The sequence below is a fragment of the Salmo salar genome, chromosome 16 (genome assembly GCF_965601325.2).
Source record: "Salmo salar chromosome 16, fSalSal1, whole genome shotgun sequence".
NCBI lineage: Eukaryota > Metazoa > Chordata > Actinopteri > Salmoniformes > Salmonidae > Salmo > Salmo salar.
Window position 1 is genome coordinate 8,608,830 of NC_138306.1, and position 72,089 is coordinate 8,680,918.

The window sequence follows — 72,089 nt, forward strand, 5'->3', positions numbered from 1 at the left end:
CAATGAGCCATGCAGTAGCACCAAGAGGGGGCACGGTGGTGGCAGAGAGGTACCAGCAGGAGCAGAAGCCTACCCAATCACTCCCATCAGCAGTTCAGGTCTGGTCTGTCTCAGTGGCAGCAAACAGAGCTAGGCTAGGCCTGGAGATCACAATAGTGCAATAGAGTAGACTAGAGTAAAGCAGAAGAGAACAGAGGATTGGTATGTGAATAGAAGGGAAACAAAGGGATGCATAAGAGTTATTGATGCTTTTTCTAGGAGTTTCAACATTTATTGACAGAGTTTCTTTGGAGTTTATTTGGTGCAGTCTTCAGAGGTTAGGGGTTTAATCAATGGTTCAATAGAAACAATAAACACGAAGAACCAGGCATTATCAGGCATGGGTTTTATGTCAAAGGCAAAAACCACAGAGAGCGATACGTCAGAGTCTTACATAACAAACTATCATTACTGTGTCATTATCTGTACTGCACAAGTACACTCTCAATGAGTGCTTTTGGGCTGACTCATGTTAAGAGAGTACAGTGCACAGCGCACTGTACCCATCACACTGATCGCCACTCCACTCTCTCAGGGCCTTGCTGCCAGTACACCGACTAGGGATGAAGCTCTAGACTAATAAAACAAACACATTCAATCATCATGATTGCCAGGCTTTTCATTGGGTTCATCATTTCCCCATGAAAAAGAGCCTTTGTCTATAGCCGTTCAGCTGTACAGATCATTTAAGGCAGTAATCAGGCATGTTATGACTTCACATGGATAATTAATGAGCAGGGGATAGGAGGGATAGGAGCATACCAAATGGGGTAATGTGGGATCCGACCTGGGTTCAAATACTATTTGACATTTTTGAGTGTTTGCTCTAGCCTGCCTAGAATACCTGATTGGTGGGGTTTATGGTTACAGAAAGATTATAATGGTCCACCAAGCCATGCAAGCTCAATCAAGCACAACATCGTTTAAAATAGTATTTGAGCCCGGGTCTGAGGGGAAAACCTTGTTTGTCAAGCCCCTTGTTCTGTATTTCCACCTCTCTTTCTTCATGTTCTCTCTCTCTTTCTCTCTCCTCAACAACGTTGCATATTTCCTTCTTCCCTCCAGGCTGTTATGTCTGGAGTGAATGAGCAGAGGCATGTCCTGGAGGAGGCCACATCATTTAACAGCCATTCCCCTGAGATCCCTGAGGGAACTCTCTTTTTATGTGCCCTGCGTTACCTATAAGGCCTCATTCTATTTCAGAAGTGTTATTATGATTTATGGGCGACCCTACTCGGGGATGTTGTGATGATAACGCAAACATGCCACACAAGTCACAGGACTCTGACAAGGACAGAGTGACAGTAAGAAATACAGGAGGGCATTAAGTGAATATATTGCTGGGGAAAAGGATAGACAGATTATTTGTTGTATGGGGGACCACAGCACAATTTTTACAACAACAGACAGTAGTGTAGGGCAGTAATCCAAATTATTTTAACACACGCCAATCCCCTTCTTTTGAAAGCCGCTTCAATATAGACCAACAAAACATGAGTTTCACTCTTAGAATTCTACCAGCACTCTCTTGTGATGTAAACAAGATTTACTTTCCCCTCATCTGAATGTGACGTCACTGCTTGAGTCAGTATACGTTGCTTCCTCTGCCAAATGTAAGAAAACTGATTCTGATGAATGCCAAGATGACTAAAAGGCAAGTGCTGCGCCAGTTTTCCCTCCAATAAATAATTCCCAAAAGATTCATGCATACTGTATATCAGTGTCCTCCTTCTCAGATAATGTGGATATCCAGGCAGTTCTACCGGTTCAATATCCCTCCATTCCTTCTCTGTCCATTTATCTATCAGTGCTTGGCCCTAGCCGTTAGCTGCATATCAGGTCTGGGCACCGGGCTAATCTCCTGTCCCAGAGCCCCAACCGGGCTCCAGCAGCAATCTGAGGCTGGCCAGCAGACCCATTACCCCAGACATACTGTCGTCTGGCACACACTGCAGCCTGCCTACCTGACCGCCATGCCCACAGAAAGAGACGGCTGGCAACGGGCCCATCTGTAGCTCCTCACAGAACAGCAGTTCGCAGGCCAAGTCCATGACTTGGGTTCAAATAGTGTTCTTAGGTCAGATCTTACGTCAGATCGCGTCACTCCTTTGCAACGCTCGTGGAGGGGGATTATTTAATATACTCTTTAAACAGGTAGAGTTCCAAGTGCTTTCGGAAGATGGGCGGGGACTCTGCTGTCCTGTCTTCTGGGGGAAGCTGGTTCCACCATTGGGGTGCCAGGACAGAGTGGCCAAGAGACCAGAGGTGGCAGAACAGAGTGCTCGGGTTGGGGTGTAGGGTTTGAGCATAGCCTGAAGGTGTGTGGAGGAGTGTGTGGAGGAGTGGGGTGACTTGGGAAGGTTTAAAACCAGGCAGGCTGCAGCATTCTGGATAAGTTACAGGGGTTTGATGGCACAAGCTGGTAGCCCAGCCAACAGTGAGATGCAGTAGTCCATATGGGAGATGACAAGTCCCTGGATTACGACATGCACCTTTTCCTGTATTAGTTAGGGTCGTATTATACGGATGTTGTAGAGCATGAACCTGCAGGAGTGAGATACTGCTGTGATGTTTGCAGAGAATGACAGTGTGTTGTCCAGGGTCAAGCCAAGGTTACTTGCATTCTGGGAGCATGACACTGTGGAGTGGTCAACCATGATGGATAGGTCTTTGAGTGGGCAGGCCTTACCGGAAGGAAGAGCAGCTCCATCTTATCGAGTTTGAGCTTGAGGTGGTGGGCCAACATCCAATTTGAGATATCTGCCAGGCACGCAGAGATGTGTGTTGCCACCTCGGTGTCAGAAGGGGAGAATGAAAAAAGAAGTTGAGTGTCATCCGCATAGCAATGATAGGAGAGACCATGTGAGGATATGATGGAGCCGAGTGATTTGGTGTATAGAGAGGAGAGGGCCTATAACCGAGCCCTGGGGGACACCAGTAGTGAGAGTATGTGGTGCAGACATAGATCCTCTTCACATCACCTGGTAGGAGCGGCCTGCCAGGTAGGATGCAATATAAGAGTGTGCAGAGCCTGAGATCCCAGCCCTGAGAAGGTGGAGAGGAGGATCTGATGGTTCACGGTATCAAAGGCAGCAGATAGATCTAGGAGGATGATAACAGAGAGAGACTCAGCTTTGGCAGTGTGGAGAACCTCCATAACACAGAGAAGAGCAGTCTCGGTTGATTGACCTGTCTTGAAGCCTGACTGGTTAGGGTCAAGAAGATCAGTCTGAGATAGATAACGAGAGAGTTGATCAGAGACAGCACATTGAAGTGTTTTGGAAAGAAAAGAAAAAGGTACCGGTCTATAGTTTTTGACGTCAGATGAGTCAAGTATTGGTTTCTTGAGGAGGGGAGCGACACGGGCCATTTTGAAGTCAGAGGGGACGCAACCAGTGGTAAGGGATGAGTTGATGAAGGAAATGAGATATGGGAGAAGGTCTCCAGAGATGGTCTGGAGAAGGGAGGAGGGATGGGGTCGAATGGGCAGGTTCTCGGGCAGCCAGACCTCACTGGTTGCAGGATTTCATCTGGAAAGAAAGGGGAGAAAGAGGTCTGGTAGTTATGTGTGGACTCAATAGGCTGAACAATTTTCAAAGTGGTTGACAAAGTCGTCCACAGAGAGAGAGGAGGGAGGGGGAGGGGGTGGAGGGTTGAGGAGAAGGTGGAAAAGAGTTTCCTAGGGTTAGAGGCAGAAACTTGAAATTTAGAGTGATATAAAGTGGCTTTAGCAGTGGATACAGAAGAAGAGAAGGTAGACAGTGAAAGGATGATAGGTCCTCCAGAAGTTTAGTTTTCCACCATTTTCGTTCAGCTGTCCGCAGCCCTGTTCTGTAAGCTCGCGATAAGTCACTCAGCCACGGAACAGGAGAGGAGGGCTGAGAGGGGACAGTGCGAGTCAAGCGAGGAGAGTAGGGTCGAAGAGGCATAATAAGAAGAGGAGAGAATAGTGGGAGAGAGAGAGCGAAGATTGTGACGCGCATGGCCATCTGGGCTGAATGACTAGGGTTGGAGGAAAATGAGACAGAAAGAAACAAAGTAGTGATCAGAGGCCTGGAGGGGGATTGCAATGAGAACAGCCTCTAGTAAAGTTGAGGTAAAGCATATTGCCTGCATTGTGAGCTTGGAGCGAGTAGCGAGCGAGTAGTCGTGTTGCACTCCGCTCCGCAGGTAATATTACATCTCATTACATTACAACGGTTTGATCTGAGCAATTTTTTAGCTAGCTACTTAGCTGTCTTTGTATCTAAGATAATTGTGTAGTTTAGAGTAATTATCGAGGTTAGCTAGCCAGGTTAGCTAGTGTTAGCTAGCTACATAGTTGCCTTTGTATCATGATAAGGTGTAGCACTGAAACTATCGAGGTTACCTAGCCAGCTACACTTTCAAACAAAGTCAACAACGCAGCCACTGCTAGCTAGCCTACTTTACCAGCCAGCAGTACTGTATCATTTTAGTCATTTTAGTCAATAAGTTGTCTTTGTCGTAGTTTAGAGTAATTATCGAGGGTTATCTGGCAAGCTATTTTCGTCCCCCGCGACGCCATTTCCAAACCTAGCCAACTATTACCGACGAGCAGCATTGAAGAAACTAAATACATTACAAAGGAACGTCTTGAAGGTCTCCGGCAGCCTCTGGAACTGCAGGTCTGCGGCCAACAAGGCAGAGTTCATCTCAGCCTATGCTACCCTCCAGTCCCTCGACTTCTTGGCGCTGACGGAAACATTGATTAGCACAGATAACACTGCTACTCCTACTGCTCTCTCCTCGTCTGCCCACGTGTTCTCACATAACCCGAGAGCTTCTGGTCAGCGGGGTGGTGGCACTGGGATCCTCATCTCTCCCAAGTGGACATTCTCTCTTTCTCCCCTGACCCATCTGTCTATCGCCTCCTTTGAATTCCATGCTGTCACAGTTACCAGCCCTTTCAAGCTTAACATCCTTATCATTTATCGCCCTCCAGGTTCCCTTGGAGAGTTCATCATTGAGCTTGACGCCTTGATAAGTTCCTTTCCTGAGGATGGCTCACCTCTCACAGTTCTGGGTGACTTTAACCTCCCCACGTCTACCTTTGACTCATTCCTCTCTGCCTCCTTTCCACTCCTCTCCTCTTTTGACCTCACCCTCTCACCTTCCCCCCCTACTCACAAAGCAGGCAATACGCTTGACCTCATCTTTACTAGATGCTGTTCTTCCACTAATCTCATTGCAACTCCCCTCCAAGTCTCCGACCACTACCTTGTATCCTTTTCCCTCTCGCTCTCATCCAACACTTCTCACTCTGCCCCTACTCGGATGGTATTGCGCCGTCCCAAGCTTCGCTCTCTCTCTCACGCTACTCTCTCCTCTTCCATCCTATCATCTCTTCCCTCTGCTCAAACCTTCTCCAACCTATCTCCTGATTCTGCCTCCTCAACCCTCATCTCCTCCCTTTCTGCATCCTTTGACTCTCTATGTCCCCTATCCTCCAGGCCGGCTCGGTCCTCCCCTCGTGCTCTGTGGCTCAACGACTCATTGCGAGCTCACAGAACAGGGCTCCGGGCAGCCGAGCGGAAATGGAGGAAAACTCGCCTCCCTGCGGACCTGGCATCCTTTCACTCCCTCCTCTCTACATTTTCCTCTTCTGTCTCTGCTGCTAAAGCCACTTTCTACCACTCTAAATTCCAAGCATCTGCCTCAAACCCTAGGAAGCTCTTCGCCACCTTCTCCTCCCTCCTGAATCCTCCTCCCCCTCACCCCCCCTTCTCCCTCTCTGCGGATGACTTTGTCAACGATTTTGAAAAGAAGGTCAACGACATCCGATCCTCGTTTGCTAAGTCAAACGACACCGCTGGTCCTGCTCACACTGCCCTACCCTGTGCTTTGACCTCTTTCTCCCCTCTCTCTCCAGATGAAATCTTGCGTCTTGTGACGGCCGGCCGCCCAACAACCTGCCCGCTTGACCCTATCCCCTCCTCTCTTCTCCAGACCATTTCCGGAGACCTTCTCCCTTACCTCACCTCGCTCATCAACTCATCCTTGACCGCTGACCGCTGGCTACGTCCCTTCCGTATCCCTTCTTTCTTTTCTCTCCAAAACTCTTGAACGTGCCGTCCTTGGCCAGCTCTCCTGCTATCTCTCTCAGAATGACCTTCTTGATCCAAATCAGTCAGGTTTCAAGACTGGTCATTCAACTGAGACTGCTCTTCTCTGTGTCACGGAGGCTCTCCGCACTGCTAAAGCTAACTCTCTCTCCTCTGCTCTCATCCTTCTAGACCTATCTGCTGCCTTTGATACTGTGAACCATCAGATCCTCCTCTCCACCCTCTCCGAGTTGGGCATCTCCGGCGCGGCCCACGCTTGGATTGCGTCCTACCTGACAGGTCGCTCCTACCAGGTGGCGTGGCGAGAATCTGTCTCCGCACCACGTGCTCTCATCACTGGTGTCCCCCAGGGCTCTGTTCTAGGCCCTCTCCTATTCTCGCTACACACCAAGTCACTTGGCTCTGTCATATCCTCACATGGTCTCTCCTATCATTGCTATGCAGACGACACACAATTAATCTTCTCCTTTCCCCCTTCTGATAACCAGGTGGCGAATCGCATCTCTGCATGTCTGGCAGACATATCAGTGTGGATGACGGATCACCACCTCAAGCTGAACCTCGGCAAGACGGAGCTGCTCTTCCTCCCGGGGAAGGACTGCCCGTTCCATGATCTTGCCATCACCGTTGACAACTCCATTGTGTCCTCCTCCCAGAGTGCTAAGAACCTTGGCGTGACCCTGGACAACACCCTGTCGTTCTCCACTAACATCAAGGCGGTGACCCGATCCTGTAGGTTCATGCTCTACAACATTCGCAGAGTACGACCCTGCCTCACACAGGAAGCGGCGCAGGTCCTAATCCAGGCACTTGTCATCTCCCATCTGGATTACTGCAACTCACAGTTGGCTGGGCTCCCTGCCTGTGCCATTAAACCCCTACAACTCATCCAAAACGCCGCAGCCCATCTGGTGTTCAACCTTCCCAAGTTCTCTCACGTCACCCCGCTCCTCCGCTCTCTCCACTGGCTTCCAGTTGAAGCTCGCATCCACTACAAGACCATGGTGATTGCCTACGGAGCTGTGAGGGGAATGGCACCTCCGTACCTTCAGGCTCTGATCAGGCCCTACACCCAAACAAGGGCACTGCGCTCATCCACCTCTGGCCTGCTCGCCTCCCTACCTCTGAGGAAGCGCAGTTCCTGCTCAGCCCAGTCAAAACTGTTCGCTGCTCTGGCACCCCAATGGTGGAACAAGCTCCCTCACGACGCCAGGACAGCGGAGTCAATCACCACCTTCCGGAGACACCTGAAACCCCACCTTTTTAAGGAATACCTAGGATAGGATAAAGTAATCCTTCTAACTCTGGATAAGAGCGTCTGCTAACTGACTTAAATGTAAAATGAGTTGGAGGGGATTTGGAAAGGATGAGGGGAAAAGAGGTAAGGAGGGGAAAGAGAAAGTTGGAAAGAAATTAATCAAAGGCCGATGTCGGGAGGTTGAAGTCGCCAAGTACGAAGAGCGGTGAGCCCTTATCAGGAAATAAGCTTATCAAGGTGTCAAGCTCATTAAGGGACTCTCCAAGGGCACCTGGTGGGTGATAGATGACAACAATGTTAAGCTTGAGTGGACAGCATGGAATTCAAATGAGCAGATTGACAGGTGAGAGAGAGAGAAAAGAGAAAATCTCCAGTTAGGACAAATGAGTAGCGCTGTGCCACCAATGGGACGAACGGATGCTCCGGACTATGAGTCAAAACGTGGTCAGATGAAGAGAGAGCAGCTGGAGTAGCAGTGTTCTCTGGGGTGATCCATGTCTCTGTCAGGGCCAAAATGTCAAGGGACTGAAGGGCAGCATAGGCTGAAATTAACTTGGCATTCTTGACTGCAGTTCGGCAGTTACAAACACTACCAGAGACCCGGAATTCCAAATGAATTGTGTATGCAGGGTACATTAAATTAGAAGGGTTGCAGCCAAGGGGTGGGAAGCATCTGTAAAGCCTACAGGGAGAGGAGTGAACAGGTATAGAAAACACACATATAGATGCCAAAGTTACAAAAGAGCAAAATTAGATCATCAGAAAATAACTGGGTAAGATACTCAAGTGAGAGAGTGGTGTGGAGCCTTCCTATCTTACTTCCTCGAACAATTTCGCAGAACAACTCAGGAGAAGCATCTTTGTTTTGGCAACGGTATTAGTTTTGCCGACGAGACCGCCACTGGCACAACCTCCACTTACAGCTGCCACTGAGAAGCCAGGGGTGACTGAAGTACTAACGTTAAATGCTAGCAGAGGTGAAGAGCACACCTCCCTGTACTAATTGCTGAATGCTTAGGACAGGAGAAACCACTCCCCCTCCAATACAGCTACTGATTACCAAAACAAGTCACAAATTGCCCTGCCTCTTGATCCTGGTTGATGTGTCATCAAACATCTGCAAGTTATGAGCAGTCTGCAGTTCACACACCATGTAGGCTACTGGGAAGACAGGCAGCCCTTAAAGTAGATAGCCCTAGCTAGCAAAATAGTCACTGTGTATAGCCTCGTTATTGTTATTTTATTGTGTTACTATTTCCTTTTTAAAATTGTATTTCTTTCTTTTACTCTGCATTGTTGGGAAAGGGCTCATAAGTATGGCATTTCACGGCAAAGTCTACACCTGTTGTACTCGCCGCATGTGACAAATATAATTTTATTGATTTATTGATTGATTTCAACTATACATAAAAGATTTTGAAGGCATTGATGATTTTCTTTCATCTACTGTAAATGTGCCATGTTATGATTTCTGTTTGTTCTTGTAAAACTGGATGAAGAGCAGTGGAGGCTCCTCAGAAGAGGAAGGGGAGGACCATCCTACTCAGTGAAATTTACTGAAAATAAAAATAGTGAAACATGAAAAAAAGTTATCGTTTTTAGATAAAACTATACTAAATATTTTCATAAATGATCACCAAATAATTGATTAAAACACAGTTTTGCAAGGAAGGTCTATAGTAACTTCAACAGCACTATCTGGGAAAGCACCATGGTGTAGCCGGAGGACAGCTAGCTTCTGTCCTCATCTGGGTACATTGAGTTCAATACAAAAGCTAGGATGCTTGTAGGCCTCAACCCCTTCCATAGATCTACATGGTAATTATGACCACTTTTGGAGGACGACCTCCAATCAAAGCTTTTGCAGTATGAACTGACATGTTGTCCATCCAATGATAGGATTAGAATCAGAGAATGAACCTAATGTGTTGTATTGGGGTTGTGACGCAGAGCATTATGGGGGGGTTCTATGTGTTGATAAGCTTGGTGAGTTGGTGTCATTATTGGATAGAGATTGAAAAGTGATAGTTGAGAATTTTTGGGATATTATTCAATTCAAATTAGTTTCTTCAAATTACAGGAGATGGAAGAGGTAGATAAATAGTTTTAGTTTTAGAACTTTATTTTTGTGTCCAATTAGCTCAATTTATTTTAATTTGCCTTGCTAACTTCAGTAGCAGTAGCTAACTACCAGCTCAAATGTGCAGTTTTCGCTGCAACACTACTGAAAATGTTGTTGACTTTTTATTGAAGAACAGATTTCATTCTCTGGGGTACATGGAAAAGGTGCAAATTAAAACCGAGGGTCGACCTCTGCCTGAGATCAGTTTCATGAAGAAGGATGAAAAGGTGAGAGAGTTCAATACCAACTGGTATCAAAAGTATAGCTGGTTAACAGGGAATCTTTCATCAAGCCGCTTGTATTTCTGGCCTTGCCTGCTTTTTGGAAAGTCTGAGCCTTGGGTGAAAGGGGGGTACAGTGACATGAAGAACAAAAATTGTTCAGGAAAAAAAAACAAAAGCAGGGAGCATATAGATGCCCACATCAGATTCAAGCTTCTGGGTAAAAGACGCATCGATCATGATGAAGATCTGTGTATTCAAACTGCGCAACACAACGAGAAAGTAAGAAGAAACAGGGATGTTCTCAAGCAGCTTATCCCCACCACTGCGTTTTGGTGCATGCAAGTATTGGCTTTAAGAGGACATGCCAAGAGAGAAAGTTCCGCTAACATGGGCAACTACAAGGAGCTTGCAGCGGTAGTTGCATGTTACGATGCTTTACTTGCTGAACATATGGAACTTTCGACTGTCTTTTCTGGGATGTCGAAATCAATTCAGAAGGATTTGATAGCTTCCATCGCATCATCCGTTGAAAGTTAGATTAAAGAGAGAGGTTGACACAGGACATTTTTTTCGTGCGCGTTCAAGTAGGCTTTCCACTTTGCTCCTGTATTTATTTAGCAAAGACGATGACATACATGTTGCAGCAGCCTAGGCTACACCTAAACATGAGAGATCTGACATACTGTATGGGATGAAAACGAGACTATTTCTCATTCTGATCAACTGTAGGCTACTAATAAGAGCAGCTGCATACGGCCTATGCGCCCTGTCCGTCTGGTCAGGGTAAACTAATTGGTAACGTTATGTATTTATAGTCCATTTGTGTGTCAGGAGAAAATGTGAATGGGATCAAATTTGGTTTATATTCAAAATTGGGCTGGCTAGGCTGCCTATATGTTTTCAATCCAAAATGATTAACTGGAATTAATCAATCGACATAACAGTGATGACTGATGTTAGTACATTTTTTATAAAACCTAAAGTTGCACAGGCCTGCATGATGTAAACATGCATAAAGCAAGCTCAGCCCTGTGAGTTCTACTGTCTATCAGTTGCTGTCTCTAGGTCTGGGTAGAGGAAATCCCCCTCCTAATCTAGTCTAAATATATGTATATGCAGGCAGTTGCAGTTTGACAGGGTTTTCATCCCCCCAGGGCCAGGAGTTTTTGTTCAGGAGTTTTTTTAAACCATATGACCCGATTAGGAAAAACTGGTCACATCATAGCCCTTATAAAACCTTTTTACAACTGATTAATCACTGTCGTACCTTATAGGGTCCAGGGTTGTCCTGGTTAGGTTAACAGATAAGATAAAACTCCAGGCCACAGGGGGTAAAAAATAGCCCCACCACTCCGGGACCTATGGTACCACCAGTCTGCTTGCAGTTTTCAGTTATGGTCAGATATGTGGATGATCAGGGCTTCATTCAGGAACGTTTATTGGGCTACTTTGATGTGTCAAGTGGGTGAGATGCGCAGTCTGTGTTTGACTTTGTGAATTTTGAGTTTAACTTCATGGAGAAACTTGTAGTTCAAACCTACAATGGCACAGCTGTAATGGAATGTATCTGCTATTTGTGTTTACAGCTAAATCCCCTCCTGTTCCCTGATTAAGAGGTGAGGACCACTCCACTCCACTACCATTGTCAACTCTCTCCTGACATGAACTGAAGCCACGTCTCATGTACCCGCACATCCACTGGCACAATGAATGTTTCCTCTCCATCACTGTGAGTTCCCCTATCAATTGTCGAGTGAATTACATACGCAATCACATTATTACACATCAATGATTTTACTCCTTGCTTGGACTAACTAATTCTTAGCTCTTTTGTCTAACTGTGTAGTGTGTTGTGTCATTGTTTGTTTTCTCCTCAGTCAAATCCTGTCCTGCCCTGAACACGCCTCACACCCTCATTCAATTACTGCTGTGATCCCTTCCCAACACTATGTAAGTAGCCCTCTCATTCTCATTCCACATAATATTGTACTATAAATGTCTTTATTAAATGTTGTAGGTTAAAATAGTCAGTCTTTGACGATTTTTGAAACACACTTTGTCATCTCCGTGTGTTCCGCGCCTATACCGTGGGTCTCCCATCCTCCTCCATGTTTCAGGTCACCAGCCTCCACTGATGTACAGTATATGGAAAGACCATTTATATACTAAAAAATCCCTCTCTTCAAATCAATGATGATGAATCACATACAGTACAGTACTACTCCAGTAACTCCGCCTAAGGCAGTGGTAAAGATAGTTTCCTGTGACTGTCCAACCATCAACCAACAGCAAAGAGTCACATGCAGGTAAAGCTTTCAATTTGGACATGATTTTGCTCTAAAAATGTTGAAGTGCCAAGTGAAGTCTTCTATGAAACTTTGATGAAGTAGGTCATAAAATATGGAGGCCGTTATGAAGTGGACATTAATGGGTTGCCCATGGGTAGACCCCACCATGCAGAGGCTGTGATGAGGTGAAACTACCTGCTGTGCTGAACACAAGATTTCGGGAATGGAGGGAATGGAGTGAGTAGAGCAGAGTACTACATTAAAACTCCTCATACCCAAAATAAATATGTACACAATTCAAGTATGTACGTTGCATTAAAATGTAATGTTACTGATATTAAAATGTACATGTATTTATTCACAGTGATATGAATTATTTATATTTATCTGTTTTGTATGTAATGTAGGCTACATAACAATTGTTGAAAACATATCTATATCCCACAGAGTATGTCTCACAATGTATATATTGTAAGACATACACACACAAATACAATGCCTTGCGAAAGTATTCGGCCCCCTTGAACTTTTCGACCTTTTGCCACATTTCAGGCTTCAAACATAAAGATATAAAACTGTAATTTTTTGTGAAGAATCAACAACAAGTGGGACACAATCATGAAGTGGAACGGAATTTATTGGATATTTCAAACTTTTTTAACAAATAAAAAACTGAAAAATTGGGCGTGCAAAATTATTCAGCCCCCTTAAATTAATACTTTGTAGCGCCACCTTTTGCTGCGATTACAGCTGTAAGTCGCTTGGGGTATGTCTCTATCAGTTTTGCACATCGAGAGACTGACATTTTTGCCCATTCCTCCTTGCAAAACAGCTCGAGCTCAGTGAGGTTGGATGGAGAGCGTTTGTGAACAGCAGTTTTCAGTTCTTTCCACAGATTCTCGATTGGATTCAGGTCTGGACTTTGACTTGGCCATTATAACACCTGTATATGTTTATTTGTGAACCATTCCATTGTAGATTTTGCTTTATGTTTTGGATCATTGTCTTGTTGGAAGACAAATCTCCATCCCAGTCTCAGGTCTTTTGCAGACTCCATCAGGTTTTCTTCCAGAATGGTCCTGTATTTGGCTCCATCCATCTTCCCATCAATTTTAACCATCTTCCCTGCCCCTGCTGAAGAAAAGCAGGCCCAAACCATGATGCTGCCACCACCATGTTTGACAGTGGGGATAGTGTGTTCAGGGTGATGAGCTGTGTTGCTTTTACGCCAAACATAACGTTTTGCATTGTTGCCAAAAAGTTAGATTTTGGTTTCATCTGACCAGAGCACCTTCTTCCACATGTTTGGTGTGTCTCCCAGGTGGTTAGTGGCAAACTTTAAACGACACTTTTTATGGATATCTTTAAGAAATGGCTTTCTTCTTGCCACTCTTCCATAAAGGCCAGATTTGTGCAGTATACGACAGATTGTTGTCCTATGGACAGAGTCTCCCACCTCAGCTGTAGATCTCTGCAGTTCATCCAGAGTGATCATGGGCCTCTTGGCTGCATCTCTGATCAGTCTTCTCCTTGTATGAGCTGAAAGTTTAGAAGAACGGCCGGGTCTTCGTAGATTTGCAGTGGTCTGATACTCCTTCCATTTCAATATTATCACTTGCACAGTGCTCCTTGGGATCTTTAAAGCTTGGTAAATCTTTTTGTATCCAAATCCGGCTTTAAACTTCTCCACAACAGTATCTCGGACCTGCCTGGTGTGTTCCTTGTTCTTCATGATGCTCTCTGCGCTTTAAACGGACCTCTGAGACTATCACAGAGCAGGTGCATTTATACGGAGACTTGATTACACACAGGTGGATTCTATTTATCATCATTAGTCATTTAGGTCAACATTGGATCATTCAGAGATCTTTGCTGCACTGAAAGTAAAGGGGCTGAATAATTTTGCACGGCCAATTTTTCAGTTTTTTATTTGTTAAAAAAGTTTGAAATATCCAAAAAATTTCGTTCCACTTCATAATTGTGTCCCACTTGTGGTTGATTCTTCACAAAAAATTACAGTTTTATATCTTTATGTTTGAAGCCTGAAATGTGGCAAAAGTTCGAAAAGTTCAAGGGGGCCGAATACTTTCGCAAGGCACTGTATATATATATGTATATATATTAAGGCAACAACAGCTCAAATAATCAAAGAGAAATGACAGTCCATCATTACTTTAAGACATGAAGGTCAGGAGGTCAGGAAATTCAATTAGGAAATTGTCAAGAACTTTGAAAGTTTCTCCAAGTGCAGTCGCAAAGACCATCAAGCGCTATGATGAAACTGGCTCTCATGAGGACCGCCACAGGAAAGGAAGACACAGAGTTACCGCTGCTGCAAAGGATAAGTTCATTACAGTTACCAGCCTCAGAAACCGGCAATTAACTGCACTACAGATTGCAGCCGAAATAAATGCTTCACATAGTTCAATTAACAGACACATCTCAATATCAACTTTTCAGAGGAGACTGCGTGAAATCAGGCCTTCGTGGTTGAGTTGCTGCAAAGAAACCACTACTAAAGGACACCAATAATAAGAAGAGACTTACTTGGGCCAAGAAACATGAGCAATGGACATTAGACCGGTCAAAATCTGTCCATTGCTCTGATGAGTCCAAATGTGAGGTTTTGGTTCCAACCGCCATGTCTTTGTGAGATGCAGAGTAGGTGAATGGATTATCTCCACATGTGTGGTTCCCCCCCGCGAAGCACAGAAGAGGAGGTGTGATGGTATGGGGGTGCTTTGCTGGTGACACTGTCTGTGATTTATTTAGAATTCAAGGCACACTTAACCAGCATGGCTACCACAGCATTCTGCAGCGATACGCCATCCCATCTGGTTTGCGCTTAGTGGGACTATCATTTGTTTTTTTATGACCCAAAACACACCTCCAGGCTGTGTAAGGGCTATTTGACCAAGAAGGAGAGTGATGGAGTGCTGCATCAAACGACCTGGCTTCCACAATCAACCGACCTCAACCCAATTGAGATGGTTTGGGATGAGTTGGACCACAGAGTGAAGCAAAAGCAGCCAACAAGTGCTTAGCATATGTGGGAACTCCTTCAAGTAGTTGGAAATGCATTCCAGGTAACTACCTCATTAAGCTGGTTGAGAGAATGCAAGTGTGCAAAGCTGTCATCAAGGCAAAGGGTGGCTACTTTGAAGAAGTTGTTTAACACTTTTTTGGTTACTACATGATTCCATATGTGTTATTTCACAGTTTTGATGTCACTATAATTCTACAATGTAGAAAGTAGTAAAAATAAAGAAAAACCCTTGAATGAGTAGGCGTGTCCAAACTTTTGACTGGTACTGTATATATTTTAATTAATTAAATATCTTCATTATTCATGTAAATATGGTAATAGGTACACAACACGCAATAGCCTATGCACAACAAACAATAACTATGTTGAAAAGATACAACAACAGAAGAAGCTCCCTGATATACAGACAGTGAATTCAAATGAATAACAAGTTTGTGTTTCTCTTCAGAGTGTGACAACAGCTCTGAAGAAGAACTTTTGCGAGAGAGAGCGAGAGAGAGAGAGAGAGAGAATGAGAGAGAGAGGCTGGGAGTGCTAATGAGCCTTATTTTAAGAACACGAGCTAGGCAGCAGCCATGATAAATATTCAACAGCTCGGCTCCTTGATGAACCACCAAAAATAAATCTGATGAATTTAATGGTGTGTGTAAAAAATGTTTTTAAAAGTGTAATGCATTCTTTATGTTTCAGTGGATTTATCCCAATTCCTCCATGTAGTCAAAACAGCGTTGACTAAACACACACACACACACACACACACACCCACACACACACACACAATCACCACCACCATCATCATAAACAAAGACATGCCAACACATGTAATGAATTTATTCACAGATAGAAAACAAATGTGTTTTTGTGCATGACTTTATTGCTTTTCAATTGCCCTGAACTCTATTGGACTCTCTATTAAGACAAACATGTGTATGGTGGACATTTTTCCAAGGCAGCTGGTATGTGGATCTTGGATCGGCAAGTTACATGGAGCAAACCTACATTGCTTGGCAACAGTGAGCGTGGCAACCATGTTTCTTTCAGGGAAACAACTTCAGTGTACAAAACAAATAAGTAAGGGATAATCAACAAGTGGATATGCGTTCTATGGAAAATAATGAACGACGTGGAAGGCCATAATTTAACAACATAGCTAACACAATCACTTCAAACTGAAGCGGGAAAGACTGCAAACTAGCTGCACTTTGTTTCGTTTTACCTTTTTTCAACTGACATTTCTTTGTTTATATCCATAAAACACTACCTCGTTCCGACACCCGACACATTCATTACTATGGGACAGCTGGAGATTGAATTTGTATATTGACAAAATGTTTCAAATGTCGTAGAGACAGACAGCAAGGTTTATACATACCTCCATTGTTGAAAACGAAATGCAAGTCTAACCTTGTGAACTAATGGCACAGCACAGGACGACAGCATTTCCAAAACACTATCACACGACGCAACCCAAAAGGGCATTTGTACACAGACCAAGATTAAGTTTATAAGCCTACTTCTGAACTAAGAAGCAAGTTAAGTGGAAAAATAGATAGTTTATGTTGAAAGGGACTTTTATTTCAGGAGAAATGTGTGTCAATGCAACTGCTCCAAAGTGCCTATCATGATTCCCCAGGTCTATTAGGAACTATTTTTCATATATTGTGTAATGGTATCTATTCAGGGATGTTGCATTAGTATTGAGTTCATGAGAAGCAAGCAACTTGACGCTCTCTTCCAATAACTCCCTTTGAGTAGCAGCATTAATACTGAGAGGGGGTCATTAAATTTAGGGAATTAAGTTTAGTTTACAAATCCTGTTTACTTTACAGTACTTCCACTCTCTTATTTGATTATGTTAAAATATAATTAACAACATTTTAGAGCAAACACCCTCAGAAAACTTAACAACAACAAACAAAAAATAAGCATAATGCAGAACAGAACAATAAGTAGGTCTCCTGACCGAAGATGTCTGGTTTTAGCAAATTAAATTAGTTGAGAGGAGAAAAACTCTACCAGCTCACTCCAACGGGAAATAAAACAGTTTTGCCTGTATTTGCTTTGTTATTTAGCATGAACAGCTCACATTAATTATTCTGTTGTTTCCTTAACTTGATTCATTACTCTGGCTATAAACACATTAGTCAAATGAAGAGTCTCTGAGCAAACCTGACTTCATTTCTTTCTTGTCACTGTGGTGCCTTTCTTCACTTTGCTTTCTAATATCCTGCTGGTTGGCAGAGTATTAAAGAAACAGAAACAGTGCCATTCATGGGATGTGGTGCAGTAATAGGCTACCTTCCTCCCCCTCCTCCCCCTCCTGCTCCTATTCCTTCGCCTCCTCTAGTGATAGCTGCTGGCCGCCCAGGAAGCCTTAACACCAGAACCGCCATTCAGCCTATACAGTGCCTTTGGAAAGTATTCAGACCCCTTGACTTTTTCCACATTTTGTTACGTTACAGCCTTATTATAAAATTGGTTTTTCGAAACTTTTGCAAATTTATTAAAGATAGAAAAATTAAAATACACATTTACAGAAGTATTCAGACCCTTTACTAAGTACTTTGTTGAAGCACCTTTGGCAGCGATTACAGCATTGAGTCTTCTTGGGTATGACGCTACAAGATTGGCACACCTGTATTTGGGGAGTTTCTCCCACTCTTCTCTGCAGATCCTCTCAAGTTCTGTCAGGTTGGATGGGGAACGTTGCTGCACAGCTATTTTCAGGTCTCTCCAGAGATGTTCGATCAGGTTCAAGTCCGGGCTCTGGCTGGGCCACTAAAGGACATTGAGACTTGTCTCGAAGCCACTCCTGCGTTGTCTTGGATGTGTGCTTAGGGTCGTTGTCCTGTTGGAAGGTAAACCTTCGCCCCAGTCAGGTACTGAGCGCTCTGTAGCAGGTTTTCATGAAAGATCTCTATGTACTTTGCTCTGTTCATCTTCACCTCAATCGCCACAGCATGATGCTGACGCCACCATGCTTCACCGTAGGGATGGTGCCAGGTTTCCTCCAGACGTGACGCTTGGCATTCATTTACATTTTAGTAATTTAGCAGACGCTCTTATCCAGAGCAACTTACAGTAGTGAATGCATACATTTCATAAATTTTTCCCCCCGTACTGGTTCCGTGGGAATCGAACCCACAACCCTGGCATTGCAAACACCATGCTCTACCAACTGAGCCACACGGGACTATTTAGGCCAAAGAGTTCAAACTTGGTGTCATCAGACCATGTTTCTCATGGTCTGAGAGTCTTTAGGTGCCTTTTGGCAAACTCCAAGCGGGCTGTCATGTGCCTTTTACTGAATAATGGCTATTCAGTAAAACTGTACCATAAAGGCCTGATTGGTGGAATGCTGCAGAGAAGGTTGTCCTTCTGGAAGGTTCTCCCATCTCCACAGAGGAACTCTAGAGCTCTGTCAGAGTGACCATCGAATTCTTGGTTATCTCTCTGACCAAGGCCCTTCTCCCCCGATTGCTCAGTTTGGCAGAGCGGCCAGCTCTAGGAAGAGTCTTGGTGGTTCCAAACTTCTTCCATTTATGAATGATGGAGGCCATTGCGTCCTTGGGGATCTTCAATGCTGCAGAAATGGTTTGGTACCCTTCCCCAGATCTGTCCCTCGACACAATCCTATCCCCACGTCAGGTGGACTCCAATCAAGTTGTAGAAACATCTCAAGGATGATCAATGGAAACAGGATGCACCTGAGCTCAATTTCAAGTCTCATAGCAAAGGGTCTGAATACTTATGTAAATAAGGTATTTTAATTTTTTATAAATTTGCAAAAATGTCTAAAAACCTGTTTTCGCTTTGTCATTATGTGTAGATTGCTGAGGGGAAAAAAAACATATTTAATCAAATTTAGAATAAGGCTGTAATGTAATGTGGAAAAAGTCAAGGAGTCTGAATACTTTCCGAAGGCACTATAAGTACCCGCTAGAGGACGTTGCTAGGCGTCCCATTTAGGATATGCATCAGATGCATGTCAACCCGCAAGGTGTAGTCAACATAAGCACCAATGCTTGATAAATAGTGCATAAACTATTATAAATGATTACTTGCATAAATAAATATTTGTGGAAATATATCAATAAAAAAACAAAAAAACAATAGATATTTGTTTAGATAGAGTCAAGAAAATGTTTCGTTTAATTCTACAAAGTCTTAGAAAAAGCATAGGCCTGTTTTAGTTTACTTTACAATTAAAACATTACAGTTTAATTGATTTGATCAACTTTATTTGTAGATTTGATTAGTAATAGAGTTATAGCGATTAATAAATTCTAGTTAGAGCTTCTTTTGACAAAGTATAAACGAAGAAAAATATACTGCTCAAGAAAATAAAGGGAACACTTATACAACACATCCTACATCTGAATGAAAGAAATAATCTTATTAAATATTTTTTTCTTTACATAGTTGAATGTGCTGACAACAAAATCACACAAAAATAATCAATGGAAATCAAATTTATCAACCCATGGAGGTCTGGATTTGGAGTCACACTCAACATTAAAGTGGAAAACCACACTACAGGCTGATCCAACTTTGATGTAATGTCCTTAAAACAAGTCAAAATGAGGCTCAGTAGTGTGTGTGGCCTCCACGTGCCTGTATGACCTCCCTACAACGCCTGGGCATGCTCCTGATGAGGTGGCGGATGGTCTCCTGAGGGATCTCCTCCCAGACCTGGACTAAAGCATCCGCCAACTCCTGGACAGTCTGTGGTGCAACGTGGCATTGGTGGATGGAGCGAGACATGATGTCCCAGATGTGCTCAATTGGATTCAGGTCTGGGGAACGGGCGGGCCAGTCCATAGCATCAATGCCTTCCTCTTGCAGGAACTGCTGACACACTCCAGCCACATGAGGTCTAGCATTGTCTTGCATTAGGAGGAACCCAGGGCCAACCGCACCAGCATATGGTCTCACAAGGGGTCTGAGGATCTCATCTCGGTACCTAATGGCAGTCAGGCTACCTCTGGCGAGCACATGGAGGGCTGTGCGGCCCCCCAAAGAAATGCCACCCCACACCATGACTGACCCACCACCAAACCGGTCATGCTGGAGGATGTTGCAGGCAGCAGAACGTTCTCCACGGCGTCTCCAGACTCTGTCATGTCTGTCACGTGCTCAGTGTGAACCTGCTTTCATCTGTGAAGAGCACAGGGCGCCAGTGGCGAATTTGCCAATCTTGGTGTTCTCTGGCAAATGCCAAACGCCCTGCACGGTGTTGGGCTGTAAGCACAACCCCCACCTGTGGACGTCGGGCCCTCATACCACCCTCATGGAGTCTGTTTCTGACCGTTTGAGCAGACACATGCACATTTGTGGCCTGCTGGAGGTCATTTTGCAGGGCTCTGGCAGTGCTTCTCCTGCTCCTCCTTGCACAAAGGCGGAGGTAGCGGTCCTGCTGCTGGGTTGTTGCCCTCCTACGGCCTCCTCCACGTCTCCTGATGTACTGGCCTGTCTCCTGGTAGCGCCTCCATGCTCTGGACACTACGCTGACAGACACAGCAAAACTTCTTACCACAGCTCGCATTGATGTGCCATCCTGGATGAGCTGCACTACCTGAGCCACTTGTGTGGGTTGTAGACTCCGTCTCATGCTACCACTAGAGTGAAAGCACCGCCAGCATTCAAAAGTGACCAAAACATCAGCCAGGAAGCATAGGAACTGAGAAGTGGTCTGTGGTCCCCACCTGCAGAACCACTCCTTTATTGGGGGTGTCTTGCTAATTGCCTATAATTTCCACCTGTTGTCTATTCCATTTGCACAACAGCATGTGAAATGTATTGTCAATCAATGTTGCTTCCTAAGTGGACAGTTTGATTTCACAGAAGTGTGATTGACTTGGAGTTACATTGTGTTGTTTAAGTGTTCCCTTTATTTTTTTGAGCAGTGTATTAATAATAATAGAACCTGCCAGGTGCACAGATGAAATAATTTCCTGTATACCTAAAGAAAAGCAGCAGGCTGCGATGGATGAATTGTATAAATAAACAGCATATTTACATTTTAAGTTTATTATGTTACTAGTTTTGCTTAGTAGCCAGAGCAATGGTGCCTTTGGAAATAGAGATGCACTCTTGAATTATGAAAGTTACTTTACAAAGGTAAGTGTAATAGAAACTGCAGAACATGCTCTTTCTGAATAGAGAATGGTATCAACCTGCAAGGTACGTGGTATTAACATGAGCGCCAACGCTGATAAATAGGAATAACACAAACTCATCTTTACACTATTGTTGTTCTAAACATAATGAACCTATTCACCCTCATCATTCCATTAGGCCTAATTTAAATTAAAATGGGAATTAACTTGCATAATTATTGCCCATTCCATCCATTTGTCATTCATTCAGTGGGCTGGCATCATTTGCTTCGCTGGATAGAGTAAAATATATGTTTTGCATTATTCTAAAAGCATACTGCAACATGGAGCATGTTATCATTTCCCTTGCAATAAATTCAATTAGTAATAGAGTTATAGTAAATAAAACCTAAAAGAGAATGGTATCAACCCCCAAAGGCCAAGGTCAAATTATTTTCTGCTGATAAATAGGCATAAATCAAATCAAATTTTATTGGTCACATACCCATGGTTAGCAGATGTTAATGTGAGTGTAGCGAAATGCTTGTGCTTCTAGTTCCAACCGTGCAGTAAAATCTAACAAATAATCTAACAATTTCACAACAACTACCTTGTACACACAAGTGTAAAGGAATGAATAAGGATATGTACATATAAATATATGGATGAGCGATGGCCGAAAAGCATAAGCAAGATGCAGTAGATGGTATAGAGCACAGTATACACATATGAGATGAGAAATGTTGGGTATGTAAACATTATATAAAGTGGCACTATTCAAAGTGACTAGTGATACATTTACTACATTCAATTTTTAATTATTAAAGTGGCTATAGATTTGAGTCAGAAAGTTGGCAGCAGCCACTCAATGTTAGTGATGGCTGTTTAACAGTCTGATGGTCTTGAGATAGAAGCTGTTTTTCAGTCTCTCGGTTGGTCACAGCTTTGATGCACCTGTACTGACCTCGCCTTCTGGATGATAGCGGGGTGAACAGGCAGTGGCTCGGGTGGTTGTTGTCCTTTGATGATCTTTTTAGCCTTCCTGTGACATCGGGAGGTGTAGGTGTCCTGGAGGGCAGGTAGTTTGCACCCGGTGATGTGTTGTGCAGACCTCACCACCCTCTGGAGAGCCTTACAGTTGTGGGCGGAGCAGTTGCCGTACAAGCCCGACAGGATGCTCTCGACTGTGCATCTGTAAAAGTTTGAGTGTTTTTGGTGACAAACCAAATTTCTTCAGCCTCCTGAGGTTGACGAGGCGCTGTTGCGCCTTCTTCACCACGCTGTCTGTGTGGGTGGACCATTTCAGTTTGTCTGTGATGTGTATGCCGAGGAACTTAAAACTTTCCACCTTCTCCACTACTGTCCCGTCGATGTGGATAGGGGGGTGCTCCCTCTGCTGTTTCCTGGAATCCACAATCATCTCCTTTGTTTGTTGACGTTAAATGTGAGGTTATTTTCCTGACACCACACTCCGAGGGCCCACACCTTCTCACCGTAGGCCAACTCGTCATTGTTGGTAATCAAGCCTACCACTGTCGTCTGCAAACTTGATGATTGAGTTGGAGGCAGTCATGGGTGAACAGGGAGTACAGGAGAGGGCTGAGAACACACCCTTGTGGGGCACCAGTGTTGAGGATCAGCGGGGTGGAGATGTTGTTTCCTACACTCACCACCTGGGGGTGGCCCGTCAGAAAGTCCAGGACCCAGTTGCACAGGTTGGGGTCGAGACCCAGGGTCTCAAGCTTAATGACGAGTTTGGAGGGTACTATGGTGTTAAATGCTGAGCTGTAGTATGAACAGCATTCTTACATAGGTATTCCTCTTGTCCAGATGAGTTAGGGCAGTGTACAGTGTGATTGCGATTGCGTCGTCTGTGAACCTATTGGGGCGGTAAGAAAATTGGAGTGGGTCTAGGGTGTCAGGTAGGGTGGAGGTGATATGATCCTTGACTAGTCTCTCAAAGCACTTCATGATGACGGAAGTGAGTGCTACGGGACGATAGTCGTTTATCTCAGTTACCTTAGCTTTCTTGGGAACAGGAACAATGGTGGCCGTCTTAAAGCATGTGGAAACCGCAGACTGGGTTAGGGATTGATTGAATATGTCCGTAAACACACCAGACAGCTGGTCTGCGTATGCTCTGAGGATGCGGCTAGGAATGCCGTCTGGGCCGGCAGCCTTGCGAGGGTTAACCTCTCTAGGGTAGGGGGCAGTATTTGCACGGCCGGATAAAAAACGTACCCGATTTAATCTTGTTATTACTACTGCCCAGAAACTAGAATATGCATATAATTATTGGCTTTGGATAGAAAACACCCTAAAGTTTCTAAAACTGTTTGAATGGTGTCTGTGAGTATAACAGAACTCATATGGCAGGCAAAAACCTGAGAAGATTCCTTACAGGAAGTGGCCTGTCTGACCATTTCTTGGGCTTCTACACTCTCTTTATTGAAAACTGAGGATCTCTGCTGTAACGTGACACTTCCTACGGCTCCCATAGGCTCTCAGAAGGCGGCAAAACTCGGAATGATGTCTTTGCATGCCCTGGCTGAAAAACACTAGCGCATTTGGATAATGGTCGATCAGAGAACAATGAGACTGAGGCGCGTGCACAAGGCGACACCATGTTTTTATTTTTTCGTCTTTGAACTAAAACAGGGTTTCCCGGTCGGAATATTATCGCTTTTTTACGAGAAAAATCGCATAAAACTTTATTTTAAACAGCGGTTGACATGCTTTGAAGTACGGTAATGGAATATTTAGAAATGTTTTGTCACGAAACGCGTCGGGCGCGTCACCCTTCGTCACCCTTCGGATAGTGTCTTGAACGCACGAACAAAACGCCGCTATTTGGATACAACGATGGATTATTTTGAACCAAACCAACATTTGTTATTGAAGTAGCAGTCCTGGGAGTGCATTCTGACGAAGACCACCAAAGGTAATCAAACTTCTGTAATAGTAAATCGGAGTTTGGTCAGGGCTAAACTTGGTCGGTGTCTAAATGGCTAGCCGTGATGGCTGAGCTATCTACTGAGAATATTGCAAAATGTGCTTTCACCGAAAAGCTATTTTAAAATCGGACATATCGAGTGCATAGAGGAGTTCTGTATCTATAATTCTTAAAATAATTGTTATGTTTTTTGTGAACGTTTATCGTGACTAATTTAGTAAATTCACTGGAGGTTTGCGGGGGTATGCTAGTTCTGAACGTCAATATGCTAATGTAAAAAAGCTGTTTTTTGATATAAATATGAACTTGATTGAACAAAACATGCATGCATTGTATAACATAATGTCCTAGGGTTGTCATCTGATGAAGATCATCAAAGGTTAGTGCTGCATTTAGCTGTGGTTTTGTTTTTTGTGACATTATATGCTAGCTTGAAAAATGGGTGTCTGATTATTTCTGGCTGGGTACTCTGCTGACATAATCGAATGTTTTGCTTTCGCTGTAAAGCCTTTTTGAAATCGGACAGTGTGGTTAGATTAACGAGAGTCTTGTCTTTAAAATGCTGTAAAATAGTCATATGTTTGAAAAATTGAAGTTTTCGGATTTTAGAGGAGTTTGTATTTCGCGCCACGCCCATCATTGGATATTGGAGCAGGTGTTCCGCTAGCGGAACGTCTAGATGTAAGAGGTTAAAAGGGCCGTGTTGGTGGCACTGTTTTGTCCTCAAAGCGAGCAAAGAAGTTTTTCAGTTTGTCTGGAAGCAAGACATCGGTGTCCGCAACGGGGCTGGTTTTCTTTTTGTAATCCGTGATTGACTGTAGACCCTGCCACATACGTCTCGTGTCTGAGCCGTCGAATTGCGACTTTACTTTGTCTCTATACTGACGCTTAGCTTGTTTGATTGCCTTGCGGAGGGAATAGCTACACTGTTCATATTCGGTCATGTTTCCGGTCGCCTTGATTAAAAGCAGTGGTTCGTGCTTTCAGTTTTGCACGAATGCTGCCATCAATCCACGGTTTCTGGTTGGGGAAGGTTTTAATAGTCACCGTGGGTATAACATCACCGATGCACTTGCTAATAAACTCGTTCACCGAATCAGCGTATATATCAATGTTGTTGTCGGAAGTTATCCAGAACATATCCCAGTCCACGTGATCGAAGCAATCTTGAAGCATGAAATCAGATTGGTTGGACCAGCGTTGAACAGACCTGAGCACGGCCTTTTCCCGTTTTAGTTTCTGTCTATAGGCTGGGAGAAACAAAATGGAGTCATGGTCAGATTTGCCGAAAGGAGAGCGAGGGAGGGCTTTGTATGCGCCGCGGAAGTAGGAGTAACAATGATCCAGAATTTTGCCAGCCCAGGTCACGCATTCGATATGCTGATACAATTTAGGGAGCCTGGTTTTCAGATTAGCCTTGTTAAAATCCCCAGCTACAATAAATGTAGAGTCTACCCCTTCTGCGGCGCCTTTGTTTTGGGTCGCCTACTGGGATCTGATCCATTGTCCTGGGTGGTGGTCCAAACAGAGGATCCGCTTCGGGAAAGTCGTATTCCTGGTCATAATGTTGGTAAGTTGACGTTGCTCTTATATCCAATACTTCCTTCCGGCTGTATGTAATAAGACTTAAGATTCCCTGGGGTAACAATGTAAGAAATAATACATAAAAAAATAAAAATACTGTGTCATGACGTTGGCCTCTTTGAGTACAGGGAGGACAGTTGACCCCCTCCCCCCTCCCCCCTCGCACCATCCCCCAACCTACCTTCCCCCACCCAGGCCCTGTGTGAAAGGGTTGTAAAAACTCTAAGAGGAGAATCTCTTGCCACTTGGCCCATAGAGAGACACAGGAAATTCTTCCAACTCACAGAATTGGGGAGCCAAGCGACCTTTGTGTTCTGGAGAAGGTATGGAAGATTGGTGAAGAATCCAGCTACGAACTGGTCCGCTTGGTACAATTTTGTGATACTCAGAAGAGACAATATAGCCATATTACCATAAAACGGTTTATATAATAGCCTCAGTGATGAGAATTGCATCCACATGGTTGTATAGAATGTATTAATAAGGATAAAGCTTTTGTAATACATTGAGATGCTATGTACTGATGTTAATGTGATGGAGTTGTATTCCTGTACCAAGCTTAACTCAGTCATCGGCACGCCCCCAGGGACACAGACAGGACCAGGCGTCATGTTCTATGTTCACTATAAAACCCCCCCTGACTTACTAGTCTAACAGACCAGGCCTCCACTCCATTGCGAGAAGTTGGCCAATAGGTTTGACCATCCAATCCATCTACTGAAACTTTTAGACTATCGATACTGACAGAATAAGAACAAGTCTTTGATATTAATTATTAGTCTGCAGCTAAGTAAATTATATCATTGAACGCGAAGACCAACGAAACATCCATTCTATGACGACATTAATGAATGTCGCTTTGAAAGATACATTCTAACCGAGAGAGAGAGAGAGAGAGAGAGAACGTGGACAAAACTCTCCAACCGAAAGACGCTCCAACAAGGATCCCGACGACACACTGAGCGTAAATATATATTGATTGCAATTGTTCCCGATTGAGTGAGCGTTCAATTGTCAATTGTTAATATTAATGAACTCTGTGTACCTTCTCAGCTGCCCTTTATGACCCATTGTTCAACAAGACACCAGCCATGCCTGTTTTAGCCCACTAGGGCACATTACTCTACCAATTCTTTGTGATGATAATTACTGTTTGTATACTTCCTGTGAATTACTTAGTTTAGTAAATAAATGATTTTAAGACAATTGATGTATGGATGATTTTAGTAAAGACTGGGTTCGTGCAGATACAACAATTTACGACGTTTGGAATGAGACTGGACGCGAGGTAAAATACACCATTTAAACCAGAAGATAATCGGCCTATACTATAACAGAATATAATATATAATGTTATAATATAGGAAAGTTATTTTAGGAAAATTATAGCTTTGTAATCTGAATATTTTCCTTGGTGCCCCGATCTCCTAGTTAATTACAATTAAACGATTAATCAGTTTAATCGCATGATAATAATTACAGGGAGTTAATTGATAAACATGTCTTCAGTTTAATGGTACCCCAAAGACACGACAACTGCATAGTTTCCTAAGAACGCGAAGCGAGGCAACCATCTCTGTCGGCACCATCACGAAATACAGACTAGACTCATCATTACAGTACTGTCTTTCTAAATTATATCAACCTCTTCAATTGTGAAGTAAGGTGCACAATAATCAGTGAGGACAGGGAGACGCATTAGCGCCTGGCTGGGTACCAACGTCCTACAGCACATTGTCTTGGCGGGTTAAGTTAGGAATAGGTGTGAAAAGGTAAAAGGCTCTAAATACTTTTCTGTTTGTGATTTCAAAATTTTGACAAATGAGCAGTGTAAAATACAAACATTTAGTCAGGGAATGAACAGGACATAGCTTTTTTTGTGGGCTGAGTTTTTTTATTTACAAAATCAAACTTAAGTGGCCATTGGCCTATGGCAGTTCTATTGTTAATGTATGAGATGTGTCAATGTCAACTTCCCAGCTAATCTCTCAGGTCCACCTCTGTGCTCGGTTAGCTAGCTCACCCATACTACCTTCCATTCATTCTGCTCAGCTCCTGCATTCTCACGATACATTCCATATCGAGCCTTACCCTCGGCCAAACAATCTGGGCCAACTCCAGGAATAAGCTATATAAGTGGTTGATTGTAGGGTTGGGCGGGAATACCGTTTTTTGCGATATACCGGTATTGATGCACCAACCGGTTTGGGTTTTTACTTTACCTTCTATACCGGTATTTGAATGTGATACGCAGTGTGTAACGTCCATTTTTCTAGTTTACTTCCCTACTTGAGTCATCTCTCTCCACTCTCTCTATGCCGTTTTCCACACAGACCTAGCCACGCCCCCTGTCCTCAACCACGTGACACTTCCGTTCAGTCTGCATGGTCAATGCAGCATATGCAACACTGTTGATGACAACGATGCAGTTGTCACTTTGCTTCTTAATATAAATATACTAGCATTCTATAATTACACTATTAGCTTGTGTTTCTTACATCTGCAAACAGCTAGTTTGTCTTTTCTTAGCAAGTTGTTCCTAAATCTTGTTAGCCGCTAATGCTAATCACTAGCTAGCTAATAAATGTACCGAATAAGAGCAAGCGTAATTCGCTATAAAGCCTGATAATACCAGAGATTGTGTAGACCTAAATCAGCATGTTGTTTGTGCAACAGTGTCTTCTAAATTAAAGAGGTAAACGCAAAGCAAGAATATGTCAGCTACATGAAGTAGCTAAGAGAAAACATTCAATGAAGCCAATTATAGGGTCTCCTAGGAAACACCGATCAACACATTAGTTCCTACCCTGTCACAATAACTCCTCCCTGGCATTTTCATTTGTTGTCATGTCAAAACAACACTGTATTAAAAGTGCCCACTATTATATTCTAACTATATAATTAGAATAGACATTCTATTCCCATGATTCCAACAGTTAACCCAAGTGTTTTGCTCTAAATCACAAGTCAAATTGCAACATTTGGTTAAAAATAAGGCCCAGATGACTTGCCCATATCGTGCAGCCGTACGTGGCAGTGTAGAAATGATCACAAATGCAGAAATTGATGAAAATTATGACTTTTTGGGTTGAAGTTGAATTGAACAGTATAAAACAATCAGAATGGAGAAAGACACATTGAAATCACTTAGAATGTATGTGCTGCCACCCTAGGGTCACGCACTACTCATGAAGCAAATTTTGAACGTTTATTATTAAAAAACATAAAATACTTTCAAATACCGTGATATAATATTTTGGCCATATCGCCCAGCCCTAGTTTATTGTGTAATTTTATTTGGAGGTGCTCCAATATTGAGAGGCATAAAAATGCATTTTGTGGACTGTAGAAAGATTGTGTACATTATAGGCTTATCATGATATGCATGCTCACAAAACAAACCACTGACCAAGGCAGTGACATGGCTGAGAGGAGGCGAATTTGTATCAGAGGCTGAGCTGCAGCGTTGAGCGCTCACCAGGCAAAGCCATGATAAAACCTGGGTTATAGAGCCATCATTCAGGACAGTGGGGCTGCAAGGCTTCGTTAGAGAAAAGTGAGTTTTACTAGGTCTACTCTTCATTAGAAAAATATTTGTATTGGTCAATTTATTGTCTTATTTGTCAATTTGGAGACTTGTCAATTTGTATTATTTAATTCGCTCTGGATAAGTCTACCTTTGACTCATTCCTCTCTGCCTCCTTCTTTCCACTCCTCTCCTCTTTTGACCTCACCCTCTCACCTTCCCCCCCTACTCACAAGGCAGGCAATACGCTTGACCTCATCTTTACTAGATGCTGTTCTTCCACTAATCTCATTGCAACTCCCCTCCAAATCTCCGACCACTACCTTGTATCCTTTTCCCTCTTGCTCTCATCCAACACTTCTCACTCTGCCCCTACTCGGATGGTATTGCGCCGTCCCAACCTTCGCTCTCTCTCTCCCGCTACTCTCTCCTCTTCCATCCTATCATCTCTTCCCTCTGCTCAAACCTTCTCCAACCTATCTCCTGATTCTGCCTCCTCAACCCTCCTCTCCTCCCTTTCTGCATCCTTTGATTTTCTCTGTCCCCTATCCTCCAGGCCGGCTCGGTCCTCCCCTCCTGCTCCGTGGCTCGACGACTCACTACGAGCTCACAGAACAGGGCTCCGGGCAGCCGAGCGGAAATGGAGGAAAACTCGCCTCCCTGCGGACCTGGCATCCTTTCACTCACTCCTCTCTACATTCTCCTCTTCTGTCTCTGCTGCTAAAGCCACTTTCTACCACTCTAAATTCCAAGCATCTGCCTCTAACCCTAGGAAGCTCTTTGCTACCTTCTCCTCCCTCCTGAATCCTCCTCCCCCTCCCCCCCCCCCCTCCTCCCTCTCTGCGGATGACTTCGTCAACCATTTTGAAAAGAAGGTTGACGATATCCGATCCTCGTTTGCTAAGTCAAACGACACCGCTGGTCCTGCTCACACTGCCCTACCCTGTGCTTTGACCTCTTTCTCCCCTCTCTCTCCAGATGAAATCTCGCGTCTTGTGACGGCCGGCCGCCCAACAACCTGCCCACTTGACCCTATCCCCTCCTCTCTTCTCCAGACCATTTCCGGAGACCTTCTCCCCTTCCTCACCTCGCTCATCAACTCATCCTTGACCGCTGGCTACGTCCCTTCCGTCTTCAAGAGAGCGAGAGTTGCACCCCTTCTGAAAAAACCTACACTCGATCCCTCCGATGTCAACAACTACAGACCAGTATCCCTTCTTTCGTTTTCTCTCCAAAACTCTTGAACGTGCCGTCCTTGGCCAGCTCTCCTGCTATCTCTCTCAGAATGACCTTCTTGATCCTAATCAGTCAGGTTTCAAGACTGGGCATTCAACTGAGACTGCTCTTCTCTGTGTCACGGAGGCTCTCCGCACTGCTAAAGCTAACTCTCTCTCCTCTGCTCTCATACTTCTAGACCTATCTGCTGCCTTTGATACTGTGAACCATCAGATCCTCCTCTCCACCCTCTCCGAGTTGGGCATCTCCGGCGCGTCCTACCTGACAGGTCGCTCCTACCAGGTGGCGTGGCGAGAATCTGTCTCCGCACCATGCGCTCTCACCACTGGTGTCCCCCAGGGCTCTGTTCTAGGCCCTCTCCTATTCTCGCTATACACCAAGTCACTTGGCTCTGTCATATCCTCACATGGTCTCTCCTATCATTGCTATGCAGACGACACACAATTAATCTTCTCCTTTCCCCCTTCTGATAACCAGGCGGCGAATCGCATCTCTGCATGTCTGTCAGACATATCAGTGTGGATGACGGATCACCAGCTCAAGCTGAACCTCGGCAAGACGGAGCTGCTCTTCCTCCCGGGGAAGGACTGCCCGTTCCATGATCTCGCCATCACGGTTGACAACTCCCTTGTGTCCTCCTCCCAGAGTGCTAAGAACCTTGGCGTGATCCTGGACAACACCCTGTCGTTCTCCACTAACATCATGGCGGTGACCCGATCCTGTAGGTTCATGCTCCACAACATTCGCAGAGTACGACCCTGCCTCACACAGGAAGCGGCGCAGGTCCTAATCCACAGTCAACTTAGTGTATGTAAACTTCTGACCCACTGGAACTGTGATACAGTGAATTATAAGTGAAGTAATCTGTCTGTAAACAATTGTTGGAAAAATTACTTGTGTCATGCACAAAGTAGATGTCCTAACCGACCTGCCAAAACTATAGTTTGTAAACAAGAAATGTGTGGAGTGGTTGAAAAACGAGATTCAATGACTTCAACCTAAGTTTATGTAAACTTTCGACTTCAACTGTAGGCACAGGCATACTCCTAGAGGAAAATCTGATTCAGTCTGCTTTCCACAAGACACTGGGAGATGAATTCACCTTTCAGCAGGACAATAACCTAAAACACAAGGCCAAATCTAAACTGGAGTTGCTTACCAAGAAGACAGTGAATGTTCCTGAGTGGCGAAGTTACAGTTTTGACTTATATCTGATTGAAAATCCATGGCAAAAACTGAAAATGGCAGTCTAGAAATGATTAACAAACAATTTGACAGATTGAAGAATTTTAAAAATAATAAATGGGCAAATGTTACACAATCCAGGTGTGGAAAGCTCTTAGAGATGTACACAGAAAGACTCCCAGCTGTAATCGCTTGCAAAGGATATTCTAACATGTATTGACACAGGGTTGAATACTTATCTAATCAAGATATTAGTGTTTATTTTTCATATTTTTTTGACAAATGTTAGAAATGTTCTTCCACATTTACATTAGAGTATTTAGTGTAGATTGTTGACATAAAATTACAATTACATCCATTTAAATCCTACTTTGACAACAAAATGTAGAAAAGGTAATGGAGTATGAATACTTTCTGAAGGCACTGTATGTGGAATATGATCATATTAGTGTCTGACTGTGACAAAAGGAGACTATCTCCTGCAGAATTCAGTCAGAGAGACAAAGAGAGTAGACATCTCTTTTAGACATGAATCATCTAAGGAACAATGAATCCACTAACGTTAGGCGGTAATTAGTAGACATATGTTGAAGCATATACAGTACATTTTACTGCCATTCTCATTCAGAGAGCAGTAAAAGCAACCATAAAAAACAACATGATGTGCATTATAAAATAATAATTAATTTAATGTGGTAATCTGCTGTTGCTACATCCATCTTTGGACTTTAAATTAATGATATGTACCCATTGATTCTTGAAGAATATAACTTCTAAATGCCTCATGAGCTCAGTTCAACTGTCATATCCCATCAGAACACAAAATAAAAGCTTGTTTTACTCCAATGTTTGTAAACAAAGTAAATGTAAACAAACAAAGAATCCACACACAAAACAGGGGCAGTAAGTACGCTTTGTTACTGTTTCAACAGCTGATTATAGCTTTAATAGCAGTCATTTTACTGGGAACAGCTGCTTAGCAATGATGAATTGCTGGCATCAACAGGAGAAATGCAAAGCTCTTTTATGCTTCCCACAGAATGACAAGGGCGGGAGACAGAGAGTCTTGAGCAGAGCCACCTACAAACAGGCTAAGACCATACTACAAGCCAAGAATATACCGGTAAACCACTAATAATAACTGACTCTATAGGGACTTGATGAGGCCATTTAAATGTGGTAGCCACCACTAAGTACCCAGCATATAGCTACTTTGTGACTCTGAAGTGTACATAATCCACATGTAAACAACCACATAAGGTGGCCAGGGGAATAACGCTGCTCTGGATTCAGTAGCTAGCTAACCATTCAGTACCCGCTCTTTTCATACAGTGTAAACGTTAAAGGTCATTGTTGCTTTTTCACTCTCACTGGGGTTTTTGCTTTTAGAATATTGAAAGAAACTATGAATTATGGAGCCTTTTTCAACACACGAGAGCACAAACATGTTTTTCTATAAAGATGTGTGAAAATAAAAGATGAATAAGGTGGCTTGATGTGCAAAAGTAAGAATGATGCTATAGTCACAATTCATGGATGTTTTCCAAAGTAATATGTACTTTTTTTTGTATGTTTAGTCTTGACAAAGACAGATGGACAAATTCATAATGAAGCAAGCAAGCCACCAACAGGGCCTCATAACATAGGCCCAATAGCCAGACATCTATACCAGTGGGTACTGTACCTCTAAAACACTTTGGCCTGCCTGAAGTATGTGATTCCTAGATTAGGTGTAAATTGGACAAAATTAGGTTTAATATCAATATTATTTGTTTATGCCTGTCATTTAACTGTTAATAATTATAATGTACTACTATAATAATACTTGTGTACTCTTAACATCAGTTGAATCTTTTTTTATAGGATTTGTTCACATCTTCAAGTGTCAAGACAAATTATACAAAAACAAAGATCACATTTTATAGACATACGGTACCCAATTGTCATAAAAAGTCAAGATACATTAACAGAAAATGACACAAGTAAAAGTGAATGTCACCCAGTAAAATACTTCAGCAAAAGTCTAAAAGTATTTCATTTTAAATATACTTAAGTATCAAAAGTAAATGTAATTTCAAATATATACTTAAGTATCAAATAATTTCAAATTCCTTATATTATATTTTTTTTTAGATTTACGAATAGTAAGGGTCACACTCCAACACAGACAATTTACAAATGAAGCATTTGTGTTTAGTGAGTCTGCCAAATCAGAGGCAGTAGGGATGGGCAGGGATGTTCTCTTGATAAGTGCGTGAATTGGACCATTTTCCTGTACTTTTGGGTGTCAGGGAAAATGAATGGAGTAAAAAGTACATTATTTTCTTTAGGAATGTAGTGGAATAAAAGTTAAAGTTGTCAAAAATATCAATAGTAAAGTACAGATACCCCAAAAAACTACTCAAGTAGTACTTTAAAGTATTTTTACTTAAGTACTTTACACCACTGCCCAATACGTGTAATCAATATTTATGAAACATTATAACTCACCAATCAATGAGAAACTTGGCTCGGTCTCTCACTCATAAGCTCTGTTAGTCTTGGGGGAAGTGTGGCAACAGCAGTGATCAGGCTTTTCTCAATGTCGAGTCTGTTACTGTGCTTGATCTTGATTAGGGTCATGAATGAAAATGTTATGAAGTATGAAGATCCAATGGGCAGCAGTTCATTCAGTGCATGTAAACCCCAAATCAGGATATTCCTTCTCCACATCACACCAGAACTGTGACAGTACATCACTGGGGCCAAGCTCTCTGCCATCTAGGACCTCTATACCAGGCGGTATCAGAGGCCCTAAAAATTGTTAAAGACTCCAGCCACCCAAGTCAGACTGCTCTCTCTGCTACCGCATGGCAAGCGGTACCCATGCACCAAGTCTGCAACCAACAGGACCCTGAACAGCTTCTACCTCCAAGAATGCTAAATAGTCTGGGTAGCTATTGGTTAACTATTTAACTATCTGCATTGACCCTTTTTGCACTAACACTTCTGTGTGTTGTTGTTGGTACTGTCAATCATGACAAAAATTATGCACCTAGTCAAGTTTGGCAGACTTGTTTTCAATGCCAGGGAAGTAGGAGCTGTAACTCACTGTTGAGTTTGGATAAATGTGAGCTTACTATTTTCACCATAGGAGCCCTTACAGCATCAGCTGTAGAAAGGTAGGTGCTGCTGCAGGAAATAACTTATATCCTCAGCTTCACATTTCCTCCCCCAGAGTTTGATCTTCTTCATGAATCCACACACTTTGTCATACATGTTTAGAATGTGTGTCTTTACCTTGCAGAGTTAGATTCTGGTTGTGCAGTTTGCTGAACACATCAGCAAGAAAGGCAAGGCAGGATTCACAGTCTGTGTCCTCGAACACATCCACAAGGCGTGTGAGTGCTCAGACAGAAAATCCCTTACTTCAGCGCACAGCTCAAAACACCTCTGAAGTGTTTTCCCTCTGGATAGCCAACTGACATCGGTGTGAAGCAGTAGTTGCTGATACTCAGTCCTACTGTCATCACAGAGCCTTACAAACAGTCAGTGCTACAGAGGTCTGCCTGGACAGCATAAAATTAATCACTTTCACTGCGTCATTCAAAACATGGAACTCCCTATGATTGATAGGGATTCCATTCAATGACGGGGTTTACCTTCTTTATGAATGGCTTTTTGACTTAGCCGCAAGTAGCAACACAGCATATGAAGCATCCAATGATTTGGTTGACTGTGTCACTTTCTTTCATTTCTCATTACTTCCCTTAAATTCTGACAGCTTTCAATAGAAAAACTCTGCTGTCTTACCCACACAGGAAAGATGCTTGGTATTGAGGTGTGGTTGTAAATGAGCTGGTTTCATGCTATTATTTGAGTGCATTGGCTAATATTACAGCATTGCTGTATATTGGCGGGAACTGGACCACGCTGTCGTATGTCAATCCAGAGCATCCCAAACATGCTCAATGGGTGACATGTCTAGTGAATAAGCAGGCAAATGGAAGAACTGGGACATTTTCAACTTTCAGGAATTGTGTACAGATCCTTGTGACATGGGGTCGTGCATTATCGTTCGGAAAGATAAGGTGATGCAGCGGATGAATGGTACGACAACAGGCCTCAGGATCTCATTCCGGTATTGTCAAAGGAATTTTATATCCTAATGATAATAATTAACAATCAATAAGCCTTGACTAATCCCCAGGTTTTGTAAGACACCGGGTTAATAATTAGGCAAGGACTCAGCTTTCTGCAAAAGGTTCATTCGGCTTTCTTCAGAGAACGTTCTGCCCAACATGCACAAAGATGTTCATTTAATCCTCTCTCTCCGCTTACGCACACACCTCCACACCAACAGTAGATAACCTATGCACACACATGCGCACAGACAGTAGGTGAACAGTATCTCTTCCTTGACCTCCCATCACTGTTCCAGCACTGCCTGTTCCTTTCCCCCATAGATTAGGAGAACCTTGAAGGCTACTCCCGGTATCTCACACACACATGTCTAGACTTTATGAGACTTTAGTACATTGATTATTCATTATCCATGCTACATAACTACTAATTCATAATGGATTATTGATTCATTTACCTTTATCAGATAATTGTCTTATCAGGTATCTCTGTGCATTGAAATTGCCATAGATAAAGTGCAATTGTGTTCATTGTTCATAGCTTATGCCTGCCTATAACAACCCCACCGCCACCATGGGGCACTCTGTTCACAATGTTGACATCAGCAAACCGCTCACCCACAAACCATACACATGGTCTGTGGTTGTTAGGCCGGTTGTACATACTGAAAAATTCAGTTGAGAAATGAACATTCAATTCTCTGGTGAACATTCCTGTAGTCAGCATGCCAACTGCAGATTTTAGAGTGGCCTTTTATTGTCCCCAACACAAGGTGAACTTGTGTAATGATCATGCTGTTTAATCAGCTTCTTGATATGCCACACTTGTAAGGTGGATGGATTAGCTTGGTAAAGAAAAAACGCTCACTAACAGTAACGTAAACACAAAAACATTTGAGAAATTCGCTTTTTGAGCATATGGAAAATGTCTGTGATCTTTTATTTCAGCTCATGAAACATGGGACCAACACTTTACATGTTGCGTTTATATTTTTGTTCAGTGTATTAAAACAGATTTTTAGTGTCTACGTTTTGAAAATGCAGACTTTTGAAAGCTAACGCGACCCTGGTGTTGTGCAGGATATACGTTTTGTGTATATGAGTCTACTTTGAGTCCGCACGCTCTGTATGTTATGCTTGTGGGTTTTTTTGCACACACTTTCGTTGTGTGTGATTTAGTGCAATGTTCTGACATCCCTTTGTCTCTCTCTCTCGTCTCCTCAGATATGTGGTGCTCTCTAGACCAGTGTTTCGAGGCAGGGATGGACTACACTGTTCGTTTGAGCTTGCCCCTCTACTCTGTACTCAGCGATGTCCAGATCCCATACACACTCATCGACTCATACAAAATCTTATTCCATCTTCTTTATCTTTCTGTCCTCTCTATAGATTGGGCTTATGCCCCACTGTAAGAACTAGGAGAACTTCACAGGTTCTGAGGGAGGTGACCTTGCCACCAACAGTACCTGGGACACGTTCCAGCGTTACCGCTGTCTGGAAAACAGCCAGAGCGTAATGAAGACCCCCTCCACAGACGCAGGTTGGCATTTATGGAGATAACTTATGTACTACAGCCAGCTGTGCAAAGTGGTCACTAGCTGGCAGAGCCACAAAGTCATAAAATCATACAATTTTAAACCTGATTTTAAACCTAACCTTAACCACACTGATAACCCTAATGCCTAAGCATTGTGCCAGTGCCGAAGCATCAAGCCTGAATGACTTCCGACCTGTTGCACTCACCCCCACGAAAGACTGGTTTTGGCCTACCTTAAGTCCTGCCTCTCTCCAACACTGGATCCCCACCAGTTTGCCTACCGACCGAACAGGTCTACAGAGTACGCCATCTCCACAGCTTTACACTCTGCCCTGACCCACCTGGACAAAACCAACACCTATGTGAGAATGCTGTTCATAGACTTTAGCTCAGCATTCAATATGGTCATTCCCTCTAGGCTGGTCACCAAACTCCATGACCTAGTGATCAGCCCCTCTCTCTGTAACTGGACTTTGGACTTCCTATCCAACAGACCCCAGTCTGTCAGGTTAGACAACCTAACCACCTGAACACCGGTGTGCCACAGGGCTGTATGCTGAGCTCCCTCCTGTACTCCCTCTTCACTTATGACTGCGTTCCTGTACACGGTTCCAACACCATCGTTAAGTTTGCAGATGACAACACGGTGGTAGGCCTGATCAGTGACAATGACGAGTCAGCCTACAGAGAGGCCAAGCACCTGGCTGCATGGTGCGCTGACAACAACCTGGTCCTCAATGCAAAGAAAACCAAGGAGCTCATTGTAGATTACAGGAAGTCTAAAAGCTGCAGCCACGCCCCAGTTCTCATTGAGGTGGAGCGTGTGCCCAGCTTCAAATTCCTGGGTGTCTACATCTGCGAGGACCTCTCCTGGACCCTCAACACCTCAACTATGATCAAAAAGGCGCAGCAGCACCTGTACTTTTTGAGGAGGCTAAAGAAGGCCCGCCTGTCTCCCAAGATCCTGGTGAACTTTTACCGCTGCACGGCCAAGAGCATTCTGACTAACTGCGCCACAGTGTGGTTTGGCGGAGGCTCCGTGGCCAACCGGAAGGCCATGCAACGGGTGGTGAAAACCAACCAGCATATCACTGGTGCCCATCTCCCTGCCATTGTAGACCTCCAGCGCAAGTGGTGTATGCGTAGGGTGCACAGCATCATCAGGGACCATTCACATCCATGCCACAAACTGTTTGCCTTCCTACCATCAGGTAAGCGGTACAGTGTCATTGTTTTAGGTGGAATCTTATGTTGAATGATACATTTGTTATCTGGTTGCACTTCTTTGTTCTACTTGTGTTCTTTCCACAGATGGCTAACATCTGATCCGATGAGACTTCCTATGCAATTTGACTCCTGTATTACTGCCTGTACTCAATAACACTTCCAAAGCCAAATGTAATTAATTTTACATTGTAATTTGATAGACAATGGTAGTTCCCAATCAGATAATTACTATAAAACAAATATGTTTTCCTCAGTTAAATGTTTGGTGAATGCATGATGTTGCTTTGTCCTCAGTCCTCCTTTGAATTCAGTGTGTACCATGATGAAATGTTATCCTGCGTTTAGCTGGTTAATCAGATACATTTCAGTTTACATTATATTATTTGGCACTGGTTATGTATTGTATTAATGTAGCAGGTTCTCCCCTTCCTGTCTCCATATAATTCAAAATCCCCATATGCTGTGAGTGCCCTTGGGAGGAATAAATACCGTAAATATTGGATCCTGCCTTCATTTCATTTCCTGCACTTTCTGTAAATTAGCCCACTAGTCCTTCCTTTATTGCAATGTTATCATCGTTATGTCTGTACGCACATGTTATTCCCAACAATGGAGTAATTATATTTAGCTATATGAAATGATGTCCAGGACCTAGTGTATGATGAACGAGTTTGATCACAGCCCCATTATACCCATACTCCACCTATTCTTTAATGCATTGGAGTTAACTCCCTCATATCAAGCAAACACATAACATACACTTTGTGGATAAGTTAAGAAAAATTGTGTTACCTAGCTCGAGCTGACTGTTTGCTTTTCATCATACAGACAAACTTTGCTGGCTAACAAGTATCTAGCTAACTTCAGCAAGTAGAGTCCACTCAAGGTATAGTAGATATTTAACTTATTTCCGAATGACTTTGCTCAAATATCAAGTTGAAGCTGGGTTTCCCAAGTCGTTCGGTGCTTACTGTTCAAGCCGGCTAGTTGGCTAAACATGTTTATTTATTTTTATAAAGAACAAATCTAACACAATATACAAACATATCTTACAAAACAGAACGCTAGCTAGCCAATGAGAGTATGTAGCTAGCTAAACCGACGGCTCTGAAGCACATCTGTTTGACGTCATGCACCAAAGAAGACGTCATGCAGAACAATCACACAACACAACACTGGACTGGCCAAGGGAAAGTACTTGTTAGTTCGTCCATCACTCCAATGAAAGTGGCCAATCTAAGGTTTCTAGAAAAACACCTGCCTCTAAGCCCAACCACACCAGCCTGAAATCCAATCCAAAAAATTAATTGAAACCCGAATGTGCAAAGACTTGAGAGAGAGCAAGTTGTGAAATTGAGAGAGAAAACTGGACAAAGCCATGTGACTATTTATGGTGAACAATTTGATGCTTTAAATCATTTTAACATGTTTGAAGCATGTTTCTTTGCTTACGGCTCAATATTTTTGGATTCAGACATTTTCTTTTTGATCTGCAACAATAATGTTCTGCTCGCCCAAAATCACACCTGCAAGCTCTCAAGTGTGGCTTGTCTGCTCGCGGAACACATCCTCTACTCTCTCTACCAAATTTCTGCGCTCTCGACTGGTCTGTGTGCTCGCAGCACTCATCCTTTGCACTCTCTACTCAGTGTTCGCTTGCTCAATGATGTTTAATTTTGCTCGACTTTGGAGATCAATTTGACAATATAAGTTCCATTCCTAAACACAGTAGGCATTTGCAATTGTTTGATTTCCAGCAGCGACTCGATGCCTCTTTGAGCAACAATACAGACACAACTAAATTAAGATCCATCTTTTTCTCTCCTCACTTCCTATTCCCGACACAGATTATTTATCTCTATATTCATCTCAGCTTTAAAAAAAATTACTTACTGAAATAGCTTCCTGAAATTACACCAACTCTAGAAATGAAATGAAACGCCCTGGCCATAGAGAGGGTTTTTTTGTTCTTTATTTTGGTTAGGCCAGGGTGTTACATTGGGTGGGCGTTCTATGTTCCTTTCTCTATGTTTTTGTATTTCTTTGTTTTGGGTCGTGTGGCTCCCAATCAGGCACAGCTGAAGCTCGTTGTTGCTGATTGGGAGTCACACATAAGGAGCATGTTTTTCCTTTGGGTTTTGTGGGTAATTGTTTCTGTTTTGAGTATTTTCCTAACAGGACTGTTTGCTGTCGTTTTTGTTCATTTTTGTAGTGTTCTCTTGTTTTTTAATTAAAATTCTAATGATGAACACATCCTCTGCTGCACCTTGGTCTAATTCTGACGACGGCCGTTACACCCTGGCTACTCATTTTAGGCTACTTTTCCTTGACATGTGTGTGTCTCTGAAATATTGTATAACAAGTCAATAAGGGATTTAGATTTTTTTAGTTCTGTATATTAAAGTATAATGAAAGCATGTCAATGGCAAGATCTCCCTCTACCTTTGCATAAATCCATGTTTCACCTTTAGCCTTGATCCCCATAGGCACAGCAGATGTATTGAGATTATTAACCCCTGTGCGGCCGCATACGGGACGGACATCCAGCGAAAAATCATATCGCCATTAGCATAACAAAATGTAATAATGATTTTTTTCAATTGTTTTTTCAAATTATATCGTTTTATAGATACACCTCTCCTGAATCGAACCACGTTGTCCGATTTCAAAAAGGCTTTACAGCAAAAGCAAAACATTAGATTATGTTAGAGGAGTATATCGTAAAAGTAGCCACATAGCCATTTTCCGACCAACCACATGCATCACAAATAACCAAAAAACAGCTAAATGCAGCACTAACCTTTTACAAACTTCATCAGATGACACTCCTAGGACATCATATTACACAATACATGCATTCTTTTGTTCGATAAAGTTCATATTTATATATAAAAACAGCATTTTACATCGGCGCGTAACGTTGACTAACTATTTTCCCTCAAATGCATCCGGTGAAACAGTGCTACAATTTACTAAATTACTATTCGAAAACATTTTTAAAATGTAATATTGTCATTCTAAGATTTATAGATGAATATCTCTTGAAAGCACCTGTAATGCCAGATTTAAAAATAGATTTAAAAATAACTTTACAATAGGCTAGCAATAGCAATAGGCTAGCCATCTTGGAACAATCGCATATCACATCTAGTCTTGTATACTATTGTCAATAATCCCTTACCTTTGATTATCTTCATCCTTAGGCACTTCCAGGAATCCCAGGTCCACAACAAATGTATTTTCGTTCGAAAAAGTTCAACCTTTATGTTCCATTAGCTTGTTGTTGTTAGCGCGTTCTGAAGGCTAAACCAAAAGTTCCGACGTGCGCGGGGCTACTCTTTCAACAAAATGCATTTTTTTCTTATTTAGGTTCGTTCAAACATGTCAAACGTTGTATAACATAAATCTGTAGGGCCTTTTACAACGAGAGCTCCAATAAGATTCGAGGGGGACGATTGCATTGTGTTTCAAAACATTTCGAAAGGGGAGGGTAACCAGGGGCGCCGGCGTCATAATGGTGATGGCCCTCTCCGTGTGACCACGTTCCACTGCGTCTCATTCATTCAGTTTTCACAATAGAAGGCTCAAATAACTTTGTAAAGACTGGGGACATCTAGTGGAAGCAATAGGAAGTGCTCAATGAACCATAGCTCACGGTGTGATTAATAGGCAACGTGATGAAGTTGAGTTTGCAATTCAGAATTCCACTTCCTGTTTCGATCTGTCTCTGGGTTTTGACTGCCATATGAGTTCTGTTATACTCACAGACATCATTCAAACAGTTTTAGAAACTTTAGGGTGTTTTCTATCCACAAGTATTAATTATATGCATATCCTAGCTTCTGAGTTTGAGTAGTAGGCCGTTTAAAATGGGCACGAATTATTTTCAAAATGCGCAGTGGCGCCCCCTATCCTTGGCGACCGTCAAGAGGTTAAACCAACCACCATAACATTGAAAGACACTGTAAGGGGTGCGTAACTGGAGGCAGGGAAGTCAGACGCAGGAGAGCAGGTAATAGCCGGAGCAGTATAATTCCAAAACCAACGGCATCAAGAAAATAACAACTTGGGTACAAAACCCGACGCGCACCAGTCAACATGTGCACAAGCACTTACAAACAATACCACACAAAGACATGGGGGGAACAGAGGGTTAAATACACAACACGTAATGAGGGAATGAAAACCAGGTGTGTGGGAAAACAAGACAAAACAAATGAAAAATGAAAAATGGATCGGCGATGACTAGAAGACCGGTGACGTCGACCGCCGCCCGAACAAGGAGAGGAACCGACTTCGGCAGAAGTCGTGACAGTACCCCGCCCTTGACGCGCGGCTCCAGCAGCACGCCGGCACCGGCCTCGGGGACGACCTTGAGGGCGAGGCGCAGGGCAATCCGGACGGGGACGGTGGAACTCCCGTAGCATTGAAGGGTCCAACACGTCCTCCACCAGAACCCAGCATCTCTCCTCCGGATCATACCTCTCCCAGTCCACGAGGTACTGAAACCCCCTTGCCCTGATGCCTCGAATCCATTATGGAATGAATGGAGTATGCCAGGGCCCCCTCGATGTCCAGAGGGGGAGGAGGAACCTCCCGCACCTCAGACTCCTGGAGCGGGCCAGCCACCACCGCCCTGAGGAGAGACACATGGAACGAGGGGTTAATACGGTAATCGGGGGGGAAGCTGTAACTCACCTCGTTCAGTCTCCTCAGGACTTTAAATGGCCCCACAAACCGCGGACCCAGCTTCCGGCAGGGCAGGCGGAGGGGCTGGTTTCGGGTCGAGAGCCAGACCCGGTCCCCCGACGCAAACACCGGGGCCTCACTGCGGTGACGGTCTGCGCCGGCTTTCTGGCGCATCACGGCGCGCTGAAGATGAACATGGGCGGCGTCCCATGTTTCCTCCGCGCGCCGGAACCAGTGGTCCACCGCAGGAGCCTCGGTCTGACTCTGATGCCAAGGAGCCAGAACCGGCTGATACCCCAGTACGCACTGGAAGGAGGAGAGGTTAGTGGAGGAGTGGCCGAGCGAGTTCTGGGCCATCTCTGCCCAGGGCACGAACGCTGCCCACTCCCCCCACCCGGTCCTGGCAATAAGACCTCAAAAACCTACCCAAATCCTGGTTTACTCTCTCCCCTGACCGTTACTCTCGGGGTGAAAACCAGAGGTAAGGCTGATCGAGACCCCCAGATGTTCCATGAACGCCCTCCAAACCCTCGAAGTGAACTGGGGACCCCGATCAGACACTATGTCCTCAGGCACCCCGTAGTGCCAGAAGACGTGTGTAAACAAGGCCTCCGCAGTCCGTAGGGAGACCGGGCAGCGGGAGGAGATGACAGGACTTAGAGAAACGATCCACAACAACCAGGATCGTGGTGTTTCCCTGTGATGGGGGGAGATCGGTCAGGAAATCGATCGACAGGTGTGACCATGGCCGCTGTGGAACGGGTAAGGGGTGTAGCTTATCTCTGGGCAGGTGCCTAGGAGCCTTACACTGGGCGCACACCAAACAGGAGGAAACATAAACCCTCACGTCCTTAGCCAAAGTGGGCCACCAGTACTTCCCACTCAGACAGCGCACAGTCCGACTGATGCCTGGATGACCAGAGGAGGGTGACGTGTGGGGCCCAATAGATCAGCCGGTCACGGACAGCAGACGGAATGTACAGACGCCCAGTGGGACACTGGAGGGGAGCGGGCTCTGCACGCAACACCTGCTCAATGTCCGCGTCCATCTCCCACACTACCAGCGCCACCAGGCAGGAGGCCGGTAGTATGGGGGTGGGATCCATGGGCCGCTCCTCTGTGTCATACAGCCGGGACAGTGCGTCTGCCTTCACGTTCTGGGAACCTGGTCTGTAAGAAAGGGTGAAAACAAAACGGGTGAAAAACATGGCCCACCTTGCCTGGCGAGGGTTCAGTCTCCTCGCCACCCGGATGTACTCCAGATTGCGGTGATCAGTCCAGATGAGGAAAGGGTGTTTAGCCCCCTCAAGCCAATGTCTCCACACCTTCAAAACCTTGACGACAGCCAACAGCTCTCGGTCCCCCACGTCATACTTTCGCTCCGCCAGGCTGAGCTTCCTCGAGAAGAAAGCACAGGGGCGGAGCCTCGGTGGCGTACCCGAGCGCTGAGAGTGCATGGCTCCTATCCCAGCCTCGGACGCGTCCACCTCCACTATGAATGTCAAAGAGGGATCCGGATGGGCCAGCACGGGAGCCGAGGTAAACAGAGCCCTCAGGTGACCAAAGGCCCTGTCCGCCTCAGCCGACCACTGCAAACGTACCGGTCCCCCCTTCAGCAGTGATGTAATGGGACCGCTACCTGACCAAAACCCCGGATAAACCTCCGGTAGTAATTGGCAAACCCTAGAAACCGCTGCACCTCCTTTACCGTGGTGGGAGTTGGCCAATTACGCATGGCTGAGATGCGGTCACTCTCCATCTCCACCTCTGAGGTGGAAATGCAGGACTGTTGGAAGAACAGACATTTCTCAGCCTTGGCGTACAGGTCATGCTCCAACAGTCGAACAAGCACCTTGCGCACCAGGGACACATGCTCAGCGTGTGTAGCGGAGTATATCAGAATGTCATCAATATACACCATTACACCCTGCCCGTGCAGGTCCCTGAAAATCTTGTCTTCAAAGGCTTGTAAGACTGATGGAGCATTCATCAACCCGTACGGCATGACGAGGTACTCATAATGCCCTGAGGTCGTACTGAACGCCGTCTTCCACTCGTCTCCCTCCCGGATACGCACCAGGTTGTAAGAACTCCTGAGATCAAGTTTGGTGAAGAAGTGCGCCCCCTGCATTGACTCGATCGCAGTCGCGATAAGAGGTAGCGGGTAACTTTATTTCACAGTTATCTGATTAAGGCCTCGATAGTCAATACACAGGTGCAGACCTCCCTCCTTCTTCACAAAAAAGAAACCCGAGGAGGCGGGGGAAGTGGAGGACCGAATGTACCCCTGACGCAGGGATTCGGAGACATATGTTTCCATTGCCACCGTCTCCGCCTGTGACAGAGGATACACGTGACTCCTGGGAAGTGCAGCGTCTACCAGGAGATTTATCGCACAATCCCTCCGTCCAAGAACCAAATCGCCATATTCGGGGGGAATGCACACGGTGGAGACCTGGTCTGGACTTTCCACCATAGTAGCACCTACGGAAACCCCTAAAAACCTCCCAGAGCACTCTCGCGACCACCCCGTGAGAGCCCTCAGTTGCCATGAAACAGTGGGGTCATGACAAGCGAACCAGGGTAGGCTTAGCACCACGGGAAAAGCAGGAGAGTCAATGAGAAAGAGACTGATTCTCTCTGTGTGACCCCCCTGCGTCACCATGCCCAGAGGAGGGAGCGGTGGCCTCCCTAATCAACCCTGACCCTAATGGTCGACTATCTATGGCATGAACTGGGAAGGGCATATCCACAGGAACGATGGGGATCCCTAAACTATGGGCAAATGATCTGTCAATAAAATTCCCAGCTGTGCCTGAATCGACGAGTGCCTTATGCTGGGAATGCAGGGAAAACTCAGGAAAAGTAACGAACAAAAACATGTGTGCAACAGAGGGCTCTGGGTGAGAATGGTGCCTTCTCACCTGGGGTGACGCCAGAGTGCCCTGCCTGCTGCCTCGACCCCCAGAGGAACCAACCTGGCACCGGCAGTGTGACATCTGCGGCCACAGATGGTGCACGAGACGGAACCTCCTCCGGTCTCCCTGAGCGCAGCTCCTCCCAACTCCATGGCATCGGAGCGGTGGTGCTGGGGATGGAACCAACAGACCCCGATCTTTCCCCGAGAGGCATGAGACGAGGGCGGACACCCTCTCATGGCCCGAAGGAGCCGGGTAGACGGTTGCCAGGTATAACTTCAACTGCAACAGGAAACCCTGGCAGCGGGCAGCCGTCCCATCGTACTCCCCGGGGAGGGTGAGGCGAAACCCACTGGAACCGGGTGCAGGGGGAGTGAGTAGTGGAGGCCCCTGTTGTGCTGGTGGAGGTGCTGGAGGAACTCTCCGTCTCTCCCAGCGGTCCATAGCTTGGATGATGCGGTCCATGGCGGCGCCGAGATGGTGGAGCATCACTGTGTGTTCCTGGATGCGCTCCTCGATCTCCATACCAGGGGCACCTGCTCCTGCTGACTCCATATTCGGGTGTGGTATTCTGTTAGGGGTGCGTAACTGGTTGCAGGGAAGTCAGACGCAGGAGAGCAGAACTAGGTAATAGCTGGAGCAGTTTAATTCCAAAACCAACGGCATCAAGAAAATAACAACTTGGGTACAAAACCCGACGCGCACCAGTCAACATGTGCACAAGCACTTACACACAAAGACATGGGGGGAACAGAGGGTTAAATGCACAACACGTAATGAGGGAATGAAAACCAGGTGTGTGGGAAAACAAGACAAATGGAAAATGAAAAATGGATCGGCGATGGCTAGAAGACCGGTGACATCGAACACCGCCCGAACAAGGAGAGGAACCGACTTTGGCAGAAGTCGTGACAGATACAGACAGGCAAATACTTTGCTAGTTCAATTACAACCTTACACTAAACCTAAAACATAATTTGCCATTAAGATATTACAGTCTATATCAAAATACATGCTTCATGTCAGTGGAAAGGCTGGATGAATGAAGGTTAATAATAGAATTAGAAGAAAATAGTTTGAGGTAATATTTTTTTTTTTTAAAGACAGTGGCATTTTGGCTTTAGAACAAGATAATAAATAATCAGCTTTGATTGACACCTAAACGTTTTGCAATTATTACACAGAATACATCTAGACAGCAAAGACTTCAGGGAAGCAAGGTTACAATATTAATTCAAGGAACATGAACCACTGTGATCCACATGGAACACAGCATCGTATACGTCCGTAATACACACAAAAGCTCAAATCTTCACCTGGAAAATATAGAAGCCACTCGAGAAACCACTTGAATCTACACTACCATTGAAAAGTTTGGGGTCACTGAAAAATGTCCTTGTTTTTGAAAGAAAAGCACATTTTTGGTCCATTAAAATAACATGAAATTGTTCAGAAATACAGTGTAGACATTGTTAATGTTGTAAATGACTATTGTACCTGGAAACGGCAGATTTTTTATGGAATATCTACATGAGCGTACAGAGGCCCATTATCAGCAACAATCACTCCTGTGTTCCAGCATCCCGGAGTTGCCTCCACTGTTGACGTTAAAACTGGTGTTTTGCGGGTACTATTTAATGAAGCTGCCAGAGTTGAGGACTTGTGAGGCGTCGGTTTCTCATACTAGACACCTCTTTCTCAGTTGTGCACCGGGGCCTCCCACTCCTCTTTCTATTCTGGTTAGAGACAGTTTGCGCTGTTCTGTGAAGGGAGTAGTACACACCGTTGTACGAGATCTTCAGTTTCTTGCCAATTTCTCGCATGGAATACTCTTCATTTCTCAGAACAAGAATAGACTGACAAGTTTCAGAAAAAACTTCTTTGTTTCTGGACATTTTGAGCCTGTAATCGAACCCACAAATGCACAAATGCACAAATGTTTTCAGCTGTGCTAACATAATTGCAAAAGGGTTTTCTAATGATCAATTAGCCTTTTAAAAATATAAACGTGGATTAGCTAACACAACGTGCCATTGGAAAACAGGAGTTATGGTTGCTGATAACGGGCCTCTGTACGCCTATGTAGATATCCCATAAAAAAATCTGCTTCCAGCTAAAATAGTAATTTACAACATTAACAATGTCTACACTGCATTTCTGATCAATTTTATGTTATTTTAATGGACAATTTTTTTTTTATTCTTTCAAAAACAAGGACATCTCTAAGTGACCCCAAACTTTTCAACGGTAGTGTATGTCAACAAACATCAGAGACAGGGAGAACAATTTTCAGTGGAAAGCATTAAAAACACTTAAAACACACACGCATGCTCACACGCATACAGGTACAAGCCACACACACAGATGAGAGGAGCTGCTGACCCGGTCTGACCCAGTTCTGTGTGATTTATGGTTTATAGTTCCACGGCAGACACAGCTTTGTTCTGGGGGGGTCATAAATCTCCTGCACCTCCAAGCAGATCAGCTGATCATCCAGTCCTTGGCAGGCTAGCAGACACCCATACGCTTCACTTAGTCCCATTCTGAGCCATCTACAGTACATTACACCTCTTAGCATTCACACACGCACCTGCATACACGTACAAACACACACACGGTCAAACACACACACCGGTCAAAAGTTTGGACACACCTACTCATTCAAGGGTTTTTCTTTATTTTTACTATTTTCTACAATGTAGAATAATTGTGAAGACATCAACAAGTATGGAATCATGTAGTAACCCAAAAAGTGTTCAACAAATCCAGATATATTTGAGATTTGAGATTTTTCAAAATAGCCAACCTTTGCCTTGATGACAGCTTTTCACACTCTTGGCATTCTCTCAACTAGCTTCATGAGGTAGTCACCTGGAATGCATATCAATTAACAGGTGTGCCTTGTTAAAAGTGTAATTTGTGGAATTTCTTTCCTTCTTAATGTGTTTGAGCTGTGTTGTGACAAGGTAGGGGTAGTATACAGAAAATAACCCTATTTGGTAAAAGACCATGTCCATATTATGGCAAGAACAGCTCAAATAAGCAAAAATAATCATTACTTTATGACATAAAGGTCAGTCAATACGGATAATTTCAAGAACTTTGAAATTTTCTTCAAGTGCAGTCGCAAAAACCATCAAGCGCCATGATGAAACTGGCTCTCATGAGGACAGCCACAGGAAAGGAAGACCCAAAGTTACCTCTGCTGCAGAAGATAAGTTCATTCACCTCAGATTACAGCCCAAATAAATGCTTCACAGAGTTCAAGTAACAGACACATCTCAACATCAACTGTTCAGAGGAGACTGCGTGAATCAAGCTTTCATTGTCGAATTGCTGCAAAGAAACCACTACTAAAGGACACCAATATGAAGAAGAGACTTGCACGAGCATTGGACATTAGGCCGGTTGAAATCTGTATTTTTGGTCTGATGAGTCCAAATTTGAGATTTTTGATTCCAACCGCCGTGTCTTTGTGAGACACAGAGTAGGTGAACGGATGATCTCTGCATGACATGGTTCCCACCGTGAAGCACAGAGGAGGAGGTATGATGGTGTGGGGGTGCTTTGCTGGTGACACTGTCTGTGATTTATTTAGAATTCAAGGCACACTTAAGCAGCATGACTAGCACAGCATTCTGCAGCGATAAGCCATCCCATCTGGTTTGCGCTTAATGGGACTCTCATTTGATTTTCAAAAGGACAATGACCCAAAACAGACATCAGACGACCTGGCCTCCACAATCATCCGACCTCAAACCAATTGAGATGGTTTGGGATGAGTTGGACCGCAGAGTGAAGGAAAAGCAGCCAACAAGTGCTCAGCATATGTGGGAACTCCTTCAAGACTGTTGGAAAAGCATTCCAGGTAAAGCTGGTTGAGAAAATGCCAAGAGTGTGCAAAGCTGTCATCAAGGCAAAGGGTGGCTACTTTGAAGAATCTAAAATATGTTTTGATTTGTTTTGTTTTTTTAAATTGGTTACTACAAGATTCCATATGTGTTTTTTCATAGTTTTGATGTCTTCACTATTATTCTACAATGTAGAAAATAGTAAAAATAAAGAAAAACCCTTGAATGAGTAGGTGTGTCCAAACTAACGCAACCAATTTCTTTGCTAGTTAGCGTTAGCTAGCCCTAGTCTGCTGTACCAGCGCCAAAACTTTGGTATTTTTCTTCTTATATAATTATTATTTTAACTTTTATTTAACTAGGCAAGCCAATTAAGAACAAATTCTTATTTACAATGATGGCCTACACCAGCCAAACCCGGATGACGCTGGGCCAATTGCGCGCCGCCCTATGGGACCCAATCACGGCCGGATGTGATACAGCCTGGATTCAAACCAGGGTGTCTGTAGTGATGCCTCTAGCACTGAGATGCAGTGCCTTAGACCGCTGTGCCACTCGGGAGCCCAATATATCCATTAATCTTGTTCTCCATCTTCTTTTTAATTTTTTTAAACTTTTACCCCTTTTTCGACCCAATTGGCAATTACAGTCTTGTCCCATCTCTGCAGCTCCCATACGGACTCAGGAGAGGCGAAGGTCGAGAGCCATGAGTCCTCCGAACCATGACTCTGCCAAGCCACAATGCTTCTTGACACACTGCTCGCTTAACCTGGAAGCCAGCCGCACCAATGTGTCAGAGGAAATACCGTCCAGCTGGCAACCGAAGCCAGCTTGCAGGCTCCCGGCCCGCCACAACGAGTCTCTAGAGCACAATGGAACAAGGAAATCCCGGCCGGCCAAACCCTTCCCTAACCTAGACGACGCTGGGCCAAATGTGACCCGCCTCATGGGTTTCCCGGTCACGGCCGGCTGTGACACAGCCTGGGACCGAACCCGGGTCTGTACTGACGTCTCAAGCACTGCAATACAGTGCCTTAGAGCGCTGCGCCACTCAGGAGGCCCCCTCCATAAACAGTGAACCAACATGTTTTCAGCACTTTTAATCCATGACTGATCAAAAAAAATTCCTCATGCTCTTTCTTGTCTCTCTGCAGCAGACATACAGAGAGCAATATGTTTAGAACATCAAATTCGTAATAAAATTGCAGTATCTAATCACCATTAAGGCTGACCCCATTAAGTCGATTGGTCAATTGTTTGCTCGATAGGCTGTTGGTCGACCAAGACTTCTTTAGTCGAGCAGTTGCAAAATGTAAATAATAATAATTAATGGTGTACAAGACACCTGTCTGATTCGAGCCTGTCTGAATGGACTGATCCATTGTGGAGGTCGTGGGGATGGCGCAGTCCATCAGTCTAAGACATGTGCTACTGAAAATGTATATGGTAATATTATATAAGAACAATAGTGCAACACAAATAAAAGTTATTATTTTATAACAAATGCGCTTTCTTCCGTGTTGGATAGTGGTCGCTGTCTGCGGTTCTGAAACACATCAGTGCGCTGTCGAATTGGTGCCTTTTCCTAGACCATGCTGCTATGTGCTTAATAGCAAAGTTAACCCGCATATTGGTGTTGAGAACAATGCGGCGGAGTTAGGAGAAGAGAAAACAGCCCTTGCCTTAATTGTCTTAGAAAAGTGAGGAGAGAGGAAACCAACTTATTTATGTCTACTGTATGATCAATAGCCTAACTGTTAAATGTGCCTGGATTGATTAATCAACCATTTATATCTACTGAAATAAGACAGATCCTGCTTCTGTTGCCTGTTTTTGAGTGTTTGTTTAATAACCTACTGATTCCGTGATCACCAAGCCTCACTCAACCACGTCGAATAAACAATTTAACAAATTATGCAGTTTTTAATCTTTGCTGTGCTGTATTAAAGATTTTACACATCTCTGGTATTATTAATAATTTATTTAGTGTTATTTACATTGTTCCAAACATTCAGAAAAATTATATTGTAATCTAACAGCACCTGTTTGGCACACATAATATGCACTCAGTGCTTTCTCCTTACCTTATTTATCTTGATCTCCAGTATTTTCTATTTCTACTTTGCACTTTCTTCCACTGCAAACCTACCAATCCAGTGTTTTACTGGCTATATTGTATGTACTTCGCCTTTACCTCCCTTATCTCACCTCATTTGCTCACATTGTATATAGACTTATTTTTCTACTGTATTATTGACTGTATGTTTGTTTTTACTCCATGTGTAACTGTGTTGTTGTATGTGTCAAACTGCTTCGCTTTATCTTGGCCAGGTCGCAATTGTAAATGAGAACTTGTTCTCAACTTGCCTACCTGGTTAAATAAAGTTTTTTTTTCCCCCCCAGTCTGATTTATTTGACATATGACTTCCCCATTACCTGCTGAGCAACCAGAAAACATTCCCCCATTTCTAATTTATTTGTCACATCCTCTGCATCCATTTTGCTGGCATGTGTTATGGTGTTCAAAGTTTGTTATAGTCAATTTATTGATGTGATTATGCTATGCTATAGGTCAGGCCCTTTTGTTCACATGCATGCGATGCATATTGTACATATTTCACATAAATAGAGCAAGGGTTGAGGGAATAGGGAATGCTTTTCATAGACAAATGAGGGATTTCGGTAACATAACTTTTCAGTCAAAAATGGCTGTAATTATGTTGCAGCTTCAGCAACACAGACAGTGCGATACACACTGTTGATGTTCTATGGTGGTCGCTGCAGAAGGCAGGAGATACAACAGGTGCTAGTCACACAGTCACTCACTGTTTTTTCTTTTTAACACAGTGCAGCAAGTCTGAGCCAGGCCTGGCACAATCAAATCAATTGCGGTCGGACTCCCTCCAGTGTCTTAATTAATTGATCAAACAGTTCGCTTAAAGTATCAGACAAGCTCAGTGCATATAGTTGATTTGATTAAAACACACACATTTTCAAATTTCGACCAATCTATTGGTCGACCAATGTTTTTTTTGTCGGGGACTGCCCTAATCGCAATACATATAGAATTGTAAGAATTGTGAGAATAGCAATACATATCATATTGGCACCTTCGTATTGTGATAATATCGTATCGTGAGGTCCCTGGCAATTTCCAGCCCTTGCAGGCATGGTAGTTCATCACAATGAGCAGACAGATAATAGTATGCGATAATGCTACGCAAATAATCATTCATTCCAGCCATTAAAACACACCAACAGTGCATTCATTGTTTACTTGTGAGGAATCTCGACAGCTCCAGTCCCAACTGCCCACTGGGCACACAATGGTTGAATCAACATTGTTTCCAAGTCATTTAAATTAAATTATGTTGAACCAAAATGAAATAGACATTGAATTGACTTCTGTGCCCAGTGGGTGTAGACTGACGCCTTGAGCACACCAGAATGTTATGTATGAGTCACAATAGGAGACTATGGCACTGTGTGCCCCCTGCAGCTGCAATTTTGTAGGTTGAGGCTATAGCTGTGCGTGTGGTTTTGGAGTGACATGCACCTTCTCCTTAAAAAAAACATAACAGCGGGGGTCAATTCTGAATTGAACAAATTGCTCTTTAATTTGAATGAATTTCTCGAATTTGAATTAAATTTGAATTGGCCACACCCCACAGTCAGCAGAATTTGAATGAAAGGAAGTAGAATCTAATTCAGTGAAATTTAATAAAACTTATGCTCCAAAAACAATTCAAAATATTTACAGCGGTCTGGAAATATTCTAAGATCATCTTGTGGGTTGTCTATAATAATTCATAATTCCCTTCATATTTTTAAATATCAGAATACATTTCCTAGAACGCATTAGATCAAACGCTGCAGCATGGAAGGAAACAATCTAATCTCATGACAAAGAAAAAAACGGTAATCTACGAGTTATAATCAAACTAATATTTGAAATGGTATGTGTATTCTTTGCATTAAGTGTCATATCCTTTTGATAAAAGATTTGTCAAATGAATGAGACTTTCATGTTTCATTCAAATCAAATGCTGCTTCCTGTGGGGTGTGGCCAATTCTAGTTCAATTCTAATTCATTGTTTGAATTGAATTAAATTCAGAAAATACGAATTGACCCCAACCCTGCTTAACAGCATATCAAATATACGCTTGGGCGATATACTGTTTATACCGTATACAGGGGTATTTGAAAATACCGACGGTATGATATTCAATACCATTTTTTTTATATTCAAAAAATCTTGCGGGGGGGCTGGGGGGATAGTGCCCCTTGTGTGCACATTGGTTAATACCATATACCCCAGTATGGTATAGAAACAGTATGAAAGTTTGAAGATCTGGATACCGCCCAGCCCTAAATGGTTAGAATGAGACATAGCTTTGTTGTGAGGCTGCCAATGTGGCGGGGTAGGTAGTTACTGTTAGAAAGCCTTGAAATTAAGTGCTGTGTGGCAATACACTGCAAAAGTTGGAGAAATACAACATGTAGCGTACTGTACAGCACACACCACACGGCAGGCAAACCACATGCAGCGGTCCTGACTGACTCTCCCCCACACTTGAAATTGGTTAATTCAACCAGTCCACACATCCTGAGTACACGAGGCGAGACAACTCACTGTCAAGGAGGAGTGCAGCGATGGGAGAGAGGGAGGAAGAGAGAGAAGCAGGTACAAAAATGACAGACAGTGACAGCAAGAATGAGACGGAGAGAGGCAGGAGGGAGAGTGACAGTGAGAGATAGAGAGAAAGATGCACAGAGTGGCAGAGAAAGAACATGAGATTTGCCTCTAGGTCTACCTCTAACAACAACACAAAACAGCATGCTGAAAAAAGAGATTGTGATCACCTGAAGTTGCTAGTAGCAGAGAGAGCACATATGATACTCTAGCTTTACACAGCAAACCCTGAAATAGCCCAGCTACAGGCAGCTACACTCACCTGCCTGTTGTACTGCTGTATGTTTAAGAAGTATCTTTCTCTGCTTGTTCTTCTGTCTGTGTCTGTCTGAGAAGCATGAGGGAGTTCTGACAATGCTCTGTACTGCATGCTGCCACCAGTTTAAATGATCTCCAAGACTCACACAAGAAAAGATCATTCCCAGCTAGCACATTTGGTTTCTTGGAAGTTGTGGGAACTTATGTTTTTGGTTTCTCATCGGTTCTGGGAAGGAAGCCATACGTTTCCTGACCGGTAAAACTGAATGTTTTTTAAACGTTCTGAGAACCAAAATGAAAACTTTTCCTGTTCTGGGAAAGTTCATTTTTAGGTTGCAGGGAGGTTCTGAGAACATTTTACTATGGTCCCCTGAAAGTTTTCCTGGGAGGTTTTATTAAAGTTCTGAGAACCGAAATTATATATTATTTGAAGGTAATGAAATAACTTTCTGAGAAAATTCTCAAAATTGTGTGAATGTTTTCAATTAAATGTTAAGGTTATCTGGAGGTGTTTGGATAACTCCCTTAAAACTTTCACTGGTCGTTTCAATAACTTTGGATTAATGGAAATTACTTTGCTTAGGCATTAGTCATATCCATGGAATTAGTCTACTGCACCACCAGGATGGAGCTAACTTGCCATGTTTTTGTTTTAAACTCATGCAAAGCCTTTCAGTTTAGTCCATTCAAACAGACCCCATTTCAAAGTAAGCGTGCACTCATTAAGATCAGGTGTGGCCAATTAGTGAGCATGGCCAAGATAGAGGATAAAGATTTTTGTTGACACTGAGAACAGAATGTATGTTTTTAAAAAACATTCTTAGAAAGTTCTTTGAACATTACTAATGTTTTCTTGTGGTTTTTATGGAACATTTTCATAATGATATAAGAACATTACATTAAATAGAACAATGAGAAAACCTGTAGGAAACGTTATGCTGAAGTACTGAAATTCCTACAAAAGAATGTTGTTTCTTAACGCTCTCGGAACAATTGAAGAACATGACTTTAAATAGAACCATGAGGAAACCTGTAGAAAATGTTATGCTGAAGTACTGAAATTCCCACAAAAGAACGTTGTTTCTTAACTATGCGAGAACATTCCCAATGACAAACCAGTTGGAGAACGTTCCTAGAACATTACCAAAACATGTATTAAATGTAACCATGTTTGAACTTTAAGGAAATGTTCTTTTAAAGTAATGAAATACCAATAAAATAGCGTTATTTTGTCATGTTCTTTAATGTGCTGAGAATGTTCCAAAGCCAAGCAACTATCCTGCACCATTTCCAGAAGGTTGTGAGAAGGCTGTATACAAAATAACCATAGGATAACCACACACTCACCAAGCTCTACGAAATATATGGTTCTCAGAACGTTATGTGGTATCTAGGTTGGCTCTCAAAAAACTGCTGTAAACAATGGCAATCGGTAGCCGTGCTATCTCTCTTTCTCCCTCTCTCTCGCAATCCTCTCTCTCTCGCAATCCACTCCCTATCTCACTCTCTCACAGCCGAACTCCACGCCAAAGTGTCACTAACTGTTTCTGCACACCCTGCCACTCATTGACTTGCCTCTCATTTCTCCCTCCTCCACACTCCATATTTTTTTAACAAGCTTCTCTCCTTACGGTACCCCCTACGCCATCAACGATGCCAGTAGAACAAATAACAACCCATCCGTGACTCACAGCACATTACATTATAACGATGGTAAAAGAGCACAAGCTTCAGAACAACTTTCCCTCATGACAATAGCACTCAGATCAATGCAGAAATGCAGAAATGCAGCAATGCCTCCCGTGTTCAACAAGACGCTTCTATGGTGATAGACTCATTTTTAACAGAAAATAATGAGAACATTTGGCCACCATCTTACTGTCTCAACTCCTGATATTTTCCAAATATTCTTCCTCATCTAGTGCACAGCTCCAGCTGATGCCGATGACTTTTCTCACTCAAGCTAAATTCTCTTGTGACAGAATTATGCAGTCTTAAAAATAACACTGAATAAACTACAGCGGTCTTTACCATAAGCATGAGCCACATGATCTGCAAGATCTCTGGAGGACATGATGAGAAAACTTTAAAACTAGGGAATTTTGTCATCGGTCCATTTTCGGTGAAAGTGGTCAAAAGTCGAGATGTACAATGAACCATTGAGCATACCAATGATGTTGGACAACAATTTTTGTTTTATTGAAAATATGTTCAGAATCTCAGACTGCCTGATGAAAAGTAAAATGATCAGAAGAACAGAAAAAAATCCACATGTGCCTCTCAATTCCTCGCAGACTTCGTCCTAATTCCCCAGTGCCAGCAGTTTGACAACTATGAGCCCTCCTATCACATTTACGGTGGATAACAAAACGGACATCTAATTATCATTCTCTCTATTGGAATGTCTTGGACTAGCACGCTGTTAATTGCCTGTCAGATGATATCAACAAACACCCTTTTGATGTCAAACTGCAGAAGAAAAGGGACTTTATGAGGCCATAAACACTTGCACCCTTTATGGGATGTCTCCAACACTATAGCATCTCCCAGAAAATAACTTCCATCCATTTTATGGGAACAAAAGAAATGCCAGTTGACTCACACCTTGTTACACCTTGTGGCTCACAACTTCGTTTTTAGATAATAGAACACGAGGCCAACAAGTTTGAAAAGAAGGTCTTCAATTGAAAGGTTAATTTAAAAGGATAATCTTTCAAAGAAAATACAATGTGCAGCAGTAAATATACATTGGAATTAAATTGCTACCTTAATGAAAAGCCGATTTGATGAAAAAGTGTGTGGGGGGGGGGGGGGGGGGGGGGGGGGTTATATTCAAAATCTTGCATCAAGGGATACAACTTTGGGAAGCTTCGCCACACCATCACTCAAGACTCAAATCTCAAATCTTGAGTAAACACTGGAAGCGAGACAGACAAAAGCATGGGCGGCAATACGAGGGAGGGCATAAATACAGCTGTTTCTTTTTCGATTCCCACCCCTTCTACAAATATGAAATTCAAGCCCTGCATCGGCATGATGCTTAGTGAACTAGCTAAGCATTTGATGGCCACCCAGCACCATCAGAGCAGCATCTCTGATCCCACCGAGATGGGAGCTGGATCCATGCCTAAAGTACTACGAGTCTTCGGCTGCGATCCCAAATGGCACCCTAAACCCTATATAACGTGCACTACGTTTGAGGGTTCTGGTCAAAAGTAGTGCACTAAATAAGGAATAGGGTGCCATTTGGGATGCATACTTGCTTTCTGTTGCTCATCTTGGCATCGGTGCTTCACTTAATGTAGCTATCCCGCTTAACATGGCAGAGTCCACAGACACAGTCCATTCCTTCATACAGTCAGTCTGTCATCAGCTGGCTCTAAGGCCTCTTTACACAGACTGTGTCCCCCAAATGGCACCATATTCCCTATATGCTGCACTACTTTTGACTAGGAGCAGTGCACTATATAGGGAAATGGTGCCCTTTGGGACACTTGCAGCAGTTGCTGGCTACACAGAAACAAGAGGTGCAACCAGAAACACACTTTCACTGTCACAGACAGTCTTCAGTTGCCATTGATTATGTCTGACAGTCTCACATCCTTACTGTCACAGTCAGCTTGATGGTGTCCACACAAACACTGCAAGCAAGGCTGTTTAGATATTTATTGGCCCCACTGACCTTATCCCCCTGAGATAATCACAGTGCCATGCCAATGGAAAGATACATAATAACGAAACTTCTCTGGACAATTATTTATGGCATTTGTCTAACCTTTCACGGAAAGATACTGGATAACTGGTGCTCCACCCAGTTCAGCTAGATGGCTGCTGTGATTACTCACAAGCTGGCTAATGTCTGTGGACACTGGGACAGTCAACAATTAGAATATGTAGAACAAAATGTCAGTCTTGATATTTGTTTGGAAACACAAATGTCTTCATAAAATGTGCTAATATAAAAAGAGGAGAAACTGCAACTTTTAGTGTTAAATTAACTGTATTTTTTATATGAAGTGTGTTGCAACATTTCTGTGAATAGTTTTGATTTGATTTAACATGAAATGTGAGAAGCTTTGTTGGTTTAAATTGTTATGAGGCATCATGTTCATCATTGCCTGACGCTACACCTAACTGAACAGTTCATGTGGGAGCTTAATAATCAATCACAGGCTAGGAGACAGCATTAAGAGACAACTCTTCTAGAAAACGTGTAATACTGCTGTATTGGATGTTTTCAATATATAAAGAATAAAACAATTATTTCATTAACCTTACAGTATGTCTAAGTAACAAAGTTTTATCGTGATACAGTACTCACAGTGACCCCTAATAATGAGCCACATGCATTCTCCAGCCAACAGAAACCAGAGCTGCTTCTGCTGTATGGTCTGTAGCTGGAATGAGTAGCTGTTTGGCCACAGGCCCTGAAGCCCAGCCTGGTGTCATAGACTAAAGGTAACATAGTAAATGTTAATTTGGGAAACTCAAATTGGTATGATATGTTACATTTGGTATGGTTACATTTGGTATGGTTACATAAGACAGACGGTTACTTAACCCTTTTCGCTAACCCTTCCCTAACCCTGACCTTAACCTTTTTAGCTAACACTTCTCCTAACCCTAACCCTGACCTTAACCCTTTAACCTAACTCCTAAACTTAACCATAACCCCTAACCCAAACCCCTAGCCTAGCTAACATTAGCCACCTAGCTTGAATTCATAACATATCATATATTTAGCCAATTCGTGACATATAATAAGAGTTATGATTCGTAACATATCATATGAAATGGGTGATGGACATCCACAAATGAATACATACCATACGAAACGTAACATACACTACATGACCAAAAGTATATGGACACCTGCTCGTCGGACATCTCATTCAAAAATCATGGGAATTAATATGGAGTTTGTCCCCCCTTTGCTGCTATAACAGCCTCCACTCTTCTAGAAAGGCTTTCCACTAGATGTTGGAACATTGCTGCGGGGACTGGCTTCCATTCAGCAACAAGAGCATTAGTGAGATCGGGCACTGATGTTGGGCAATTAGGCCTGGCTCGCAGTCGGCGTTCCAATTCATCCGAAAGGTGTTCGATGGAGTTGAGGTCAGGGCTCTGTGCAGGCCAGTCAAGTTCTTCCACACCGATCTTGACAAAGCATTTCTGTATGGACCTTGTTTTGTGCACAGGGGCATTGTCATGCTGAAACAGGAAAGGGCCTTCCCCAAACTGTTGCCACAAAGTTGGAAGCACAGAATCATCTATAATGTCATTGCATGCTGTAGCTTTAAGATTTCCCTTCACTGGAACTAAGGGGCCTAGCCCGAACCATGAAAAACAGCCTCAGACCATTACTCCTCCTCCACCAAACTAAAGCTGGCACTATGCATTGGGGCAGGTAGCATTCTCCTGGCATCCGTCAAACCCAGAATTGTTTGTTGGACTGCCAGATGGTGAAGCATTATTCATCACTCCAGAGAAGGCGTTTCGACTGCTCCAGAGTCCAATGGCGGCAAGCTTGACACCACTCCAGCCAATGCTTGGCATTGCGCTTGATGATCTTAGGCTTGTGTGTGGCTGCTCGGCCATGGAAACTAATTTCATGAATCTCTCGACGAACAGTTATTGTGTTGACGTTGCTTCCAGTGGCAGTTTGGAACTCGGTAGTGAGTGTTGCAACTGAGGACAGACAATCGGCTCTCGTTCTGTGACCTTGTGTGGCCTACAATTTCGAGGTTGAGCCGTTGTTGCCCATATAAGTTTCCTCTTCACAACAACAGCAGGGCAGAAATTTGACAAACAAACTTGTTTGAAAGGTGGTATCCTATGACGATGCCACGTTGAAAGTCCCTGAGCTCTTCAGTAAGGCCATTCTACTGCCAATGTTTGTCTATGGAGATTGCATGGCTGTGTGCTCGATTTTATACACCTGTCAGCAATGGGTGTGGCTGAGATAGCCAAATACACTAATTTGAAGAAGTGTCCACATACTTTTGTATATTTAGCGTATCGTACTAAATGGAGTGTCTTGGATTTACAACCAGAATAATACAAAATGCTCTGAGACCAGGTTGTGGACCCATGGAGTTGTCATGCTCACCCCAGGACAGGAGCTGTTCTACAAGATTAGGAAAACCTATGACAGTTTATAAACTATTATGCTTACTGCAATGATGAATATATTTTGTTTTTCGGTTACCATTGTGCTCTGTAATTTCCTTTCATAATTTCTCAAAACAGTTTGCCTGACATCTGTCAATGCAGTGCTTTGATGTAACATTGTTCCAGGTCGCTTCTTCTAATGAAACTGCATAGTAGAAGTATACAGTAGGCTAGTATGTATTCACAAACGTTTAAATGTACAATGCCATTTGAATTCATGTTGAAGTTGAATTTACAGTAGCTCAAGTTTTTCTATGAAAGGATAAACCAGGGATATGAAGTAAACCAAGTTTGTAGCTCCATTTGTGTGTAGACAATTGAATTAAGGTAGCCTATTACATTATTTCTTAGGGTGAATTAGGCAATACAGTTAGGATCCACAACGTGGGAACATATGCCTAAATCCGGATAACAACGCAGCTATTACTGTAGGCTATAGTAAACATGTAGAGGTTACTCACCTCATAACATAATATAGCCAGTCGTAGTTTTACCCCGCGGAGGACGTTGTCATGCTTTACTTTTCTGCAAACCCAGGTATGGAAACAGTCGACTGATCTAGTTTACTATAACGTTAGCTACTAACGTTATACATAATGTTACAGTCTTCTTCGGCTCAGAGATAGCGATGAAGAACCGGAAACCGCGTGAATTCATTGCTGCCGTAGGCAAGGTGCGCCGACGTGTTTCCAGTGTCTAAATATGCTCTATCTCTCAGGAGGAATTCGAGAATTATACAATATCTGAAACCCAAATAGTCTGCTACACTAGCAGCACTACAAGACACTGCTGCGTATTATCGAGCTCTCCTCCCTTCGACTGCGAATAAACTGAAGGCGGCGCGTGGACCAGTGATGCTTCGCGCGCTCCGACAGGAGAATGTCGTAATACGATCTCATCTTTTGTAACAGTTTCAACCTTTGCGAAAACATTTTTTGACAAACACTAAATTATTATTTTTCACCAATTCCAGCAACATCTGATCCCCGATCTAGAGATCGACCAGGACGAAACCTGCTTAGTTTCATTGGTAAACTAGCAGAAGGATGCAGGGTGCTATGTTGCTCGAATAAATGTATCAACACTTGCAACTGGATAAAAGTAGAGTGTAAAGTACTTAAGTAAAAATACTTTAAAGTACAACTCAAGTCGTTTTTTTTTCCTCAGACACCCAAAAGTACTTGTTACATTTTGACAGGAAAATGGTCCAATGCACGCACTTATCAAGAGAACATGCCTGGTCATCCCCTGCCTCTGATCTGGCGGACTCACTAAACACAAATGCTTTGTTTGTAAATTAATATCAGAGTGTTGTAGTGTGCCCCTGGCTATCCGTAAATACATTTTTAAAAAGTTGTGCTGTCTGGTTTGCATAATATAAGGAATTTGAAATGATTCATAGTTTTACTTTTGGTGCTTAAGTCCATTTTAGCAATTCCATTTACGTTTGATATTGAAGTATATTTAAAACCAAATGCTTTTAAACTTTTACTCAATAAGTATTTTACTGGGTGACTTTCCGTTTACTTGAGTCATTTTCTATTAAGGTATCTTTACTTTTACTCAAGTATGACTTTTGAGTAATTTTCCACCACTGGATAATAGGCAGCGAAAGCAAAGGCCAAGGTAACATAACCAAAGATAGGGGAAATGGTAGGAAAGAGTGAGGTGTTTTATTGAATTGCATCATCACCAAAAACGACACTACATGACCAAAAGTATGCAGGCACCTGCTTTCCATAAGAGCATTAGTGAGGTCGGGCACTGATGTTGGGCGATTAGGCCTGGCTTGCAGTCTGCGTTCCAATTAATCCCAAAGGTGTTCGATGCAGTTGAGGTCAGGGCTCTGTGCAGGCCAGTCAAGTTCTTCCACAGACCCTTTCAGTACAGTATGGACCTCGCTTTGTGCACGGGGGCATTGTCATACCGAAATAGGAAAGTTTCCACAAAGTTGGAAGGACGGAATCATCTAGAATATCATTGAATGCTGTAGCAATAAGAATTCCCGTCACTTAGGTCTCCCGAGTGGCGCAGCGGTCTAAGGCACTGCATCGCAGTCCTTGAGGCGCCACTACAGACCCGGGTTCAATCCCAGGCTGTGTCACAACCGGCCGTGACCGGGATTCCCATAGGGTGGTGCACAATTGGTTAAGGGAGGGTTTGGCCGGGGGGCTTTACTTGGCTCATCACGCTCTAGCGACTCCTTCTGGTGGGCTGGGCACTTGCAGGCTGACTCTGTCAGTTCAACACTGTTCCTCTTACACATTGGTGTGGCTGGGTTCTGGGTTAAGTGGGTGGGTGGGTTTTAAGGAGCGTGGTTTGGTTGATCATGTTACGGAGGAAGCGTGACTTGACCTTTGCCTCTTCCGAGCCTGTTGGGAAGTTGCAGTGATGAGACAAGATCGTAATTTATAAAGGGGATAAATACAAAATAAAAAAATCCTTCACTGGAACAAAGGGGCCTAGCTCAAACCATGAAAAACAGCCCCAGACCATTTTTCCTCTTCCACCAAAATATACAGTTTGCACAATGCATTGGGGCAAGTAGTGTTCTCCTGGCATCCGCCAAACCCAGATTCGACTGCCAGATTGTGAAGTGTGATTCATCACTCCAGAGAACACGTATCCAGAGGCCATTGGCGGCTTGCTTTACACTACTCCAGCCGACGCTTGGTGTTGCGCATGGTGATCTTAGGCTTGTGTGCGGCTGCTCGGCAATGGAAACCCATTTCATGAGGCTCCCGATGAACAGTTATTGTGCTAGCATTGCTTCCAGAGGTAGTTTGGAACTCTGTAGTGAGTGTTGCAACTGAGGACAGAGGATTTTTACTACGCTCTTCAGCACTCTGTGGTCCTGTTCTGTGAGCTTGTGTGGCCTACCACTTCGTGGTTGTGCCGTTGTTGTTTCTACTTCACAATAACCGCACTTACAGTTGACCGGGAGGCTCTGGAAGGGCAGACAATTGACAAACTGACTTGTTGGAAAGGTGGCATCCTATGACGGTGCCACGTTGAAAGTCACTGAGCTACTGCCAATGTTTGTCTATGGAGATTGTATGGCTGTGTGCTCGATTGTATATACCTGTCAGCAGCAGGTGTGGCTGAAATAGCAGAATTCACTACTTTAAAGAGGTGTCCACATATATAGTGTATTTTTATGCATCCATGTACAATTCATTTGCTCTTGCATTTTAAAATGTCCTTGCATTATTTCGTTTTGCTATCAATATTTTTAAGTTGATGTTGTGCTTTCAATATCATCATTTTTGTTTGCAATACTAAGAATATTGTTCTTTACTTGATATTGATGGCACAAAAGTAACTCACTCACTATAGGATTGCACCATATAATAACACTATTGCTATATTAAAGGTGTTTAAAGTGGCAAACCCTAATTGAAACAGTGTACTCCCTGCCACAGTTTCGGTAAAAATTGGGGATTACAAAATGAATAAAAAGTTAACGTGAAAAACAATAATGTGAAAGTTTTTCACATATGAAACTACTTATCCTGTTGGGGGTAGGGGGCAGTATTGACACAGCCGGATAAAAAACGTACCCGATTTAATCTGGTTACTACTCCTGCCCAGTAACTAGAATATGCATATAATTATTGGCTTTGGATAAAAAACACCCTAAAGTTTCTAAAACTGTTTGAATGGTGTCTGTGAGTATAACAGAACTCATATGGCAGGCAAAAACCTGAGAAGATTCCTTACAGGAAGTGCCCTCTCTGACAAGATCTTGTTCTTTTTGTCTCTGTTTATTGAAGACTGAGGATCTTTGCTGTAACGTGACACTTCCTACGGCTCCCATAGGCTCTCAGAGCCCGGGAAAAAGCTGAATGATATCGAGGCAGCCCCAGGCTGAAACACATTATCGCGTTTGGCAAGTGGCCGATCAGAGGACAATGGGCTTAGGCGCGTGCACGAGTCGACCCCGTGCTTTATTTTCTTTCGTGTTTTTACCTAAACGCAGATTCCCGGTCGGAATATTATCGCTTTTTTACGAGAAAAATTGCATAAAAATTGATTTTAAACAGCGGTTGACATGCTTCGAAGTACGGTAATGGAATATTTAGAATTTTTTTGTCACGAAATGCGCCGTGCTCGTCACCCTTCTTTACCCTTTCGGATAGTGTCTTGAAAGCACGAACAAAACGCCGCTATTTGGATATAACTATGGATTATTTGGGACCAAACCAACATTTGTTATTGAAGTAGAAGTCCTGGGAGTGCATTCTGACGAAGAACACCAAAGGTAATCAAACTTTTCTAATAGTAAATCGGAGTTTGGTGAAGGCTAAACTTGCTGGGTGTCTAAATAGCTAGCCCTGTGATGCCGGGCTATGTACTTAGAATATTGCAAAATGTGCTTTCACCGAAAAGCTATTTTAAAATCGGACATATCGAGTGCATAGAGGAGTTCTGTATCTATAATTCTTAAAATAATTGTTATGCTTTTTGTGAACGTTTATCGTGAGTAATTTAGTAAATGGTTAGTAAATTCACCGGAAGTTTCCTAGTTCTGAACGTCACATGCTAATGTAAAAAGCTGTTTTTTGATATAAATATGAACTTGATTGAACAAAACATGCATGTATTGTATAACATAATGTCCTAGGGTTGTCATCTGATGAAGATCATCAAAGGTTAGTGCTGCATTTAGCTGTCTTCTGGGTTTTTGTGACATTATATGCTAGCTTGAAAAATGGGTGTCTGATTATTTCTGGTTGTGTACTCTGCTGACATAATCTAATGTTTTGCTTTCGTTGTAAAGCCTTTTTTGAAATCGGACAGTGTGGTTAGATTAACGAGAGTCTTGTCTTTAAAATGGTGTAAAATAGTCATATGTTTGTGAAATTGAAGTAATAGCATTTCTAAGGTATATGAATAACGCGCCACGGGATTTCACTGGCTGTTACGTAGGTGGGACGAAATCGTCCCACTGGCCCTAGAGAAGTTATTCGATTTTTTGCATGTGATTGTTTTTCATGTAAACTTGCAATTCTACATGTGAAAGTGATATTTTCTAAAAAACATAGCTGCATACCTTTATCTTTTGCACATTTCTCCTCTTCTTCTTTCCTTTTTTTCCTAAACTGATGGCTTAGACCTTTTCTTATCCATTTGTGTTGATTTGGTACTCGAGCATCAATACATTACCCATCCCCCAACACTGTCAACCAAGAGTCAAGACTAAACCAATTCACCATGGTGGTGTTCAGACTGGTTTTATATTATTCTTAACAATTTTGCACAAACCAGAAAAAATGCAACCATGTGTCTGTGAAACTATATATTCACAGTATTATGAATGAATTGTGGTTCATTTCATAGTGTGACTGATTTTAATAATTGCATTAGTACCGTACAAAGTTAGAGGTGCGCTATTTGATAAATTGCAAAGGTGTCATCAAGGCAAAGGGTGGCTACTTTGAAGAATCTCAAATATATTTGGATTTGTTTAACACTTTTTTGTTACTACATGATTCCATATGTGTTATTTCATAGTTTTGATGTCTTCACTATTATTCTACAATGTAGAAAATAGTAAAAATAAAGAAAAACCCTTAAATGAGTAGGGGTGTCCAAACTTTTGACTGGTACTTTATATCCATAAAATGATGCCAGCTGATTCATGAGTTCGACTGGTGGAGAAAAGCTGCCTGCCTGTCTTAGTTGTCTCGACTCCCGGCACGTTTATTACTATGGGACAGCTGGAGATCGAATTTCAATATTGAAACAATGTTGCAGATGTCAGAGAGACTGACAGAAAAGTGTATACAAATCTCTGCTGTTGAAAATCAAATGCTAGTCTAAAATAGATGGGAGATAATTTTAGATGCTTTTCATAGCGGAGATCAAGTTTATACTGTAAATTGCCTGGCTGGGCTGATGAGACAGTGGATTGCGCAGTGAGATGGAACAGAGTAAATAGGCATTTCAACGTCATAGCTTTAGCCGGTGGTAACGTGGAAAAGACACCGGCTGAAATGAGGTTTTAACCAATTAGCATCCAGGATTAGACCCACCCGTTGTTAATAGTAATTATTAAATGTAGGCCTATGCGTCCCACAAAAAAATGTATATTGCGTGCCAACAATTTGTCATTTTGCATTCCATCATCGTATACCTTGATGAAAGGCTTTGGGAATGTTTAATTATACAGATGGAAACATGCAGTAATGATTTCATTCCATTTTGTTCACCTACTGTAGATGAAAACAACAGACATTTCAGACATTTATTTAGAGCTAATATTTTTCCACATATAATTTAAGAAAATCAGACTGCTTCATTATACCTGAAACACTATACCTTATGAAGTCTGCTCTTTTTTGCACTTGTATGAACCAGGTAGCTGAGCTGCACCTACTGTATACTGTTGATGTTTTTCTCCTCAGATGAGTCAGATATAAAATAGGTTTGCCCCTGTTAGTTTAGTTTGTTCCTGTGTCAGACATAGTGTTATCAGTCTCAGGTCAGGTTTGTTCAAGAGCACAGAGGTCGGTCAGAACTCACCATGAGCCAGTCGGACAATTAGTGGTATGACACATCCTGCCACATCAGACCGCCAAACAGTCCCTGATGAATCACAGGGGCCTGACCAAAAATAGACACAGCCATCGCATCAGCCAGCATCATGGAAAGGCTCTGTGTCCCAAATGGCACCATATTCTCTTTATAGTGAACTTGTTTTGATAAGGGCCCTTTATAGGGAAAATGGTTCCATTTGGGACACTGCCCTGGTGTGTCATCTCAGTTTATGGACCACTTTCACATCCTACATCATGGGTACATGGCTGCACTACATTACCTCTGGTTGTATGTGACATGTTTGTGACAGGGATGATTGTTCTCTTTTTTAAGGTGTGTTGCAAAGCCCTGTAGTCAAATTAGGCATACTACAGTGTACCACCCTAGTCAGTGCATTCTTTTAGGACGTCATTACATAGACACACTTGCTCACTTTTTCCTCTCCTTTTTTCTATCTATTTCATTTTTGGATGAGTACCTAAGAGAAACATGCAAGAAAAAAAGGTCACGAAACAAGCTCTTAGGAATACATGTTCAAAGGAATGGTCCCATGGGTGGCCATCACAATGTGAGCTTTAATACACTGGATTCATCCTAAATGGCACCCTATTCCCAATGTAGTGCAATACTTTTGACCAGGACACATAGGGCTCTCGAATAAAAGTAGTGCACTATATAGGGAAAAGGTAGCCATTTTGGACGGATCCACACGGTTTAGACTGGAGGAAGTAAAGAAGGGAAACCGTTTTCACTAATACAGATTCTTGTTTGTTCAGTCTTTTGATAGAAATCTGTATAAAACGTTTGGAATCTTCATCACATTAAGGCTAGATTCCATAGTTGAAACAATACAAAGTGGACACCCCGCCTGTTTTGGTGAAAAGCTGAGGGATGGGCCTGGAATAATGTAACCACTCTCAAATTGATAGACAGAGCTATGGATGTGAGGACTGACCATCCACGATATCAAAATAATAACTTTAACCAAGGTTTGAGGCTATACAGTGTTTGTTTACATGAACATTGTTTACGAACGTTGTAAAACAAGCTCATATTTTCTGTTCGGATGGGGTACAACAATTGAACTAAGCTGATGAGGCATTTATCATTTATATTCTCCAACAGTAAATGGGTATATAAGTCCAAAAATGTATGTAGCAACTACGGATTCTAGCTTTAAAGGTGAATCTGTAGTAGCTACATAAATTTTTGGTTTCTATGAACAAATGTTTTTTGTATTTATCTAAATGACTTTGTCACAGGTTTGGTTGGATCTTATTTCCAGAAATTATTGTGTTGCAGTAGGCCTATTACTGTAAACAAATGTTATATATTTTTTGTTGTTAAAACATATCAAAACAATATGAAATAAATATGACACCGGTTTATTGATTATTCATATCAATATCAATATTGATTATTTGCTGTATATTCATGCATTGCCTCAGTCACTTCATACTTGAATATGCAGCCACAGAGGCATGTTTACCATTGACTGAAGGCCTTATATCCAAAATGTTTGCAATTAGGCTATGAAAAATATATATTCCATGCACTAAATTCAAAGATCTACTTTAAACATTGGTGCAGACAAACTGCATGCAGGATATTTTCAGCTCCGTGACTGATAACACTATGTCTGGCACAGGAACAAACGAAACCAACAAGGGCAACCCTATTTTATATCACAACTCCAACTTTCTGTTGCACCATAAATCAAAGGTGAGTTTTGTCACCCACTTTCCCAGGTGTCTTCCAAGTGTTATCTTCCAATCAGCACCTCACGTACTCACACCAAGCATACTTGTGGAGGTAATCTTTATTCCAAATGAATGTATCTCTTGTTGCTAAAGCAAAGGTATTCTTTAAAGTAGTAGACACTATGGTTCAGGGTCTGAGAAAACCTGGCTCCTCTCCCTTTCCCACTTTGATCAATGTTCCAGACACAATGTAATTTTGAGTCTCTCCTCTCTTGCAGTAACATAATGTCTAGCACTTTAGAGATCATCTTTAAATGATTTTATGGCCTCACCATTATTCGGCTGACGATGAAAGTGGCCCTTCCGGTAATTAAAAAGTCATCGCTAACAGGGATCTTTTGCCTCATTAAAACCTCATAGCCTGGCTGGGAAATGTGATCTGCTCTAGAAAGAAAGAAAGAAAGAAAGAAAGAAAGAAAGAAAGAAAGAAAGAAAGAAAGAAAGAAAGAAAGAAAGAAAGAAAGAAAGAAAGAAAGAAAGAAAGAAAGAAAGAAAGAAAGAAAGAAAGAAAGAAAAAGAGCATTACTGAATTGGCAGCCAGAGGTTAGGCCTGGCCTACTATTCTCTATAAAGGATAATACCTAGTTCTTAGTTCAAATAAAGGGATAATACACATTCTTTTGTAGCGCTCTTCTAAAATCCAAAGACGCAGAAGCTTTAGGATAGATATAAATATTGCACAAGAAAGTACTTCATAAAAGAAACACACTCATTTTTATGAGGATATCTATATTGTGTGAACATTCACAAAATTAACACTTTCTTTTTTAACTCTAACTAGGCCTACTAATCACGTATACAATATCTAGTTTGTGTTTGTGAACATTTTTGTTCACATTGTGGAGTAGGCTAGATAGAGCAAGAGAGACTGACACATCCCCATTAAGATTTTCTCAGGCTTTGGCTTTCTGTGAGAAACGGGGTTGTAAAGCATTGTTAATTACACAATGCTTAAACATTCTCCTAAAATAACAGGAAAACATTCATACTGGAACGGTGGCCAGTGAACAGATATATAGGATTACTACTGAATGAGAATGTACACACACACACAGAGATGCTTTTGTTGTGATTTTCAATCGCATCCCAAATGAAAATGTATGAAATCGTACTTCCAGTTGCAGTCAATTTCTTCAACTTGGCCGTAGGCCCCCTATCTTCTACCAAACCCAATTCTCAGTCTGTTGTTTGTCTCTGTGGTGAAGACAAGTCTTATCTTCCTCCCTTACCTCTCTGGGGCCTGTTTAAAGAGATGCTACGTGACTATGGCTCTTACCTCTTCTATGAAGAACACCCAGTGCCCAGCGCTGTTCCTGTATCTCTCCTCCATGAAGTAAGGAACCTAAGTGAGCCTAAAGAGACAAACAGCTGTAGTCATTGCACACACACAGACACACACACACAGTAGGGAAACAGTGATGACTTGCTGTGTGTCTGAATTAGACTCTGATCGTGAGAACTGTTTGCAGAAGGCTGATTGGCTCTTGTTTTCGCAAGATGCTTTGTTAAATATGCAAATCTCTGCTTATCTTTCAAAAACGGGCCAGCTACAGTGCCTGGTTGTAAATAAACCACAATATTTACAATTCATCGTGATTTCAGGACGTAGAGAACCACCCCATGGAGGCGTGAAAAATATAAAAATGGATGTGTTTGTCACCAGCACTTTCAGCCAGAGGATTTTGAAACAGAATTGGTCTCAACTGATGGGGTTGCCATGTCGTCCAACTTTGAAAATGAATGTTATTCTATAAATTTTTCCTTTCACTTCAAAGAGGGAGCTATCCGATCAGCCAACATCAGCGCAGCAGAAAAGTGGTCCACTAGCTAGCTTGTTTATCTAAGGGAGTGAATGTAACGGCCGTCGGAAGAGAGAGTAGACCAAGGTGCAGCGGAGTTAGTGTTCATCTTCAGGAATTTATTAAACAACTTGAACACTATACAAAAACAAGAAAACCGACAGCCAAACAGTACTGTCAGGTGCAAACACGAAACAGAAACAATCCCCCACAAAACCCAAAGGAAAAACAGGCTCCTTATGTGTGACTCCCAAACAGCAACAACGAACGACAGCTGTGCCTGATTGGGAGCCACACACGGCCCAAAACAAAGAAATACAAAACCATAGAAAAATGAACATAGAACGCCCACCCAATGTAACACCCTGGCCTAACCAAAAATAAAGAACAAAAACCCCTCTCTATGGCCAGGGCGTTACAGTACCCCCCCCCCCCAAACCTGACTCTGATGGGGAGGGTCCGGGTGGGCCTTCTTACGGCATCGGCTCAGGTGCGGGACGTGGCCTCCGCTTCACCCTCGGCGTCGCCCACTTAGGTGGCGCCCCTGGCCGTGCCAGAGGACTGGTGGGCGAACCTGATTGCGCCCAGCTGGCGGGCGATTCTTGCAGCGCCCGGCAGGCGGGCGTCCTTGGCTGCGCACGGCTGGCGGGCGTCCCTGGCTGCGCCCGGCTGGCGGGCGACCCTGGCGGCTCCGGCGGCTCCGGGCTGGCGGGCGGCCCTGGCTGCGCCCGGCTGGCGGGCGACCCTGGCGGCTCCGGACAGGCGGGCGGCTCCGGCGGCTCCGGACAGGCGGGCGGCTCTGGCGGCTCCGGACAGGCGGGCGGCTCTGGCGGCTCCGGACTGGCGGGCGGCTCTGGCGGCTCCGGATTGGCGGGCGGCTCT